This window comes from Equus asinus, chromosome 30, assembly GCF_041296235.1.
Source record: "Equus asinus isolate D_3611 breed Donkey chromosome 30, EquAss-T2T_v2, whole genome shotgun sequence".
Classification (NCBI taxonomy): domain Eukaryota; kingdom Metazoa; phylum Chordata; class Mammalia; order Perissodactyla; family Equidae; genus Equus; species Equus asinus.
In genome coordinates, this window is record NC_091819.1 from 3961742 (window position 1) to 4033830 (window position 72089).

Genomic DNA, 72089 nt, shown 5'->3' on the forward strand with positions numbered 1-72089 from the left:
GAAAAAAGATTGAACATGCATGTCAGAAGATAATTTCATCACAACTATAAAACAGAGACTGGCAAACTTTTTCTGTAAATGGCCGGATAGTATGTTAACTTTTGCAGGCCTTTTTGCAACTGCTCAACTCTGCTGCTATAGGACAAAAGCAGCCATAATCAATACGTAGATTAATGCGTGCTGCTGTGTTCTAAGAAAACTTTATTCACAAAAACAGGCAGTGGTAGCAGACAGAATTTGATGCTGCAGAGGATGAATGGGAGAGGATAAGACAGAACCAGTCAGGTATTCCAGTGAGGTAGCTGGCAGAATTGACCGCAAGAAATGCTGAGGCTTGAAGGAAGCCATTAACAGAGGAGACAGAGAGGAGGGAATAGATTTTGAATATCTGTGGGAGATAGAAACCACAGGTCTTAGTGACCCGCTGGATACAGGAAGAAATGATAACGAAGATCCAAAAGCTGGATCTGACTTGGGTGATGTGCGCATGCGGTACTCCCCCACCAATAATGAGAAAACTTCTGGCCACAGAGCTACCTCTGAAGAGAGTCTAGTACATGAGAAACCTCTACTTTCTGGCCACAAACTGGAGCCCTGACCAAAATTCTCACCTCCATCCTGGACCAGTTGCATAATTTCCGGGACCTACTGCAAAATAAGTGAACATGGAGGACTCCTTGCTCAAAATCGTTAAGGTTTTCAACACAGTAACAGCAGAGCATTACGCCAAGCACAGAGCCTTTCTAAGCACTGGGCCATGTGTGACGCACAGGTCCTAGAACCGTGAATTTGGCCCTGCCCCTGTCTCCAGCCTGGCATCTTTCAGGGTAGGTCAGCTACTGTCATTCCAGAAAGACGCTACTTTTACAAAATTGAACCTCTAGTCGTGTTCCTTTTGACTGGTGGATTTCAAGCATGTTTTCCCACGGTGGACTGGCTTCACTATGCTGATAATTAAGGAGCTTTTTTTATTGGGGTCATAACTTTTTAACATGCCTCCATAGCCCATTTCTGTTAATCTCCAAACCTGACACATAGAATAAACAGCTATACCACGATGATGATTTCAGTTTAAAGGAGCTCTTATTGTTTTCTCCCTCCAACTTACATTTAAGGTTTTGAGAGAATGGCAGTAGGGATTCTCCATCAGTCACGGAGAATGCCTTTTGAGGGTGAGCTTCTCTCCATGCCTCAAGTCTACAACTGCATTTTGGGAGCTGCTCTGAAAATGAAGTTGAGCTCCGAAATGCTAGACAGCAAGCTGTGTGCCAAGGTTGCTCTTTCCGTGGGGGCCTATAGACGTCTCAGAGCTTAAACCCACTAGGAAGCTTGGAGAATATTCTGTGGTCAGTAAAGAAGACTTTCTCTGACCAGGAGTCCAGAAACACATGCTGCCTGTCCAGTTTATCCACCATTGTTTTGTGCCCTTAATCAACTCAGTACATCTTCCTCATCGGTGACACATGAGGTCTGGATCATCAAGACTGAAAATTCACTCTTTGTATTACCTTTGCTCTCATCCCGCAAAGCTTCTGAGGCCATATCATGTCAGGATATTAGATAATTTACATCTCATAACAAAGAGCAAGTGCAAATAGAAATGTCATCTTAGCTGACTTCAGTGCTTACATACAGGTATACTCCACTTACAATCAATTACTCTCTTCTGTACCAAGAACTGCTTCCTTCCATTCAGAGAGGGGAGAAACTGGCTACCCACATGCCGAGATTCCTGCAGAGTGGTCACCTCCATAGGGTTGCCAGATAAAATACAGGACACCAAGTATTTGCAAATATTTGGGACATACATAGACTTTAAAATGTGTTGTTTATTCAAAATTCAAATTTAATTGGGTACCCTGTGCTTTTACTGCCAGATCTGGCAATGCTACACCTCAACTGAGTGGGAAATTGAGCTATATGACTTCTAAAGTCTTATCTACCCCTGAAATACTCAATCTAGACATGATTTTACCATTTCCAGTAAAACAAAGTAACACCAAACAGTAAAATTTAAGAGAGGGAAGATAGTGATTCAATAGATGAAGAAATTCACCAATCATAAGTTGAGCTGTACCCCAAATTGTAATCCATTAGTTAGCACCCCATCACCACATCGGATGACCCAAATGGAGTCGAAACTAGTGGTCTACAAAGTGGGATGCGCCCAGCATAGGAGATACTCAAAGTAGTCCATTGAGGTAAGGAAGAAAAAACGAGAACATTCAGTTTTTAAATAAGAAAGAAGTATTGGACTATTATTTAACAGAAAAATTGAGCTTGGCCCTCTCTGTCTTGGTCAGGAGTCAGGTATCCAGAAAGACCTGTGATGGTTTCACAACATGCGGAATCAACAGAAAAATGTGTATATTAGTCTTCTGCACCTTGAAAATGGACAGATGAAAACGTTTACAGTTTTAGTGCTTTGTTTTGCCGCAAAGGTCATGGCATTTACAAACATTTATAAAAGTCATTTTGAAAACTTAGATTTTTCCCATGCAATTTCTGCAAAGTTTAAATTCATTTTCAAAAATAATAAAACTGCAAATCTTCCAATTATTGTGCAACAGGAGACATCAGCAATGGCAGGAATTTAGTGGATAAATTGCAACAAAAAACATTTGCTTGCTTGGCTGGATGAAATTTAGTACCATAATTTAATAAGTACAGTTAATAATGCATTTTTTCTTTTGGATCTATATATCAATGTGGCATATATTATTCAGTTTTGACAACTATTATAACCAAGTATCAGAATTTCTTTATCATAAAATTTTTTGACAATAGTGAAGCATTGCCATGATATTTTTCACATATGAAAATATTCTTATATATCTTCTTTGTGAAAACAAAGCAATTTTGATATTTTACTTACATGTTAATAATATTTCAGGGAAATTAAAATGTTTTGAATCATTCATAAATAAAATGAAATGTACTACAAATTCTTATTCATTTGATCTTTACCTCATCCTTTTAAAAAATTTTTTAAATTTGACTATGTTTCAAAATTTAAATAATTTATAAATGAATAATATCCAGAAATCAGAGATGTACACTTAAAAACTTCTATTGATAGCTGTGTAGTAAAATATATGTTCAGCAGCCTGCACAATTCTCTATCATAGATATTTAGGAGACATTCCAAAATTAGGTTGGGGATTTATTCTAAATCACTCTAAGTTTTGTGACTTTTTTCTTCCACGCTGAGTTTATTATTTTCATCAGTTCTATATTATCTCAAGTAAAACTGCTTTTTCTTTTGGAGAAGTGTGCGGTCTCTTTTTTTTTGCAAAAAAAGTTAAATTTGGAGACTCAGGCCGGAACTATTCTTAAACTGCCTTTTGCGTCAAAATTTAGTGGAACATGGGTAAATCTTTATCTTTTCTTATAATACATAGTTCAACAGTGCTGTTTAATATCTAATTTAGCCATTTCTACTGTAGATTAAACCTATTTCTTTTTATTATAACTACCCCCCAAAGTTAGTTATAACTCTGAGTTTGAAGATGATTGCTATGTTCTGACCTTTAAAAAATAGCTTTGTCATTTTTAATTTGGTAAAAGAGAGTGCTATTTATTCTTTTTCTTGCTCTCTTTTGTTAATTTGCTTATTTTTTTAAAAAAAAATGCATTTGTAAAGTAATTCAATTAAAAAAATCAATCATTTTTGTATTTGGGAATAAAAAGTTAACCAACAAATTCAGAAAATATTAAATGGAGCAAAGAATGGATGACTTAGGGTTCCTTCAAACTGATATGACTCTGGAAGAGCTGAAAAGAAATAATTAGACTAGAAATGCTAGTAATATGCATAAATGTGACTTCTCTATTAGTGGCAGCTCAGTCTCAATAATATAAAGTTAAAAGCCTTCTTTAACTTAGAAAAGATAGAGATTAACAACTTCATGACAAATGAAAAATAGTCTCAATGCTTTAGGCCATATTTTACAGGAAAATTAAGGAAATATTTTAGGGGTCTAAATTTATTGTTGAATGTCGTTTTCCTTTGTAGGAGGAGACAGTGGAAATGATGTATACGTACAGAAAACTTACACATATTTTATTTTCAATCTGGCTAAAGTAAATGAGTTTTCTAAAATAACTACTCTTATGAATGTTTTGGCGACTTATCAAAAAAAGTCCTTAGAAAGTGAAGAAAGATAAAAACATTTAAAATGGCTCACTGTGCTACTCTTCACTGACAGCAGATTACGCAAGTAAAATGGCCTCTGGACCTGAAGGCTCTCAGATCTTGCAGGTGATGTGGCTTCTTAGGGTTGCACTCGATCATAGACTGCTACAGTATACTATATTTAAAATAGGTGTTACTGAAAAATTCTCACCACTTCTGTGGTTACGAAAAGCACCCTGAGAAATATGAAAAAGAAAAAGAGGGAATGAGTAAAGAAAGTAAAGACCCAAATGAAAAATTTTAACATAATAAACATCCTATTTTCTGTGATCTTTCTAAGATCATAAACTCCTTTACCAGGATCATCTCAGCATTTTGCCTCAAGCTAATTCCGTTCAATTTTGAAGGAATATACGGAGATCTAGCATTCTACTTTATGCCCTAGTTCCCAGCACCTCCTCCTCATCCATCTGAAAAACTTATCTTTTTGCTCATTTGTTGTGTCTTTTGTGGAAACATCCATGATGAACCTAGAATATTTTATGCAATGCTATCTCACTGATTGTCATCCATATGTTTAAAATCCTGTTTTCTCAGTTGGAATATGAGTTCTTCAAGGCAAGGCATACACCTTATTCATCTCCATATGTCCAATGTTTAGAACAGACCAGCTCTACATGATAAATGTCTGAGAAATTCAAAAGAAAGAAAGATGAAAAAAAGAGAAAAAGAGAGAGGGAAAAAGAGAGAAAGAGAGAAAGACAGAAATAAAAATAAATATTGGTTAAATGAATGGATAAATGGTATTAGAGGGGGTATTGGGTGTGTCACAAGTTGTTATTAGAGTTATAGAAAGAGCATAGCACATTTCTCGTTTAAGATCCCCTGATAGACATGCAATAGACTCAACCCTGAGCATTGGATGGAGTGAAATCCCAATACAGTAGCAATAAAAACTTAGTACTAAATCAGAGCTAGGCAGATGAGTAAAATAGAGCTGTCAATCCAAAGAGCCTAAGCAAAAAGTCAGAATTCAAGTCATAAGCAAAGGAATGGAAATGAGGGAGATCAGAGGAAAGAAGAGAAACAGAACTAAGAGAAATCCCAAAGGTAAAGAGAGTAATTACTCAGTTCTTTGTATGCTGGTGATACTAAAGCTCTTAATCTCAAGTTCATGTGCCTGATGTACAGTAAGCCAATCACTGAGACACCAGCACTTGGATGTAGAGAAAGTTTTATTTAAATTGGCCAAAATGAGAAGGCAGAAGGATAAGTTCTCTCAAATTCACCTTAACAAAGGAAGAAAGCAGAAAGACTTTATAGAGCTAAGGGGCTTGGGAGGAGGAGTTTCAGAGAAGCAAAGGGGAAATCTGTGTTCCTGTCACTCCAGATAAGCCCTTGGGCAACTAGAATTTGGGGAATCAGCAGCTGGAGGCTGGTTACCTGGTGGTTGCAACTTCTTTAAAGGCATTCTTTTTCTTCTGCAAAACAAGCTCATAAATCCTTATCACCCTTGAATCACCCCTCAGGTTAAACAAGAAAACAGCAAATTAACAAGCTTATAATGGTGCATGGGTTAACTTCTTTTCATCTGTGTCTGTGTTGGAAACAAGATTGAAGGGTACCCATGCTCTTATTAAATATTTACAGTAACCCTCTGGTACTCAGCTTCACTGGTAAGACCTTAGCACTGCATAGTGACTGACTCAGATCCTGGATGGGCTATTGAGTGCAAGTATTGGTTCAGTTGATGACCAGATTCTTGACTTTTAGCGGGACATTGTCCTCATTTGTAAACCAGGGATGACAATAATACCTACCTCACAGGGTTGGTGTGAGAATTAAATAAAATGTGTCTGCAAAGCATTTAGCATAGTTCCCAACACATAGTCGGTAATAAATGTTAGCTATTGTTACTAGGAGGTTATGATTTAATTTGGACAGATGAGGTAAAATAAGAGATAAAAAATATATATATATGGGTTCTAGGTAGAGTGACAGCATTTATCAGTTTGCTTAGATCAGTCCTGGTTTATATATGTTGTCTTGGTATCTTATTTGGTTAGTATGCTCTTTCACTATCATAGAAACTTAAAAAATTAAAATGTGTTAGAATATCTTTAGAATATCAAGATAGGGAATAATTTTCTTAAACATGAAATGAAAGATACGAATTATAAAGAAAAAATGTTAAATACAATTGTCATATGTAAAATTTCTAAACAAAAGACAAATATCCGCCCAAATTAAAAATTGCACCAGTAATAAAAAAAAATGCAAATAAACACAATGATGATTTTGCTTCTATAATAGCACAGAGCTGGTTGCACAGCAAACCTCCCACAGGGACCAAGTAGAAAAGCTGGACAAATTGCAAAAGATTTAAATTAGAGTATGTTCTTTGGTTATAGTGTCAAACTAGAAATCAATAGTGAAAAGGTAGCAAGAAAATACCTACATGTTTAAGAATTAGACAATATATTTCTAAATAATGCATAAGTCAAATAGCTAAATAAAATGTAGATAATATCAATGAAGATTAAAATATGACATGAAAACATTGGGAGGTAGCTAAAGCCATGCTTAGAGGAAAATTTATAGCATTGATGACTATATTAGGAAAGAAGAAAGGCTGAAAAATAGTGAATGATTTTTACTAATCTAAGTTCTCATTTGAAGATTCTTGAAAAACCAGAGCAAATTAAACCCAAACAAAGTAGAAGAAAGGAAGTAATAAATATAAAAGCAGAAAGAAGCAAAAGGAAAAAATGTAAAACAAATTAACAAATTTAATGTTGTTTCTTTAAAAAAACTAAGAACAGTGATAAATCTATATTGACAGACAAATTTTTTTAAAAGGTAAAAATAACTAGTATCAGAAATAAAAGAGAGGTCATCACTACAGATATTTACTCCAGAAAGGTATTTACACTCAAAGACCAAAGTAATTCACCATATTAATGTCATAAAGGAAAAACATTGTGTGATCATTACAATAGATACAAAAAGGCATTTGATAAAATTCAATCTATTCAAAACAGTACTAAATTAGGAATAAACTTACTAAACTAGGAATAAAAGGGAATTTCATTAATCTGATTAAAAAATGCACAGCAAGCATTATGTTTCACATATTCATATATTACAACAGAGATATTAAAAGCTTTCCTCCTTGAATCCCAAATGAGACAAGGATGTTATACCATTTTCCCAAATCGGAGTAGAAAAATCAGAATCTCATTTAGGTTAAAAAGGTATGTTGATCCTAAAGCATCTGAATCTATTTTCTCCCAGGGATGGAGGAGGCAAGGAGAGAGGGAGAAAATGGCAGAAGATAATTAGATTTCTCTCAACCTTTTTTCTTTTTTTTTTTTTAGTGTGAAAAGGCATTTAAAAGAGAGAAAAAGGTGAGTAGTACCAGAGGCTGGTATTAAAAGGTAGATGCTGCTGGTGTGAAAGAAAGAAAGAGAACATGACAGAGAGCCAGACAAGTCCTGTGATTGACAGAGACGCAGGAAGAAAGGCAGGGGATGCCTGGAAAATGAAACACTGGGAGACAGAAGGGGTAGGTCTGAATGTCCCTATGTTTTATGTTTTGCTTCTATTTCATTTTTTATTGTGGTGTAATAAATCCTCCTAAATCCTGGTACAAATTAGATTATGTACTTTTCCTTGAGTCAGACATAGCCATTGTCTCTTTTGACTAGGATGAAAAATTATCAAAATAAATAAAATGGCCCGAGATGATTCTAATTTCTTTGAAATCCCCCCAAGTTAAAACCAACTGCTTCTCTCTATTATCACCCTAACATCAAAACAGTCAGCCACACCCTGAACTTAATAGAAATATAGGAATATAAACAATGGTAACCTAACACAGTAGAAAAAACTCAATACTCAATGACAATTTATAAATTGATATTTTCAATTAGTATGACCCACATTATAATAATCATTAATAAATCTGCTTATTCTAACTAAATTTAAGACTTGGATTTCAAGTAAGTGAGATGACTTACTCTCTGTTGTAGCTCTGACAAGTTGACAAACAATAATCTTTCACAATAGAGCCTGTGAGAAAAGAACCACTCACACAAGCATACCCCACAGTGCAAAATTCCACTTGGTGGTATGTCTGTGTTCACTCCATATTTGTATTAAATTGGTTGGGTCACTTAAAAATTACCATCAGAATTATAATATAGACAAAATAACTAGTAAATGGCATTTTGCATCTGGTCCTGTTGGTGTCTTATGGACACAGCCAGTAATTCTTGGCAAAATCGAGGACTCCTAGCTATAACAGTGGTCAGCAGTATGGACTATGAAGTTCTGGATTCAATCACAAATGGGCCATTAAAAGCTAACTTTATAAAAGAATAAATAAATAAAACCACCAATCTGTTGGCTGAGTTTTGCCAGCGCCTCTAGAACTCAGCCTCACCAGTCCACTATAATGAAGACGGTAAACAGCCTGTTATTACATTGTTGTTCCTGTGGCAAGCAAACAAAGATACATTGAAGTCAGGCAGGTAACAGCATTAGCTCCCGAGTCATTTTCCAGACTTGACGGAGCCAAATATCACGTTGCCGATCAGCACAGAGCCACACAGCTGTTTTAATATGTCTTGCCACAGGAATTGGCTTACAGCCACCAGAGCAGGGTGGTGTAAAGGAAGCTGATTCTGGAGGAAAGGAGCGAATGCTTTTGCCTCCCTGGAGTCTGTTTATTTGTATACTTTGCTGTACAATCAGTATTTTAAAAGACAGTTCTAAATTTAGATCTGCCAAGTCAGAACTCTTGGAATATGGTTTTAGTCTAGAGAAGATAATTCTGATATGAAACTCTCGCTTGAAATCTTGAATCTCCCCATGAGTCCATCCTAAGCATGAAGGCTCATAGACCCCGATAATGATATATTAAATTTTAAACATTTGATTTACTGGTTTTAATTTTTATTATATTCTACAGTTTTGGAATTCTGTACACCCTTGCAGCTTTGCAGTATGTGCACTGTCTCCAGAAGAGAGGGATTCAGTTTTTAGATGTCAAAATTCAAGGAAAGAGAAGATAATTAAAACTAAGATATATATCAAAAGGAATTCAAGTCTGTAGTTTCTGCACTGTACTTTTAAAGTTCACCTTCTTGCTACATATATGAATTTTATGTCCTCGCAAGAACACAGTATTTTTCTATTTTACAATGATTTTTCAGCAAGTAAATCAAAACAAGTTATTTAGATTGTTTTGGTGATAGAAGAAAATATTTACCAAAAAGCCCATTATGAGTAGCAACAGGAAGTAGAGCATTTATGTATGATTATTGCATTTGGAGATAATTTTATAAAGCAGAAAGCCAAATTTTTGAGAATTCTATCCCCCATAAATAACCTGCCATAAATAATAGGAGATCTTCTGTCTTTTTCTGAGCTGTAAAATGGAACTCTCTGGGTAATGCACTGCTATTTCTCATATTGCATTCTTTATCCTTACAGACTCAGGCCTCTGAAAGGTTGAGCAGGTGTATCTAGGAGTCAGGTAACATGAAACTTTGTCTTCTCTAGTTACTGTTTCTCATGCTGGACATACAAGCATTTATTAATTTTTTTCTCTCTAGGGAACATTATATCCTTTAAATAGGTGCAATAAATGTCACAGTCATCCGCAAGAGGTACATTAGTCGTTCAGATGAGGGGAGGGTGGAGTGTGGTTGCATATTTGGGAAAGTCAAGAAGAGTTTCTTTCCATCTAAGTTGTGAAATGTCTTAAAAGCCTGTCCAGATGTTATTCACCTCTGATAACTCTTGAAGCTGGGATATTGCTCAGCAAATTTGCCTTGAAAATATCTGTTGCTTAACTGAGTTGGTGCTTCTCATTTCACTCACTGATATACAAATAGCAATGTTAGCAAGTTGTGCCTTCACCCCCCAGCTGGGCAAGGCTGTGTGGTACAGCTGGCTGTTCCTCCAGTTGGGTTGACACATACCTCTGAGGACACGGATGGGATGCAAGACGGTCTGGAAGGCCATAGGATGAACATGGGGCATTTTCTGGAGTGGCAGTTTTACTTGAGGGAGGGGGAGAGCGAGAGTCAAATAATTTAAAGTAAATTGGCAGGTAGGTTATTTAAAAAGATAATATTGAAGCAAATATGTAATGGAATGATACACTAAATTTGCACACATTTTAAGATAAACAAATTTTGAATACTTAATAGAAATGTCACGCTTCCGCAGGACGTGTTCAGCGACAGCATCCCATACCGTCCATTTCTTCTGCTTTGGGGACCACTTTGGTGAGGAAGTGTGAGAAGTATGACAGAACAGGAGTAACGCTGAGCTTCTGGTTTTCCTCCTGCTCACAGTGCGAACCTCGTCAAAGCCTGCCCCAAATCTGCAGAAAACGGCCGAAATACTGTCACCAACCCAGCACAGAGATTTTTTTTAAAAGAATCAAATATGATAAAGTAGGTAAAAGCCCTTTATGAACTGGAGAAGTAGATTTTTTTTTCATTTATTTATTCTTTTATTTAGCAGACATCTATTGAGCACTTACTGTGAGACAAAACTCCACTCGGTGTGGTTGTTCTCTTCAAGGGGCCTCCAGGCTAAAAGAAAAGAGAGATGAACGCCTCAGTCATTTCCACACAGTGCCTAGAGGCCAATGAGAGATGTTTGCTCTGAGTGTAGTGATGACAGGAGGGAAGACCTGAGGGGTAAGGAATAAAGCACGGAAGATAGCTCAGGAAAGAGATTTCTGGGCAGAACGGACACGAAGAGGCTCAAAGCAGAGCACATTTCATTAGCTAGAGGGATACCATGTTTGAGGAGTCCGCACAGACGTCTGTTTTTCTCCAGCAATGTTTCACATGGATGGACAGGTAGTTGGAGTTTTGGAGGTTCAAGGTTTCCCCAGGTGATTACAAAAAGGGGTTTGAACGTACAAGCAAAGAAGTGACTTCATGGAAGGATCAGGAAATCTAAAGGAGACTCGGCGGACATCGCTGAGAAAGAGCATGTGATGAAGTCAACAGAGGCGTGGTCTGCGTGAGGATGGAGAATTGCCCGAGTGTGACCCTGAAGCAAGCAGAATTGAAGAGGACTCATTACACCCAAATGGAGCTTCAAGTCCTGAGGGAAGAGCAGGTTTCACAGTGGTGTGGAGAGAATCATCCCAGCTTTGTGCAACTAAATAGTTGGAAGGATCCACAATGAAATGTTAATGGTGGTTATGGCATGGCGACAGAATTTTGAGCCAGTTTTATTTTATTTTCCCTGTCTTCTATATTTTCCAAAATTTCTTCATTGACTATATATTGCTTTTGCAATTGAAGCAAAATTAAAAACAGCTGTGGTGGCCCAGAGATCTAGGCATAAAACCAAACAGGTGATGGCAGACAATCTTTCCCAGACCGGGAAAAACGGGGAGTGACCTTCAGCACTGGGGCAGCATCACACGCTGATTCTGAGGAGGACAGACATGCCACATTTATTGTATTTCCTTCACATCTCTGCCCTGCGCCCATCCTCCCCTCTCTCACCCGGAAACACACATCAAAACTCACACGCACAGTGAGAAACTCCCACACCAGCACACACAGATACTCACTTTTGCACTTCCTTTTTCTTAAGATGACAAGAAGCTCTATATATCATTAACACAGGCGACCACACCCAGTACTTTTATGAACATGTCTGCATGGCTATGGATAGTTTTGACTGTGTCCTTTGTTGTCACATGGTAGGCTTTGGCACAAGTTAATGTGCTGGGCAAGCTAATTTAAGTCAAAAAAATTCCCTGTTGAATAATTCGTCTCCCTCTCCTGCCTCCATATTCCCACTCCCATCTTTACTTCCAGTAAAACCATCAAGAGAGAGAAATTTATTCCTAGTCCAGTCCTGGAGATGTGGTGGGGCCAGAGGACAATAGATAATCCTGTAACCAAATTCCAGGGATTTTTCTCTGAGTAATTCATCAATGCCACCATCCAGGCAACTGGGAATTTCTCTCCCAAAGACCATCCTCCTGAAATCCATCGACTTTTCCCCTTACAATTCTTTAGCACCCTGTTACTTAAAATTCTGGTTCCATGTCAACAAAATACAGCACACGAGATTGATTACTAAAAAAAGTTTATTTTAAAATCAGTTTAAAGACGTAGTAATAGGTACAAACCATATAGAGAGCACACAGTCTTTTCTATGAACTACTTTTTTCATCTTCTTCCCTCGTCTAATCCTAGCTCGTTGGGTCTCATTCCTTTTTGGCTGGTTTATTCTGCCCCATCCAAGGGCTGTTTTTTCTTTAGCCCCATGTTGGTCCTTGGAAAAGGACATTCTTTTGGTCAGGCTGTAGATCCTAATTCCAGTTTTAGATTGGGCGGGATGCATCTTAGACTCCACCGAATGGGATCTCCTAGATTTGGTGCACAAATGTTCTCTGACATGACTTTGGATTTGCTTTCCTAGACTATTCCTCCTTAATTCTGTGGTCACTTGGATTATGCATTCCAGAAAATGCAACTCACATGAGGTCAAAAAGTCCTTGAGACCTTAAAGGAAGCCAAGATAATGTGCACAGGGACCGACTTGCTGAGGAGGCGTCTGCATAAACAGGAATAATCCTAGCCCTGACTCAGACAGACCTGCACTCAAATTCATTCAGTGCCATCTCTTAGCTGTACGACCTTTAGAAAATTATTAGCTTATTTGAACACTAATTTCCTTAACTAAAAATGGGATTCTAATCAGCTAATACAGCTGTTCTGCGTTTTTAAAGAGACCTTGTGCAGCCGGTTCCCAGCACAGTGACTGCAGTGGCATGTGGCGGTTTGCCGCCTTCCCTCTGCGCCCGCTCTTTGACAGTGACTATCTTTTAATCTGTCACATGTCAGCCATAATGTTAAAAGGAAAAAGCCCCAAGACCAAAAATTGGGGGGAGAAAAATATTGTACTGCCTAAGAATTCAGATGAGAATTGTCAACAGGTGGTCCAGCATTCCAGTGACACCAGAATTTCTTGGGACTAATCTAAGGGCAATTTGAGGGTAGACTCAAACACCCAATTGCTCCTAGAAGCAATCTGACTTTCTTGAATAAGAAAGAATCTCCTCAAGTCTCTTTCAAGCCCAGCCCAGCCAAGACTCCATGGACCACTCCCAGTCTGGAACTGAACCACAAAAAAAAATAAGGAGAGAGAGAGAGAGAAAGAAAGGAAAAGAAAGAAAGAAAGAGAGAGACAGAGAAAGGGAAAGAAAGAGGATAGAACCAGTTGAATTTCTTGGAGGAGAGACAAAAAAAAACTCATTCTATTAATGTTCACCTTATGGCATCCTGCAATCCTGTATTACACATCCAATAAAACCATTAATCTATAGAGACACAAATCTCCCTAACAAAATAGTATTACTTCTACTATTTTATTTAGGCTTCAATAATCTTCAAAGTTATCAAACAAGATTTCTAATTGAACTAAAACAATCAGAATCTGCTTTTAATCGTATTTTTTTTAATGTAAACTCTCTTTCTCTTCTCTGTGACCATTTCTTTCTCCAACTCTTCTTTTCTCTAAATTAAGAAAGTAAAATCTCTGCCAGAAGAAAATACTCAGAAATAGACCTCCAGATAGATTCATCTCAATAAGAAATCAAGGAGAGATCTAAAAAGAAACAAAGAAGATGGGAACCTTGCCTTTGGACCTGCTACTTTTTCTATCTTGCTGGTTTAGGGGCCTCCTTGATTTCTTTTAGGACTCAGTTTCTGAATTTGGGTGTACTGAATTTTCCAGATTGAGTGATGAAGAGTCATGCGCTTCAGTTTTTCTCCTTGTCTCTACTGAGACCACAGTAAAGAGAAGAGGAACCCAAAGCAGATGAAAAGAAATTAAGGTCCCTTCTGGCAACAGACCCAAAAGTTGAGAAGGAACTAGGTTGTGAAAGCGAAACCATTGATGCATCTACCGCAGTCAAGACGTCTGTTTTCCTTTTCTTAAATGTTTAACTTTCCTTAATAAATTTAAATTTTAAAAAGCTATAGCAGATTGTAGAAAGGGCTAAGGTAAATTTTTCTGAGTGTTTCTCTGCCAAATCTAACGCTAGAAATTTCAGATAGAATATTTCAAATTCTATCTATAAAGGGAATGAAAATTAAGTTCAACAGGCACAAAACAGAAGACTAGCCAGTGATTTGGAGTTACCCATGATCTCTACCATCAGCCGTGTTCTGCCACTCTCTGGGTTACTATGGGTCCACTACTTGGTGATGATGATAATGGTGATGATGATGGTGATGGTGATGATGGTGATGCTGATAGGAAGTAAAAGTCAGTTCCATCCTCTAGAGTTCATCACCAGGGCACCCCAATTCTGAAAAAGATTTACTCCAGACCACTCCCTAGGCTGCTTCCTGGCCTTCATTTTTACTAACAACTTTGTTTCTCCCAGCTCTTTTGTGGTAAAGCCTAATGGCAACACATAGATAATTCAGCAATCAAAATTGAGCTTTAATTTTAAGCTTTTGCATAGTGTGGAAGCTCTTTGGAGTCAGGTGGACTATTCAGCACTGGAAGCTCAGGGCCGACAGCAAGAGTCCTAAAGCAGAGCCCCAAGTCCCCAAGTCAGTCTTGAGACCACACTGTTCTCATGAATCTTTAAGATTGCAGATTGATGGACAGGGTCACCTGCATTCCCAACATTCTACATAAGATAGCTATTTTCTGCTCTGTAACAGCAGCCCCAGGAATGGGCTTCCTGTAATGGGAGCCATCATGGACAGATAATTTTACTTAAAGCCTTTGTATTTTATAATAATTATAATGACCCTGTTCACTGTTTTATTCTTAATACTTAGAATAGTGCCTACCGGGTAGTAATAGATACTTGTTGAATGAATGACTGTAGTGCTTGCATAGTGATAGACACTTAGCTTAATGACTTTTTGTACATCATCACATCTAATCTACAAGCTTACCATCACCTTACAGGGTATTAGGTATTACTCTCTCCATTTACAAGTAAGAAGATGAGCCTCAGAGGGGTCAAGCAACTTGCACAAGCTAGAGACAGAGCTGTCTGATTCTAAGACTCCTGTAGCTATGCACCATCATCCCATCTTATCCTCAGTCTTAGAATCAAGGATTATTACGGAGCCATTTGATAATGATCCTAATGGTGACAAAATAATTAACTCACGTTACTCTAAAATATTCTTTCAAGAAAATTAAATTTCCCTATGCTTATTCATGCATTCAGGCAACAAATATTTATTAAGTTTCTACTACTGTGTGCCAAGGACACTGCCAGGCTCTGGGATGGTGGAGACAAAGAAGACCTGAGTTCCTGTCCTTAGACAGCTGGAAACCCACACATAAGTAGAAGATCAGAATATATACAGTGGGCTGAGCACCATCGCAGAGAGATGCGTAGGGTATTGTAGGCATTCAGAGGAAGGAGATCTAATCCCCCTTCTTCCAAATACATCAAACAAACAGTGTGAATTAAGACAGCACAAGGCTGAAAGTACTCTGGCAGATTCTCAGGCAGAGATTCAACTGAGATTATCTCATGACAACGTCTGTATTCAGGTGTTATACATATTCGTTGCTTCAGTCTCATTTGTCCTTTCTAATCTTGGTGAACTGTCACTCATCCCTTTTCTAGTTTAAAAACTCTGCATTTTTTTTTCTGCTGAGGAAGATTTACCCTGAGCTAATAACCACTGTCAATCTTCCTCTTTGTTTTTCTTAAGGAAGATTTGCTCTGAGTTAACATCTGTGTCGATCTTCTATTTTGTCTGTGGGCCGCTGCCACAGCATGGCTGCTGACGAGTGGTGTAGGTCTGTGCCCAGGTGCTGAATGTGGGCTGCCAAAGTAGAGTGCACTGTACTTAACCACTAGGCAATGATCTGGCCCTGTGGGGTTTTTTTTTAAGGGTTCAAAACTCTATGTTAAAATTCTCTATTCTCAGATATTTAATTTTCTAATCTTTTGATCATATTTGCTATTCTCTTTATACCCAGTACATTCATTTTAAATTATGGAGCTAAAAATTAGAATCAGTCCCCTAAAAAGCATTGGAACCATGACACATATCACATAAAATAGGAATGCTCCCACTATTCTACTTCTGTTTGTACGTCCCAGAGTTACGTGGATAGATTTCTATTTGTGCAGGCAATTCTTGAATAACTTACCATATTCTTGTTGTACAATCAAGTCCCTTAAATTACACCATGTGCAATTTTTCCATTTCCCCTTTCTTTCTTTTCTTTTTTTTTTTTTTTGGAGGAAGATTAGCCCTGAGCTAACATCTGCCACCAATCCTCCTCTTTTTGCTGAGGAAGACTGGCCCTGAGCTAACATCTGTGCCCATCTTCCTCTACTTTATGTGTGGGACGCCTGCCACAGCATGGCTTGACAAGTGGCACGTAGGTCCACACCTGGGATCCGAACTGGTGAACCCTGGGCCACTGAAGTGGAACTTGCGAACTTAACTGCTGTGCCACCAGGCTGGCCCCTCCCCTTTCTCTTTTTGATCACGTTCCTCCAATTCCACCACAGCTTTTGGATTTTCCCTGCTTTTAGAAGTGTGCACATGTTACAGGTTTTAGGTTCACATCTAAGCAAATTAAAAGTAGTTTAGGAGAAGAAACGAGCTCACAAACAAGCTGCAGCTTCTAATTAAACAAGTCACTAATTCCAGTGTAATTTCTTTGTACTTACAGTAAACAACCAAAAATATTTGTCTGTTTCTACCTAAATACCTGCCTTAACGACTGGATCCCACATTGTGTGTTTCTTGTCACGGCAATCACAAAACAAGGATGCTTTATAGGAGTTCACGTTTTTAAAAGATTGTGAAGCTATTTTGAAAAGTAATTAAATTATTATTATTCCAACTATCAGCAAAATACTTCAGATGCTTTTTGTAGCTACAACAGTTAGCTGAAAATACAGAAACAGCCCTATTCCACACTTTTTTTAGGATTTCTCTCTGATTTGTAACTGTAATTCACTGAAACTCTTTTACCAAAAAAAAAAAAGAGAGAAAGAAAAGGAATAAAGCCATGATAAAAAGCACTTGGTAGTAGTTAATACTTTTGTGTGACACTTTGGTTCTGCATATACAAATACACATGTATTTGTTACAGCTGATAGAGGATAGATAGACAGATAGATGATAGCTAAATTTTCTATATCTAGGATTTTTTTCCAAGTGCTTTTCATATATCAAATCATTTCATCTTTACAACTCAATTATTTTACAGCTAAGGAATTGAAGGTACAGAGAAGTTAGCTAACTTCCTGGAGGACGCAGAGCAAATAAATGGCAGAAGTAGGTTCCAGAGTAGCACTGTCCAATACAAACATAACATGAGCCACATATGTAATTTTAAACTTTCAAATAGTCATACTAAAAAATGTAAGTAGGTGGACTAAATTCATTCTTATACATTTTATTTCACCCAGGATATCCAAAGTATTATTTCAACATTCAAGTAACAAAATATAGTTGAGGTATTTTTACATTCTTTTCTGCATACTATATTTTCAAAATCCAGTATGCAATTACACATATGGCATATCTCATTTTGGAGGAGTCGTAGGCAGGTATGGCAAGTGGCTACCATTTTGCGCAAGGCAGCTCTAGAGTCTGAGCTGTTTTTTTTTTTTTTTTTTGATGCTTGATATTGATCAATCTCAGGCTTTAAAATGATGAAGTTTTAAAGTTGGATTCGTGGATTTAGCTTACATAAATATACATCAGCTCTAAATAATAACGCAGCATTATATGTCTATTTTGACTTCAGAAGGTGCAGGATGAACACAAAGTGGGACTTAAATATTGCCTACATTTGATGAGATGGGAACCAATTTCATCAAATGAGCCCAGCCTCCCCCAGCTGCTCACATCGCACCACGTGCCTTGGTTCCACCCTGCAACATCAGGTCCCCTTCCCCCACTGCCACTCACTTCCTTCTGCTTGAACATGCAGCTTCCTCTTGATCTAGACTGTTCTTCCAGCCAACCCTTCGCTCTTTCTGTGAGTTTCTAACAGAGACCGTCTTGACCTTCAAGTGGTCCTTGCAAGTTCCCTAATATCCTTGAACACTCTCCTGTACTAAGGCTCTCCTCCATCCCCTGTGGTGAGGTGCATCTTTGGCCAAGATGACATCTTTGGAGCCAAAGTCACAAAACTGAGAGTGTCCCAGAACACAGAGAGACTGCATGAGGATAGGACCTAGCCCAGGGAAAAGGCTGCGCTAGGCAACCCTTTTTCTAGGTCTGGTTCTTGGCATTTTCTCTTTAACACATTACTGCCCTTGTTGAGGTTTCCTGGACATTCTCCAGGGTCACCAATGGGTAGCTCAATAAGTGTTCCTTCTTTCCCTCTCCCGTATACTCAGAAAGGGGAAACTAGGTTAAGGGAGCATGTGAGCAATCCTAGAAGATAAGAAAGCTCATAAAAGGGCAGCCTGGGGGGAGGGTGAAAGGAAAGAGGAACGCGGCCCCCTCCATGCTCCCTGACAGGGTTTCTAGTGAGGGAGGTTATGGGCAGATGGCGTGCAAAGCGTTCTCAGTTCTCTATCAAACAAGCTGGGAAACACCCACTTTCCCCTAATCTTGTGATGTCCTAAATCACCCAGGAGAAATTTGTACCCCAACCAAGAGCATGGGGCCCCAAGGAGCAGCCTCATCACCACCTTCACAATGGTTCTGGCACTGGGGTATCTCAATCCCATTTTAAGGGAGGCCCTCAGAAGCTGCACCTTTTCAGATTCCATCTCAAACTCCCTTGCTGCTTTCTCTGAGGAAGATGGCAAAGGGCAGGGAGAAGAGAACCAGGGATTGTGGGGGATGAGAGATGTCCACAAAAAAGTTTGGATCCACTGCCTTCCTCCAACCACCCGTGCCACATATATAAACAATCCACCTTAGCTGAAGAATATTCAGTCTTTTCCATGCAAATCCAGGAGTGTTTTATTCCTAAATGCCTTAAGAAGAAGACAGAATATTAAGCAGAAAGAATATGAGTCAGGGTAAATGTCAAATCCTGGTCCTAACTTGACCTTTTAAGAGCCAAATAACATGGGCAAATTACCTGATCTCCCCGCGTCCTACTTTCTTCATCTATAAAATGGGCAAAATTGTGAGACTCAAATGGGGTCATACATATAAAAGTACTTAGCTAAAAAAACTAAAAACCTCAAAAAAAATTCTTAATTAAAAAAACAAGGTGACGGATGGCAACCAGACTTTTGGTGGTAAACACAATATAGGCTACACAAAAATTGAAACATAATAATGTACACCTGAAATTTATATAATATTGTAAACCAATATTACCTTATAAGAAGAAAGTGCTTAGCAAAGTGTCAAGTGATATATATATATATATATATAAAATTGTGTCAAGTGCCATATATTATTTTTAACATTACATGACTGTGTATCCTTCGCTGCACAAACATTGCAGGTGCCAGTAGCACTGTGAAATTTATGGAGTTCAAGTCAACTAATTTGTATCACAAAAAGTACTGTAGAGGGGCCGGCCCGGTGGCGCAGTGGTTAAGTTCCCATGTTCCGCTTTGGCGGCCCCAGGTTCGCCGCTTCAGATCCCGGGTGAGGACATGGCACTGCTAGGCAGGCGTCCCACATATAAAGTAGAGGAGGATGGGCATGGATGTTAGCGCAGGGCCAGTCTTCCTCAGTGAAAAGAGGAGGATGGGCAGCAGTTAGCTCAGGGCTAATCTTCCTCAAAAGAAAAAAAAAGTACTGTGGAGAATATATTGATTTTCCAAATCCTATAACCTCTAGGCTGACCTAAGATGTGTCAAATAAAAAAACTGCAGTTTTATGCCATTTATTTTCCTTTGATATAGCTACATCTGAAAGGTCAAGGGTGAAGTTTTAACATACAGCTATGGCGCTGAGATTAAAATCTAACTGAATGACTTGCCTACTCCATTATCTCGTTTAATGTTCGAAAAAACAAGCAAATCTATGGCACATGTTATGGTTACAAATTAGTAGTAAAACAGAATAAAGCAAATATTCCAGGCAACCAGGAACACTTCTTAATTGTCCAACCCACCCATTCACCGTTCGGTATTTGATAGTTATCTGAAAGCCAGAAAAACTGGAATACCCAGCTACTTTGTTCTTTTGTTCCTTTCTTGATCTATGTCAGTGGTTTTCAAGCTTTAGGATGCAGGGAGTTATTATAAACAGGTTTTTTTAATAAGCAAATTCAAGTAAAGCAAACTTTACAGGGCTTCTAAGTATTTTTGTTCCTATCTTGACATGAGCAAGCCTTGGAGTTTAGGACATAAAATGGCTTGATAAGCTGCAAGGTGACCCCAGAACTTCCAGAAGACTACTTACTGCTCCCACTCTTATCTTCTTCACTCTCCCCTCTCCACAACTGGCACTAAGAGCTATCATTTATTGGGAACTTTCTAGATGCTAGTCATTACAAGAGGCATCTTTTATTTAGTATGGCTGATGCTTACAACAGCAGAAAAAAATGGGTGTAACTATAACCATTTACAGAAGAAACAGAGGCTCAGCCAAGGTAAGCAATGCTTTGGAGGTTACATGGCCAGGAAATGGTGCCGTCAAAACCTAAGCCCAGTGTGGATCCCATGGATGTGACTCTTTCCACCACAACGTAGCACAATAGTGATGACTTGAAAACATCTCTCCTGCGGTAAGCAGGCCCACGTGGTGTTTTCTGTTTGCTTGTTTGCCTGGTTGAAGAGATCACTGGGCCTGAAAGCTTGAGAGGGCTGTGTTTATAATTATACTGACATTGATTAAGAAAGAGGGTAAAGCTTTTGGTGGGGGTCCTCACAGGCTGCTAGCAGGAACTGACTAGTCGGTCACACGGTCAATATGAACAAACGGAATATTTCACAAGAACAATCTCCATGGACTCAATAAGATTTTCTTCTGCTTTTCAGAATATGCTGTGAAACAAATTATTTTAGACCATGTGGTATTGACCCAGGAGAAAAAGGCTACACAGTTCAGAAGGGAACTAGACAGGGCCAGCCCAATGGCGCGGTGGTTAAGTTTGCACATTCTGCTTCGGCGGCCCAGGGTTCACTGGTTCAGATGCTGGGTGTGGACCTACACACCTCTTGTCAAGCAATGATGTGGCAGGCATCCCACATATAAAGTAGAGGAAGATGGGCACAGATGTGAGCTCAGGGCCAGTCTCCCTCAGCAAAAAGAGGAGGATTGGCAGCAGATGTTAGCTCAGGGCTAATCTTCCCCAAAAGAAAAAAAGGACAAAAAAGCAGGGGGCTAGACAAAAATCATTGTGTAACTGATGCTGTGTAACAGGCAGGAAGGTTACATAACATTTTTTGGCATGATCTCAGCCTTATCCAATGGCTAGCAATAATAGCTAACATTTATTGAGCACACTGTATGACAGGCATTTTTAAGACTTGATCCAATTTAATCTTTGTGATATACTCAGGACACAGGTACTGTTTCATCTGTAGCATTTTATAGACGAGGTTAAGCAACTTGCCCAGGATTACCCAATTTATCAGTAACAGGGAGTTTGACCCAGGCAACCAGGAACACTTTTTAATTGTTCAACCCACCCATTCACCCACCATTCGGCATTTGATAGTTATCTGAAAGCCAGAAAAACTGGAATACCCAGCTACTTTGTTCTTTTGTTCCTTTCTTGATCTATGTCAGTGGTTCTCAAGCTTTAGGATGCATGGGCCCCAGTACCAAACCACTCTACTTCCTAACACACCAGTGCTGAGCTGCCAGACATTCAGCCTTTTGAGAGAAACAGCAGAGGAAATACAAATATCTAATGACTCTTCCAAGGGTAGTGTCCAAGCGTAATTTCTTTGGGTTGCAAATCTGTTAAAGGAATTCTGAGCAAAAATTATAAAGCATATCCTTGAGTGAAGGAACCACACTGAAATCTGCCTTTTAGTAAGGGTGCATTTTAAACATTGAGGACTAGAAAGCATCTTTAATAAAAGCCTCTTGCTTTTATTTCAGAGATTCCCTGGATTACCGCTCAAATCCTTTTACATTATGTGCCTGAACTGTCTGTCTGATAGTGGAAATTCTTGCTTGATAACAAAATTCAGCTGTCTATTTTAGCTAATTCCAACCACAATTTTTCATAGTTATAAATCTATAGAGGGTCTAACCACAAAATTAGGCCAAAAGACAGGACATTTTCTTATGTGAGAGTAAGTCACAAAATAAAGCATTTTTCAAATCACTATTCCACAGGCAATTCCTTTTAACCATAGAAGCTGGTCTTGAAAACAAAACTGCAGCTTGAAATAACACATTTGATTTAAAAAAAAAAAAAGGACCTGGCAGAGGAAGAGCAGTGAGTTCTGGCGGCAGATGGAAAAATCAGAAGGACGTGAGCAGTGAGGCTGACAGGGCGAGGGGACCAAATATAAGGCTTTGGATATTTTTTATTTAACTCTGTATTTTTTAAAACGTAGCACTAACTAGTGCTAGACACTACTCCAAGAACCTTATAAATATTAACTGCTCTAATCTTCACAACAGCTCTGTAAAGTAGGTGCTGGTTTTATCTCCTATTTTCAGATGAAGATTCTGGGGTGCACAGCTAAAGGACGAAGGGCTGAGTGGGGATTCACATGTAAGCTCTGCTCCTGAGTCCATTCTCTTGACTAATTTATGTTGTTTTTGTTGGTGACGATGCATGATCCTAACTAGAAAGTGAGGGCATGGGAATTAAGATCTACTCACTTAATGACTTGCCAGATAATTTTGGAATATGTTGTGGTACAGTTTAAATCTAGCTGAACGCCCTTTCAAAAAATAAATTACACAGAAAGTTTTTAAGAGATTATTTTCCCCCATTAATAGAAACCTTGATCTAACTAGTCTATTAAAAACAATCTTTCTTTCTCCCTCTCCTTTTCTCTCTCTCTTTTCTTTCTTCCCCTCCTTCTTTTCTGACTCATTAAGGTTTAAAGGTATATCAGATTAACACCTACAGGAAACGAGCAAAGGGGTAACATGATGGTGAATGTCTCTATGAACAGGCTTCCGCAGACCTCTTACACACAAACACTCATATTTATTACCAGATGGGTTCATGGCGATGGTCATACTCTCCCTGAGAGCCTCGTATTCATTGGCTCCTGCAACAATATTTGAGCATCTACTGTTTACCAGGCAGTGTGCTGGATGCTGAGCATAAAGAAATGAATTAAACAGGCAAGATCTATGCCTTCATGGAAAGTTTTATTCTAGTGGGAGGAGATAGAGAATAAACAAGAGAAACAGTAATATAAAATGTGATATGGTGCTAACAGCTATGGAATAAAATAAACCAAGAAGCAAGGTAGTGAGTGTCTGGGTTGGGGACGGAGGCAGAGTCTGCACATTTAGGTGCGGAGGTCAGAGAAGTCCTCTCTGAGTCAGGACACAAAGGTGGGGAGGAAGCAAGCCGTGTGGATACCTAGGGGAAAGTACAGCAGACAGAGAAGAGCAGTGCACAGCTTCTGAGGCAGTGGCACGCCAGGAGCAGGGAGGTGAGAGTAACTTGCGTGGAACAAATGGTGGGAGCCTTTGGATGCCTTGGTGAGGATCTGACTTTTACCCTAAGTGGACTGGGCAATCATTATAAGTCCTTGAACAGAGGCATGGCATTGTTCTGACTGTTTTAATAGGATTATTCCTATGCTCTATGGAAAACAGACTTCAGTGGAGCAAGAACAGAAATAGAAGAGCAGTTAACAGACTATGACAAATCATGTACTCAAGAGAGGACAGTGGGATAGCAGCTTTGACCAGAGTGGTAATGAGGAGATAGTGAGAAGTCAGATTCTGATTTTAATATGAAGGGAGAGCTGACACGTTTGCTCAAGGATTGGATATGGGAAATGAGAGAAAGAATGGCTCTCCTTTGAGCTGATAAATAAATGAAACTACCATTTTATTTTATTTTCTTTTTCTTGGTGAGGAAGATTCACCCTGAGCTAACAACTGTGCCAGTCTTCCTCTATTTTTTTCTATGTGGGATGCCTCCACAGCATGGCTGACGAGTAGAGTAGTTCCATGCCCAGGATCCAAACTGGTGAACCTGGGCCACCAAAGCAGAGCCTGCCAGAACTTTAACCACTCAGCCACAGGGTGGGCCCCAAACTACCATTTTCTTAAATGGGGAAAAATGTAGGAGGAGCATGCTTGTTGGGGTTCAGGAACTCTGGTTGGAACATATTAAGTCCAAGATGCCTTTAAACACCCAAGTGAATATGAGGCTGAATTCAGGGGAGAGGCGCAAAATGGAGATTCCGTTTGTGAGTCATCAGCATGCTGATGGCCTTTAAACCCGTGAGCCAGGATGACATCACCCAGGGAATGAATATCCATAAAAAGAGAAGTAGTCCAAAGACTGAATCCTGGGCAACTCCAAACTTTACAAAAAAAGAAAATGGGAAGGAGCCAGAAAAATAGACTGAAATGGAGCAGCCAGAGAGGTAGACCGAAAATCAAGAACGTCCGTGTCCTTCAAGGTGTGTGAAAAGAGCCTTTCAAGTGATTCAACTGGAGTAATGGGATGGAGTAGCAGAAACTCCACCTTTCAAAACAACGTGGGGTATGTAGGACTATAGCTTCCATCCTTGTGAATAAACACCCAGATACCTCAGTGGAACTTATTGTAGCAATACGGAGCAGATAGGGAGTAGAAGCAATTGTTGACAATTCCACAACAATCTCAGGACAACTTCCTGAGGCTAGAACTATCTCGATTTTCCACAGAATCCATCCCAAGAAGCAAGATTGGCTTTGCCAGGGATGGGGAAGCCAACAAATACTGCAAAAGAAACACAAAACTGAGACCTAAAGTGACAGCCTTCTCTCACTGTTATGGAAATAGGAGGAAATACTGTCAGTTAAGATGGCATCCTTCCAGCACTGGCACAGTCCAACTATTTTTATAATCACCCGGAGTCTGCCTTCTATTACAGTTATTTCTATAAGACTTCAGTGGAAGGAACAAACGGGAAGTCTTACTCAAGTCATCATCATGTAATCTAGCAGAGCATGAGTATTTAAAACACTTTGTTGAATGCATAAATGAGTGTCAGGTTTTGCAGGCACTGAGCAAAATACAGACAGAAAGAAGACGTTATACATTCATCAAGAAAACCAGAAAGAAAGATGAAAGGTCTGCATAAGCTAATCCTGGGAGCAGACAAAGGTAGAATCTATCTAGGAAACAATTTGCATAATCTCACCATAGCTACAAAGATTTTCTTTCAGCTCTAAGCAACTGCCACGTTTAATTAAAATATCTTCACCTTTATTACCTTTTTGCCACAATAATTGCTATCTACATACTTGTTCCTTTGTCATAAGAAGAACCTCCCTTCCTGAAATGACAGCTTGAAATCTAGCAGAATCCTCTCTTGTTTCTCACAGTAAATAGAGTTCTTTATTGCACTTCATCTGAAAGGAAGTGTCAATATAATTTTTATTAAAGTGTCTGGTGCCCACTATGTGCAAGGCACTGCTCCAGAGATGACCACAAGTAAAGTGCCATCTTTTTCCCAAAGAGCTCACAGCCTGTGAGGGAAGCAGAGATAGCGAGGCTTGGGAAATGCCTCCGACAGGAGTGCATGAGGTGCTGTAGGTTACAGACGGAGAAGGGATCAGTTAGGTCTGGGAGGGTCTAGAAAGTTTTATCCTTTAAAGTAGAGGTTGGAAATGAGCTTTGAATGATTTATTTTCTAGGAAAATAAGAGAAAGCTATTTCAGGCAGAAGGAAGGGTCTGAATCAAGGTGTACAGGAATGTCTCTGGGGTTGAAGAGAAAATGAGTTAAGTATGGTAAGCAAGCTGGAAGGAGAGAGGGAAGAGGAAAGTCAGAGGATGGGAGATGGGAATTAGGAGGGTCCTTTCCTCATCTAGCAACAGAGATAAGAAAATAGAAGATGATCAACATTTGATCCATATTTGTTTTATATATTACTGCTCAGCTACAGTGAAGAAGTGAAGTGATCAATGATACTGTGCCTGTAGAATCACCCAGATCAAGGCTTACAGTTAATGCTTAAAGATTGAAGTTTATGGTTTTGAAATACCTAGAAGCTCCAGGCCTTCAGGAAACCAGGAATTAATCTATTTTTCACTATTATTCGGATTCAAGAGCTAAACCAACGTGGGCAAAAGGAGGAAGGATCACATGATTTTTTGAAATATGCGGCAGTGATGATGGAATGGATTATAAGAGGAAGTCTGAGTAGAAATGAAACTTCAAAAAAAAGAAGCCAAAAAAATATATAGTGAACACTTGCTAAATATATAACTATAGCCCTTCAAAGCAGTCAATGTCAAATTTTTTCAAGTTAAGTACAAGCAAAAACAAGAGGCAGTTGGCTGTAATCCTTTAATGTTTAACAAATGAAACTTTTCCAAGGGCACAGATTTCATTTTTAAGATTTTGTTATTTTTAGCAACTTTTCTTCTGCATTTTGCACTAATGAAATGAAATATGAAAGTATTTTAAAAAAAGAATCAAAGAGTATGGACCCAAATATACACCATCTGATTCTTACACTTCCTTTTTACAGTTACTATAAGTAATACATCTACAGCTCTAACTCATCTGAAAAACCAAATCCCTCCCACCCCTTGGAATTTTTATAGAAATGTATAACTAAACACTCAATTTATCTTTGAAAATAATAACAAAATAACATCATATGCCATAATAAAGAATATAAATAATAGTATCAGTAAATTGTGTCTCATATGGCAACATGTAGAAATCATCAATGTTAAGATTCCATTAACATAGAAACTAAAAATGATCTCTAACACTCAAATTCAATAAAATTCTATTTGGTTTAATTTCTAGTTATAAAAGAGAAAGATAAAATAGAATATTATTGTTTATAATATTCTAAATAGAATAATTAAATAAATATTTAAAATAGAATATTATAAACAATAAGACCGGACCAAGCGTTCCCAAATAAATAGAATGGGAAGAACTTGGGGCTGGCCCCATGGCTGAGTGGTTAAGTTCACGCACTCTGCTTCGGCTGCCTGAGGTTCACCAGTTTGGATCCTGGGTGCAGACCTACACACCACTCCTCAAGCCATGTTGTGGTGGCATCCCACATAGAAGAACTAGAATGACCTTTAACTAGGATATACAGCTATGTTCTGGGGCTTTGGGAAGAAAAAAAAAAAAAGAGGAAGATTGGCAACAGATGTTAGCTCAGGGCCAATCTTCCTCACAAAAAAGCATTAAAAAAAAAAAAAAAAGAATGAGAAGAACTCTAGTTGCTTAAAATGAGCATTCCTGAGAAGGAATCTTCCATAGTCAAGGAGACCTACGTTAAGCCAAATCTCACTTTCTTTTGATATTTTTGTTATCGATTGTTTGAGCACCTCACATTTTCACTGATCCAAAACTTAATAGTGTTTTACACAGAGGGAAATGCCAATTGATATTCCTTGTTTTCTTCTCATCTTTTTCATCAAGAACAAAGAAATATGGAGAGAATCTGTTCCCAGGGCGAGAGAGTGCATTGTGCAGTGGAAAGATGACTGACCTCGAGATGGTTCCGTCCTCCCCCTTAGGAGCCACTTGACCTTGAGCCTGTCACTCGGGTTTCCTGAGCCAGAGTTTCCTGACCACTAGCCCTCTTATTTTATAGGAGTCCTATTGATAAAACCAATGTGATGCGTGCTAACAATGCCCATGCCCAGGGCTCCTGGGAGAATCAGACAAGTTAACAGATGGAAATGTGTATTTTAATAGTAAAGTATTAGACCCAGTTTGGGAACACAGTTGGCATTTTGTTAGCAAACAGTAAAAGAAATGCTTGTTCGTTGGTGCCTCAACAATACCAAATATTTAAAGAACAAACTCAAAATCTAGATTATTAACAGATAAAATTTCTTTTTCTTTTCTTTTTTTGAGGAAGATTAGCCCTGAGCTAACTACTGCCGGTCCTCCTCTTTTTGCTGAGGAAGACTGGCCCTGAGCTAACATCTGTGCCCATCTTCCTCTACTTTATATGTGGGATGCCTACCACAGCATGGCTTGCCAAGCGGTGCCATGTCCGCACCCGGGATCCGAACCAGCGAACCCCGGGCTACTGAGAAGCGGAAGGTGTGAACTTAACCGCTGCGCCACGGGGCTGGCCCCCCAACAGATAAGATTTTTGAAAGTATGATTATCCTTAAAAGGGTAACTTTTATGAACAAAAAGTCACATCAGGAATTAGCTTAGATTAAAAAAAAGGAATAAGTCAGTTATAGTAAGTAACCCATTAGTATTAAAATGGTCCGCTGCATATATAGAAAGTTCAAAGGCTTCTGGCTCTACCCACTGCTACACTGCCCATCTTTCCTCTGCTTTACCTTCTCATTCGTTTGCAGTTTGGGTCCTAAGGTCCTGTTCAGCGTGGTTATCTCTACTGACGACCTTGGTAGTATAATTTGAAACCCACAGAAGTGTAGACCTGTAGTTACATTTTTTATCATCCAGATCCCAGGCTGAGATGAGAAGCTTCCTTGTCATCTTTCTCTGCCTGTGGGTGGATTTTTCTATCCCACCTTCTCACGAGGAGGGTAATCCTTGGAGGGTCAGGAGAAGACAGAGCCACTCTAACTCCCTACTTTGAGTTATGCCCCAGGCCTTTCGCCCTGTGTAAGTAGAGATTTTTCCCAAATATTCTACTTTGCATCTTTTTGTCAAGTGGAATCATGGAATATCCTGTCTATATTTTTGTGCCAGGAAAAGACTCTTGAACTAAATAAACAAAGAGAAGGATAACTTCTGTCATAAAATGAAAAATTTTGTGTGTGATCTTAAAGGAACTATGATTAAAATTTTCTGCCACTGATATGTTTACTGCTAGTTACAGGTATTTACAAAGGGCCTCACAATATTATTGTATTAGTGGCAACTCCGAATGGGTGATTCTTCTGTTCCAGTTGAACCTCTTCGTTATTCAAAAGGCGTCATAACTACCATCAGAGTTTACATACAGGATTCCAGTAGGAGATTGAGAACTTCGTCAGACCAAAATTTAATCATGGCATTGCTGAGTTCTGAGGGTTCGAATTTCTTATAGTACAATTAGTCGCAATGTGAATCACTGATGTACATGACCTTGTGGCAGTGGCAGGAAGGATGTTTATATTTCACATAATATATATTTTCTGTTCTAAATAAATGTCTCAAAGTATAACGTCCTCTAAGATGATGTAAATACATGCACATCCATATTCTATTACTTATGCAAACTGATTTGAATGAAAACAGTGAAGCTCACAGGAAAGGATTAGAATTAGGCCAGGAAGATGTTTATTGTGGACTAGTCACACCTTCGCTAGTGGAAATCTAATTAAGTACCTTGTCCAGATTAAGACAAAGTCATATCTGTCTCTTCAAGCTTTTAAGAGACATTGTGTCTTTCTGTTCCAGTAGGAAGAATCGTCTTTCTCACCAAGTCCTTCCTACCTAATGCCTCTCCAACAGTCTCGCTCCACCTGAATTATCCTTCTTGTGTGATTCACGACTGGGCCTCATGCAGGGGACTGCATATGGGAGATATTCAATAAATACTGTTGGTACAAGATTACAGCAAATTTCTTATAACAATCCCCACTTAACCATTCAGAGAAATCGCTAACGTTCTGCATTGTTTCAGTTAGTAAGGAAGTTCTAACTGATGCTGAGACAGGCTGAACTTGAGGCTAATGGACTCCTTTCAGGTCACCTTCACAATTCTGCTCTTAGGGTTGAAGCGTGTTTCCCAAGAGCCATGTTTGTTCATATATCTGTTTATGCCAGTCGTACTAATTATTGTAATTATGCAATAAAAAACAAATTTTATAAACTGATTAAATATGAAGGCAAAAAGAAAGAAAGGTGTACCTATGAAAAAGAGCTGTTCCTTCTGGAAAGATTTGCTAAATGTGATGTGTGTATAATGTCGTGATATAGGTATGAACCATGAGACACTCTAAACTATTAGGGAGAAATTATCATGAAAACCTTAAAAGATTTAGCTCTCAGATTGTTTCACAATTATCTTGAAATCTGTGCACCTCTCCAAAAAAATCAAACCTGCTATTTATAGATGAGGCAGTTAGAGGTGCAGTTTATGAAAGCAATGATATGTGAAACTCCAACCTTCAGGTCATTTCAGGGAAAAAAGCCTTGGCCATAAGTCAAAAGATAAGTTTTTTACTTCAAATAAAAAATTCAATACATATAAATGATATTTTATGATTTTCCACTGTGACCAACATTCTCATTTGTCCGATCACTATGGGATCAAAGCAAATCAAGGAAGACGGATTTTACTGTACTGTCTCAGGACGACACCCGGTACAAGGACAGAGTAATAGAAAAAATGCATGTTCAGGTGATTTTAATTTAACCTCAAATGCTGCAGTTACAATTTCCCTTAATGCTGCGTTAGTCACCGCACTAAGCTCTCCCTGGGACTGTGGCATCGCAGCATCACTAGAGATCAACACAATGCCCAAAGAAATCTTTTCCTTCCTGTCACCTGAGGCCTAGGAAAAGAAAAGAATGGATTCCTAGCCTGTCTTCTGTGCTTAAAGAAAGGAAATCTCCTTCCTAGCAAATGGTTAATAAATTTGCTCCAAGCAGATAATTGAATCACTGGAAACAAAGAGAAAAAAAGACCTAAAACTGGAATGGCCTGGACAAAGAACAGAGAAAGATCTTGTAAATGGAAAGAAAAATTCAGTTAATAATCAAGTTAATATTTCTTGGAAGAAGAGGGAAGCTAATCTTGTGAAGGAGATCTTACTCATTTATTACAAGTAGACTCAACAGCCCATTCAAGTCACCTAATGTCATATAGAAGAGCTGAAGTTGGCAGAAATGATAAGTTCTCAGCTTCCTCACAATGACTGAACTTGTTTTTCTGGATTCCACCCTTGGGATCTCCTTGGGCCCAGCTATCTGGCCCAATCAGGCCATTTTGGAATAAACAGCTGTGTTTAGAACTCACTGTTGACACAACAGTCTGAGTTATGTGGTGATTTCTGTAAGGATAAATGGACTGTGGCATCGCAGATTTCACAGAAGCTACCCGACTTGAAGCAGGCTGTCATGACCAGCCAGTCTCAGGGGATCCAACAGCTCCTTCAGGCAGAAAAAAGGGCAAAGGACAAGCTAGAGGAAGCCAAGAAGAGTAAGTCTCCATTCTGTCTGACTTGTGAGGGATTTGTCACAAAATGGATGAGGGTCATGCAGTGGGATGAGCACGGACCTCAGGAGCAGGCAGACTCTGGTTCACACCCTGGTTCCACCTCACTCTCCGTGAGACCATGGCCAGTTCATTAAACTACACAGTCCTAGGATCCCCATCACTGTAGTGGGGGCGACGTTCCCTAACTCAAGTTCCTTTGAGAGGTCATATGCTAAGTGGGATGATAATGGACATAGAAGCTATGGAGACAGAAGCTTAGGCCCTTTCTCTGCAACTTCCTTAAGGCCGCCACGCCTCAGTTTCTCAATATTGTGAAATGGTTAAGAGATAGACAACTTCCAGATTGAATCTACTTACTGGTGAGTGAACTTGAGCAAGTTATTGATCCTTTGTAAGCATCAGTTTCTGTTTCCGTAAAATTGTGATAATAGTCAATAGCTCGTTCTCATCCCTCTCTTGATGGCTTTTTAATTTCCAATGTTTTATCTAGTTCTACTTGATTCTCATTTTCTAACTTTTTATTGAGTCATGATCTATATCTTTGCACATAGAATGTTCTCGATAAACTTCAGTGTCCTTCCTATCCTTTTTGATATTCACAACATCCATATGGATTTAGTGTTACTGTTACTCCTATTTGATGTATGTAGAAACTGAGAGTTTTTTATAATTTTACAAAGGTCATATTTTTAAAAACAGAAAATATTGTGTCAGGCAACATGCTTAATGCTTATTTACTCTTCACACCAACTCTTTTTGCAAAAGGGGAAAGTGATGCTTAGAGAAATTATGCAACTTGCCCAAGTTCATATAAGGGATAGAGACAGGGTTTGGGTGGAGTCTGATTCCCAAGCCAAGATCTCAACTACAATACAAAATTTGTGTAATTTTTATAATGAATAAACTAAGATGTTACAGATCTACAACTCTAATTCAGGTTCCCTGGACTATCCCATTTCATATCATATCATTAATCTGTAATAATTTGTGTCATTTACCTTCTTTCTAATTACATGTCCTGCCACTGCAATTAATTCGAAGTCGAGCAAGATGGGGGTCATGTCTTAAAAGTGTTGCATATGTAAATCTTCGGATGAATGCAGTGATAGGAATAGAGTAGGTGCTGGAAAAATTGATTAAATATACTGAGTGAGATGCGGGAACAACACATTGTAACAGAAGAGGAAAGTCGGGAGTGAAGTATGCTCAGCCCACTGGGGTTTTTGACCACAGGTCAAATAATTTTCTTTTCTTAAGACAAATTGATTTCCTGAACACTCAGAAATGTGGGCATCAACGACAAAAAAGGGAAAGACTCCACATGGAGGTGCTGGAAGAGGAAAGGAGGCAGGAAGATAATGAAGACAAACTTGAACTACTTCTCAATTTCTTTTTCCACAAGAAACCGTGCAAATGATTGCAAAACGTATGAATGCAGAGTAATTCTAAAAAACACAGCAGTCCAGAACTGCTGGTTAAAACAGTATAGAAAACTCCCTTATCTTTATTCAAATTTCTTGAACTACATTTAAAACTTCCAGAAAAGACCAACTTATTTTAAGCTGTGATATTTATGTTACCTTTGCTTCCTCATTATAGAAGAAACAAAATGACAATACCGAGCAAAAAAAAATAATCATTATCATATGATTTGAATGATTTTTACCAATTCTCTCTCCTTTTTGAAAGACATTAGAGAAGAAAAGTATTGCAAATCATGGAGGTAGGTTGGAGGTGGGAACTCCTCAGAACAATCTAGCCTTAGATTTCATAATAAATAGGAAAGCCAAGTTTCTTTTCCTTTCCTCTAGCAAATACGCTGTTCTTGGACAACCTTTCCTCAGAAGTCAGTATTGGAAACTACATATTGTATCATTTGTATACAAAATGTTCAATATATTTGCCAGTAACTTAAAATACTTGTGTACTTTTTCTCTTGGTCTTTGTTCATAAATATGCAAGCAAATACTCAACCAGTAATAGTAAACATTCAGTCTGTAAAAACATTTTGGAAAATATTTTTCCACATGTTATTTCAACAACTAACCTCTGCACTCAGTTTTACAGAGAATGTCAGTCTGTCCTCTTCGCCTCAGAAAGCTCAGCCTTCGAGGGCAGTTTTCACTGGGTAGGAGGTGTTTTCTTACATAGCCATCAGCAGTCAGCAGTTTATAGTTACAACGTGAATGACAGTACCCATCGTACTCACTTCTTAAGCATTCTATAGCAAAATAAAATATCTCTATATCTAGTTTTGTAACTCATCTCATATTTTGCTAGTTCTTATTCCATTCACTTATTTAATTCAATAAGTACTTATCGGGTGCCGACTATGTCCAAGCCACTTTGATATACACACGAGTGAGCAAACCTAGTCTCTTCCTTAAAGAATTCTTCAGTGAGAGAAATGCATAAGTGAGTATGAAAAAAAGAGAAAGGAATAATGACCTGAGAAGTACAGATAGGCATCATTTTTATAAACCCATATACCTCACTTTATTTTTTTCCATAAAGAGATTCACTTGAAAATCTGACATATGAAGGCAGAATAGAGATTCAGAATGAGAACCAAAAAAATCACACTAGCGAACACCATTGTCGAAGGTCTATGAGCACTTTCTCTTTCCTAAATCCATTTCTTTGAAAGCCTCTCAGAAGCTTGCCCACAGTCTCTGCTAGAGCAGGACTCCCGAGTATGTATTCAAAAAAGAAAGAAAGAGAGGGAGAGGGAGAAGGACAGAGAGAGAAACAGAAATTCACATGTTAATTGTTTTAGAAAAACACAAGATTAATAAGGTGGCAGTATTTATATAGTATGCTGCAAAAATGTTAATATATCCCATTAAGGAGCACAGCCTCAGAGCCCAGTGAAGTTGTTACATAGGACGGTAGGTGGTATAAAGGTTCTGCCTTAAGGGCTACAGATAAGGGTTTGTGGACTTAATGTGTCAGGAACCCTCCTGAAGGCTGTTAGGTCTCTGGAAATGGAATATACAGGTCCCTACTCTCAAGACACTCTCCATCTCCTGGGAGAGAGTGTTCTGGGGGAGTGGGGTGGATTGTGAACAGGCTTGAAAAGTTGGGATGTGAGATGGCAGAGTAGAAAAAGCATTGGCTCTTTCTTAAATGTCTTTGTATAAGTTATTTAGCATCTCTGAGCTTCAACCTTCCTTTTTTTAAAATAAAAACATAAGTTATGTATATATATGGCCAAGATGTTTTAATGAACGGAAAACGATGTGTAAGATAGTGAGTATGAACTAAATAGTTATTTTTCTTTTTAACTTACATAACATGTATACTCGCATATTACTATAAGTAATAACAATAGAAGGGTGAAATAGAGCAACTTATTTTCATTCTTGTTCACAATTGCTGCAAGTTCTGGGTCAACTTCTCCCATGATGGGTGAGACCTGGACTACTCCTAGTGAGATGCCTAGAAAAGCTCAGATATTCCCCTCTATTCACTGATTACGGATTAAATTATATTTATTAGTTAAGACACTCACACATTTTTTGTGTGCAACACATCCTTACTGTTTGGTTGAAATTAGGTGGAATCACACTAGGTTGGCACTATTTTAAATTATCTAACTTGAAGTTAACACATTTTGCCTGAAAAATTCTTCACTAATCAAAACATAAAAGTGTGTGTGTTCATCCAAGACAAGTGACAATTTTACAGCAGAACATCAGACCTGCCCCGCAACTCCAGGTTTGCGGAATCGAATTGCATCTTCGGTCAGAATTAGATTAGAAATTCAAGATACCAGCATCAACAGGAGGAACAGACTTGTGTTTCTCTGAAACACCTGATATTTTTTACATTTAGTTATGACTTTCTATGAGAGCAGGATTCATTTCATTTATACCCATTGCAAGCCTAGAAAACCCTACAGCTCTGCATTGACACTGTTCTTTTGAAATGCTCAAATACACGCAAGAAAACATCACGTAAAGAACCCACAACTCCGAATTATTTCCAAAGGTACACCACAGCCTCTCCCACAAATCAACACTCAATCTGTCCACTTTGGCAGCTGCAGAAAATAGCATTTGCGTTTAATTCAGAATGAGGAATTGCATTACAGGGTAGAGATCAAAGACGTGGTCAATAATGTAAATGTTCAAATCTGGATATGGGAAAAACCGAACAAGCAGGTATGTTAAACACGTTCTAAAAGCTATAGACATCTTCATAAAAATGGAGGACACACTCCTAGGGTTTTCCATCAGGATAGTGTGGTCAGTGCTTACTTCCTGGAGCTGCTCTGCTTAGGTTCAAACCAGCTTTGCCTCCTACCAGCCGGGTGACGTTGGGCGGGTTAACTTAACCTCACTGTGCCTCAGTTTCCTTAGCCTCATAATGGAGATAACGGTATCTACGTAGTGGTGGTGTTGTCACCACTAATGAGTTAAAACTTATAAAAGACTTTGAAAAACACTTGGCACGTAACAGTTGCTCCACAAATGTTGGCTATGAATATTCTCCCACTACTCAATAAAAAGAATTCTGTCAAAGAATACAACAAAATGATGGAATCCCCTTGACTTCTTAAGCTTGGTCTTCCTTGAAGTCCTCTGAATTATACTTTGGTGCAAAATAAATACTTAAGAAAATACTTCTACTTAGATAATGCATCAGCTAATAAAGTAATGCGGTTGATTTTTGTCGGTCTATAGGATGCCAACCACCAATATTTTTTTTAAATAGCTAATTGCCTATTTGTTTCCTAACACGCAGATCTTCCAAATTATTTACCCAAGCACCTTGATTTAATAAATTCTTCACGATGCAAGGGAATGTTCTGATTCATGAAGACATGACTTTTAATAAACTAATAAAATCAGAGTTGTTCTATTAGAATTTCACAGCCCTGTCTTGTGTGTTTTGTAGGCTTGTAAATTCTTCCTCTTTCTTTATAGTCCACAGACTAATGGGGTATTTGTAGGTTTATTGGACTTTTATTTCTTTGAGTGGGTCCTGTTAAAATAACAACCACAGAACATTTTCATCTATTAATAGCATTTGCTTATATTCAGTCCGGGATCTACACAAAACTACCTATGATTTTTTTAACAAGGAACATAGAAGGAAAAGGCAACACCAAAGAAACAGGGTAGGAAGGGGGTCAGAAGAGAAACTGTGTCACAGTCACAGGCTCCAGGAGAGGCTGCTGCTTTGTTCTCTTGGTAACATTACTTTTTCCAATGATTGTAATAGGTGAGCAAAATAATAGCATTCTTTGAACCAGGTTGGTTTTATAATATCAACAACCCCCAAAAGCCAAGAAAGGTGGTTTTTTTTTTCTTCTGCGTGGTAGAACAGAATAAAAATGGTTATCATTAACAGAGAAAAATCTCCAAAAATTCCCAATATGCCCTTTGTTTTCATACCAAATCAAGGTGGCCTCTGTTTTGTTGATGCATATTTTTGTCAGGTGGTGCATTCTTTTGGATACCTACTCTTTGACATCGTGTCTCTCTCTTTCTCACCGAGCCTCTGTATTAGATTCCCAGGGCTGCCATAACAAATTACCACAGACAGGGTGGCTTAGAACAACATGAATGTATTATCTCACAGTCCTGGAGGCCAGAAGTCCAAACACAAGGTGCCTGCAGGGTGGGCTCCTTCCAGAGGCTCTGCGAGAGAATCCATCCCCTGCCTCTCTCCTGGCTTCTGGTGATTACCAGCAATCCTTGGCATTCCTCGGCTTGGAGCTGCATCGTTCTAGTCTCTGCCTCTTGTAATCACATGGCCTTCTTCCCTGTGTGTCTGCTCTGTGTCTCTATGTCTCTGTGTCCAAATCTCCCTCTCCTTATAAGGACACTGGTCATTGGATATAGGGCTCATATTAATCCAGTATGACCTCACCTTAACTTGATGACATCTGCAAAGACCTTATTTCCAAATAAGGTCACATTCACAGGTCCCTGGGGTTAGGATTTAAACACATCATTTTGAAGGGCATAATTCAACCCACAGCATCCTAGGACTGTCAAATCCACTTGACCGTCTTGAGCCCTTATTTTCCTTATCCCTCTTTGTCAGTGAAAACCTCTCGAAGAAGTTGTTTGTATTCCCCATGTCTACATTTTTCTATTCCACTTTCTCCAGACCCCACTTGAATCAGACTTTTGTCCCTACAACTCCACCAAAGCTCCTCTTGCGAAGACCACCGATGTTGCTAAACCCAATATTACTTCAATATCTCAGTCACAGTTGGATCCCTCTTTATCTTTGAAAGTCTTCCCTCATTTGACACCACTGTCATGGGTGGCTTGCTGTCATCTTCCCAGTCTCTAAAGCTGGGTCCCCAATTTGGACCTCTTCTCTTCCATATCTGCAGCCACCTTCTCGGTGATCACATCTAATCCCATGGCTTCCAATACCGGCTCCTGCTGATGATCCCAAACTTGATATTCCCAGCTCTAATCGCTTCCCTGATGTCCAAATTTATCAGCCTTCTCACCATTGCAACCAGCTGTTTAACAGGCATCTCAATTAAACTGCATTCTTGACTCCACCTCCAAAATAAAATGTTGGAGTCATCATGACTCATCACTGTCTCTCATATTTATCCACCAACTCTGATTTCCAAATATAGATAACATCTTGCCAATTCCTCTGCTACTTTACTATTTCCAGCAATCACTAATATTTGTCTGAACTATTGCAATAGATTTCAAACTGATCTTCCTGCTTCTGCCTTGCTCCTACAATCTCTTTTCACCACACCAGCCAAAGAAATCCTTTTAAATCATCAGTAGTATTATGCTACGCCTTGGCTGAAAATCCTTCACGGATTTAGCATCCCAAGGACCAAAATCCTTTCCAAGCCCCATGAGCTCTATGTGACCTGGCCCCAGGACTGCCTCTCTGATAGCATCTAACTTTCAGCTATTCTGTTCTTTGACCCAGTCACGATAGTGTTTTTACTGTTCTTGGAATGTATCAAATACCCTCTCACTCAGAGTCTTTGCATTTTCTGTTCCTTCTTCCCAGAATGTTTTTCCCTTTCAGATATTTGCATGGCTAGTTGCCTTATGCCTTCAGGTCTCTGCTCATCTATCTCTTCTTCCAAGACACTTGACTGATCTAAATGAGGACCCACCACCACATCCTTATCCCTTATGCTCCTTTCTTCTTCTTCATGGAACTCATCATCCCTGTCATATCATACACCTCTTGTCTGCTTTCTATTGCCATCTCCCTCGACTGTACTCAGAATGCAAGCCCCACGAGAGCTGACAGTTTGTCTCTTCACGATTTTCACAGTTGTATTGATAGACCAGGAACAGTGTGTGGCACATAGTTGACATCCAGGAATATTGGTTGATTAAATGTCTCTTATTTACCTTCCGAGTAATATTTGATACTGTTGGCCACATCCTCCTTGAGTGTTCTCTCCTCTCGTTTGGTTTCCCCTACTTCTCTGACCTCAGGCTCCTCCTAAGGCTCCTCTTCCTTCTCTCATCCCTCGAATGTTGGCATTCCCCAAGCTGGAGACCTTAGGCCTCTTTTCTCCTCGTCTGTACACTCCCCCTTGATTTCAGCCCAAACCCCATCACTATGACTGGCATGTACACAAACCCAGATGATTGACATGCCAATCTCTGTCTCCCTCTCAGACCTTTCTCCTGGATTCCAAATTTGTCTGTCCAGCTGCCCTCTGAATACCTCCACTTGCGTGTCCTCAAGGAAGCCTACAGAGGTTTTGTTGGTGACGGCCTGAGGTCTTCTCAAACTCACTCTTTACCCTGCCTTCCTTCCTAGCAAAAGGCCCCAGGAAATGGGCCTGTTTTCTAATAATGATTAGAAATTACTGAATATTCTTCATCAAGCACTTCATAAACATGTTTTTCTAATCCTTCTAAGGACTCTTTGCAGTAGATTATGAGGTCTGTTTTATAGATGAGAAAACTCAGGTTCAGAAACTCTAAATAACTTGCTCAAGGTTACAAAGCCTCTAATACCTTATTGTACTAGTGCCTAGTGTATAATTCTGATGCCTTTCTGAAATGATAAATGAAAACCCATCTTTCTCATCAGGAGAAGGTTCCAGAACCAATTTAGCAATCCAAGCAACAGAGTAGGGTTCTCTGTGTTCCCAGGGCTCATTTGCTTGTTGGAAGACTCAGTTCAGTTGGCCTTTCCCAGCCAAGAAGCCGGCAGGAGTCCATCTTTAAGCATTGCCCTCTGCCTTGCACACAGAGTTCAGTTTTAACCCGCTCAGAATTGATTTTTTAATCCTTTCTCCACAAATCAACTGCAAATCAATCCAGACATCTTTCTCTTCTTTTCCTCCCAGAAACATCCTACGGAATATATCTCAGTAATGACTTGCTGAATATAGAACATATCTGCATAACAAGCCACATGTCGAAAAATGAATGACTTTATTAAGGTGGAACCATTTACAAAGAGGTCCCAAAAATATCTTAGAAAAGATCTTCTTGCCCTTTTTCTAATCTCCAAAATGGACTGTCCATCCCCATTTCTGTCCAGGCTTATAAGTCTATTTAGCTTAATGGTTCCCTCCATAGAGATCTTGCCTGACCTCCCCTGGCAGCCTTCTCTGAGTCCAGTTCTGTATATCTGGGTCTATTTGTTTATGTTTTTGACTTAATCTGTTAGCATAAGACATAACATGACTATTGGAGTGGAGGGCAAGCACAGATTCTCTAGAATTTTAGTAGCAGAAGTTTCCATAAATGTTGTGATTTTTGACTGCCATGGAACAAATAGAACCAAGATTTATGTTCCTCTGTTTTCAGAGTTGATTTTGTGTATTCTTCACAATTTCACATATTTTGTAATTTTCCTCTTGGAAGCTGGAACAGCATGTACATATTTCCAAAATACACTGTATTTATGCCAACTGGAGGCAAGGACCATATCAAATGTATTTCTTTATCCTCTGTGTCTAAGCCCATGCATAATTTATGTATAGTAGGTGTTCAATAAATATTGAATGAATAATGGATGATAAATTAAAACCATCCTTTCCGGCATCACTCTGCAGCAGCTGCTTTCCCAGGATTTAAAATCATGATGCATAAGATAACAACATTTTCTAAACCAAAACCCAGAACATTTGTCCTGATAAGCTTGTGTGACCTTGAAGGAACTTAAGGAGCAAATATTTGATGGTCGTATTTGGACGATGCTATGTGGTCACCCTTATGTTCGATACAGAAAGTATTGAAAAACAGGGATATGAACATCTTTTGGTTCCCAGTAGCATTTAAAAAATGCTCAAGAAGAAAGAAGTACAATTTTAAAATTTGGAAATCGTATACAGACAGAGGAGCAGGCTGGAGGTTAATAGGTGTGGATTCGGTACACTCATTTTGCCTCACCTCTAGCAAAACAGCGGCCTTCAGGCTCCAGTTTCTTCCACTGGATTAAATCAGGTGTAGCATATGCGGGCTCTCACACGGCGGCAGCTGCTGAGTCGATCCAGAAAATTGCTGTGCCAGCAGCGTTTTCCCTGTGGCTCTCCTATTTAATTGAATGAGAACCAGCAGGTGACTGGTGCCATGACGGGGAATCACAGACACACTCTGAGCCTGTCACTGTGTGATGGAGTTAATATACAGCCTCTTAAGTGGAGCGCTGGATTTTGCTCAGGGGTAGGGCGCGCAGAGCTTTGCCTGTTATTGTTATTTTTTTATGTGCTACAGTCATGACTTTGAAACCAATATTTTTACATATTGTGTAACTAAGGTGGAGAGTAATGATGTTTTATGTGATTTTTTTATAAAATAGTTATGTATCCTACAGCCCATTATTACTACGAAAATGTTAAGATATCTTAAACATATTTTTGTCCTAATAGGAATGAGAAGCAGTAATATGAAAGAGGGCTGGGGATCAAAGAATAGTTTTCCCCCTACCAACATATCACCAATTTGTTCCGTGAATAGTACGTGTTCCGTGCCTACCAAATGGTTAGAACTGTAGAGAATGAAGGGATCTGTATATACAAAATGGTCATGAGTGTTAATTAAGTAGGAAGAAGGTAGGCGTTGCTGTTAATGTTCCGTGGAGCCTCAAGCATCAGAAGAGTGCTAACTTTTACCAGACCTTGGATTTTCAAGGGAGTAAAGACAGAACTAAATATCTGCTCTGAATGAGGTCTACGCACTCCCCCTATCTAAGGGTAAAAAGTATTAAAAGAGACACATTTCAATTTATAACTCAGTGAATCTATCTTTATTCCATTTATACACGGGACTAGCAAAGCGACTCATATCTAGCAGAGAGAGAAATTGAGAAACCAGCTATACTCAAATGCTACAAAGCTACCTAAAAACAAAGGCATATAAAAACCTATACGTAGGGGCTGGCCCCGTGACCGAGCGGTTAAGTTCGCGCGCTCCACTGCAGGCGGCCCAGTGTTTCGTTGGTTCGAATCCTGGGCGCCGACATGACACTGCTCGTCAAACCACGCTGAGGCAGCGTCCCACATGCCACAACTAGAAGGACCCACAACAAAGAATATACAACTACGTAGCGGGGGGCTTTGGGGAGAAAAAGGAAAAAATAAAATCTTTAAAAAAAAAAAAAAGGGGCCGGCCCGGTGGCGCAGCGGTTAAGTTCGCACGTTCCGCTTCTCGGCGGCCCGGGGTTCGCTGGTTCGGATCCCGGGTGCGGACATGGCACTGCTTGGCAGCCATGCTGTGGTAGGCGTCCCACGTATAAACTAGAGGAAGATGGGCACGGATGTTAGCTCAGAGCCAGGCTTCCTCAGCAAAAAGAGGAGGACTGGCAGTAGTTAGCTGAGGGCTAATCTTCCTCCAAAAAAAAAAAAAACCTATACGTAGATAGCAGGTAGATAAAAGTTTATGTCAAATATGCTGCTTAATGAGGACACATTCAGTTCAGAATCTACACGATGTAACAAACTCGACAAAAATTATAAACAAAAGCTTAAGAGACATTTTCAGAGAAGAGAAACTATATTAAGTGGGCAAAAGAATGAAGGCATTTAACTGAAATAGAAAGACAATAGACTCAGAGAAAAAAGCATTTTAACACAGTTCAGAGTTTCTTTAAAGTTTTAATGATCGCAAAGCGTTAGTACCTAACCCCCTGAAGGTCGGGGGTGGTGGGGACAGAACAGCAATTAATGTTAGTCTATAACCCCCAAACTTACTCTGCTTGTCCAAAAAGTCCTGTTCTTAGCTAATGACCCCCACAGCATTGTATTTGTCTGCAACTTTCATCTACATTACTGTCTGCTGGCTTAAGGTTTACACCTTTGCTCTTAATAAAAGAAAAGAGAGCGACTTAACTAGAGCTCCCAGCCATTAAAAACAATTGGTTTTACAACCACTTTCATGTCCCCCTCAGAGAAAGCTACTGCAAAAAAAATATTGACTTTGATGTGCTGTGGGGCTTAATCAGACATTCTAGAGTCAACAAATGGTAAGAAAAAAAAATCCCAATAAAATCCTGTAAAAAATTGTAAGTCGGTTTGATAGAGTCTGAGTTGCATATTTGTTAGTGCTTTTGGAGATCTGCCAGTGTTAAATAGGATCCAGTTGGTGAGGACTGAAGGATTCCTGGCAGCAAATCAGGACAGAAAATCGGACCAAATAATGTCTTTTGGAGTAAGTGACAGCTAAAATCTGTTCTCTGGCTGTTACTGCTGTGAGTAAATGGGCAGATAGTTTACTTAAACATGGAAGTGTGAAAGAAAGTCATCATTTTCATGTTTTAAAGAACCCAATCGAAAAAATAAGCAATTTTAAATATCTATTATTTTAATGAAGCTTGCCATTTTAGAAAAAAAATTGTCAAAAAATAACGTGGATCTTGGGCCTGCCTGGTGGCATAGTGGTTGAGTTAGCACACTCTGCTTCAGTGGCCCGGGGTTCACCAGTTCAGATCCCAAGTGCAGACCTAGCACTGCTTATCAAGCCAAGCCGTCCTACATATAAAATAGAGGAAGATGGGCACAGATGTTAGCTCAGGGCCAGTCTTCCTCAGTAAAAAAAGGAAGATTGGCAGCAGATGTTCGTTCAGGGCCAATCTTCCTCAAAAAAAATAAAATAAAATAATGTGTATCTCATCCATATTTTAAAAAATCAAGTGTGAAATTCCACGTATATTAAAAAGAAATATCCTTCCTTCTATGCCTCTGTTAATTTTCAGGAAAAGGGAAGAGATTGAAGCAAGCTAAGGAAGAAGCGATGGCAGAAATCGACCAGTACAGAATGCAGAGAGATAAGGAATTTCGACTAAAACAATCTAAGGTAAGTAAGAAGGCCAGCACTGATTTCTCTGCTGCATAGTTTATAGGATATGAATATTCATAAGGTTTAATGCAGAATATGGGGAGGGAGTGAGGGAATGCACTGGATCAAGCACATCTAGTTCAACCAAGGCTGAACATCAAACTAAATCTTAAGCTTATCAGAACTGCAGATCTTCCTCAACTTCTGATAGGGTTACATCCAATAAACCCGTCGTAATTCAAAAATATCGTAAGTCAAAAATGCAATGAATACACATAACCTACCGAACATCACAGCTTAGCCCAGCCTACCTTTAGTGTGCTCAGAACACTTACCAGAAAACTTAGCCTACAGCTGGGCAACATCATCTAGCACAAAGCCCATTTTATAGTATCTCATGTAATTGATTGAACACTGTACCAAAAGTGAAGGACAGGATGGCTGGATGGGGACAGAATGGTTGTAAGCAGATGGGTTGTTTACCCTCATGGTGGTGGGGCTGATTGGGAGCTGTGGTTGTCGCTGCCCGGCATCTTGAGAGGGGATCCTATAGCATGTCGCCAGCCCGGGAAAAGATCAGAATTGAGAATTGCAAGCATGGTCTCTACAGAATAGTATCCCATAAGTCAAACCATTGTAACTTGGGGACCATTAGTACTGACTGTACATTTTCACTTTCAAGCTTTTTTGAACTGTCATATAAACTGTCAATCGACAGCTATTATCTAATGCACAGTGTATCTTAAAAGTCATATTCTCAAATACACAAGTCGAAGGGATTGTTCAAAGTATTATTCCTACTACAGATTGACTAACACGCTTCAGCAGGGAAAAAACTTCAAAAAACATATTATCTGTTAATGTTTACTAGTAGAATCAATAAAAAGTCTTGTTCATGCTACCGAATGAGCATGTTAGGCCAAGTTTCCTGTGATGAATTCAAGATTTACACATGACCAAAGTGGATTGCGTTGCTTATTGCTGAAAAGTCATCTGGTATTTCCTTACAATTTCCTTTGCAACTGGCTGGCTTCATCCAACAAATCTTTCATGAAAATATAAAGAAACGCTTTTTCCTACACTAGCATTTTTTAAATATCTGCTGTTTATAGTGAAAAATAAGTGGATGAAATTTTCAGAGCCAACATCCTCCTTTCTGTGTTGCAACATGGACTAAAAGAAATTATTAAATTCCAGGTGCCATAACTGAAGTTTATGTGATATTTTCTTTTTGCCTCAGTAAAAATATAAATACAGCTCTGTGCAGAAGCCTGACATTGCAAGACGAACTACAAGCAGTTTGGGAATCTCTCCGTTTACAGCTTCGATTTTAGTGGGGGTAGGCACAGAGCTTACGTGGGATCTGATAAATTGGATCCCATGGTAGGAAAAACTTTTCCAGTGGGCTGTTTCTTAAAATAAAAAGTCTTTCCTAGAATAAAGTGGACCACTCAGAAAATATAAATCTTCCTACCAATATTTGGAACAAGGAATTATGAAACCTAAGTCCATACATGCGTATACAGCCCTCCATGATCAGCCCCTGGCTATCTCTCTAACCTATTAGCCTTGAAAATTTCATGCACTTATTGTTTACTGAAAACTGCAGATATTTTTTAAATGCTAGTATAGGAAAAAGCATTTCTTTATGTTTTCATGAAAATATTGTTGAATGAAGCCAGCCAGTTGCAAAGGAAATCATAAGGAAATACCAGATGACTTTTAAGCAATATACAACATCTACTTTGCTTGCTGGTAATATTTTCTACTAGCTTTGTCTCCCAACTTGTTCTATTCTAGCCATATCTGTCTTCCTGTTCTTCCTCAAATGGACTGAACGTGCCACTGCCACAGGGTCTTTGCATATGCTATATCTGCTCCCTGGAATCCTCTTCTTTTGGACATATTCATCTTTCTTTGATCTCTCTTCAGTTGCTAGCTTCTCTTCCTGATCACCTTATCTAAAATTGTGTCTCTCATAAAATAAGGATGTAATTCCCCATTGCAGTCATAGCATTTATCACTACTGCATGTATTATATATTTACAATATTGGTTATTGTAAATATATAATATCTTATCTTTCCTTCTGAACTGTAAGCACCAAAAATAGCGGGTTATTTGTTTTGTTGTCTGTTGTTTTCCTAAACATTGTAATAGCGTCTGCTCTGTAGTAAGTACACAATAAACATTCATTAAAAGAATGAATAACTAAGCATTTATTCTGTGACTTTATTTTTCCTATTGAGTCCTGTCATAACCATGGCATATTTGGACCTGAGAAAATGATCAGCCTTACTATCAATCAGCTTTTATTATCTTGTGTAGGATATTTGTGATATGTATATTGCTATTTTTAAACTAATTAAAAAATGGACCATAATTTTAGAAAAAGATTGGGTTAAATTTCTTGAAATATTTTTTTTCTCCAGAAGAATCTCATAAGATGTAAATCTGGTTCAGGACATTTGTTCTCCACTTTGAGAATAATTAAAACCCCTCATCACTCTCACAATTAGAGCTCTAAGCCAATTTTCCAGCTAGTTGATCAAAAGCTCACATAGAAAGGTCAACAAATTTGGAACTCTGTTACTTCAAGCATATTGTAACACCATTAGCACAGATCTCCTTTCCTTGGCATGACCTCCATATGTCAGACATATTGCTGTTCCAGTTAAGTCTCATCATCATTAACCCAGGGCAAGTGAGAGGTCTGGGAGGAGACCCAAGAAGCCAGCGTTCTGCCTGCTGTGGGTGTTGCCCCTTCACCTTACTTTTTGCGATGCTTTTGGCGCTTGTTAATGTTTGAGTTTTTTCAAGTCCCATGACTTATCAATAGAAGCAGGTAAGCCAAAGTGGGTTATATCAATACTATTTTATCAAAGATTTACTTACCCTTTGCTTATCATCTCTATCCAACCTACCTTCTTCTACTGAAGAAGACATGACATTGCTAAAAAGCAATCTGGACTACAGTGGAAACACTAACTCTATCGTTAATGCAACTAAGAGTTCGATGGACCGTGAATCTAAATAGAAGACCTGCAAATGGTTGCCTTGGATTTATGGAAGATTTGTCTATCTTTAATCTCTCTTCCTGAATTCATATCATGAAAGCATTTTGTTTCCTCGAAGCAACCACCAGTTGAGAATGCAAAACTGTGCATGGGACCCAAACCTTTGCCTTCCCTTAAACTAGAATATTTGAATAACTTACAAAGAAACTTATTGAACGTTGAAAAATTTCACCAGCACCATCGGTTGTTATGCTGTAAAGCTAGACACATCAGTCTGAACGTTGAAGTTTTGAAATTAACATGGAGAAGTCCTTAAATGGCACCCTTTGACCAAATGTACCATTACATGTCATATGACCATCATCTTCTAATTTAGATAATGTCCCAAACATTCAGGCAGCAGACTTCCGCCAACAAGAGCAACAGAGCACAGTAATAAGTTCTCAGTGATACCTGGAGATCTGCTCAACAAATGTGTGTTGACCACCTCCTGTGCACCAGGCTTGTGGAGCTTACATTCAGTCATTTAAGCTCCTACATAGCTGAAATCAACACTATCTGCAGATACAAACATATGGAATCTTCCCAAGGAAGACCATTTAAAATTGTGTATGGTTAGTCATTGGTATAGTACTATCTAGAAACTCAAATTACTGCACATTAAATAAACTCAGAAATAATATTATATTTAATTATGCAGGATATGAGACATAGGATTATGGGCTATTTTACAAGGGCATTCCAATGTTTCTGAAAGGGTAAGACAGATTATAAAAATTAAAAATTGCAAGCAACGCAATGAAAAATCATCATAATAATCACTAACATTTACTCATAACTCCTCAGTGCTAAGCTTCTGTGCTAAACACCATCTTTATAATAAATATCTTCAGAAAATTATCATACTGTCTTAAAAAAGCACATTAAGAATACAACTCTTGGGGGCCCGCCAGGTAGCATAGTGGTTAAGTTTGCGCATTCCACTTTGGCAGGCCAGGATTCACAGCTTCAGATCCTGGGTGAGGACCTAGCACTGCTTGTCAAGCCATGTTGTGGTGACATCCCACATAAAATAGAGGAAGATTGGTACAGATGTTAGCCCAGCAACAATGTTCCTCAAGCAAAAAGAGGAAGATTGGCAACAGATGTTAGCTCAGGGCCAATCTTCCTCACCAAAAAAAAAAAAAAAAAGAATACAACTGATAAGTAGCTGGCATCTATTGCCCTAGACTTGCACTGTCCAAAATGGTGGCCTCTTCACCTGTCGCTACTGAGCACTTGAAATGTAACTCGTCTAAATTAAGGTGTTCTGCAAAGTGTAAAATACCAGAATACAAAGACTTAGTATGAAAGACAATAATGCAACAAATTTGATATTGATTGTACACTAAAATAATAATATTATGGATATCTTGGGTTAAACAGAATATATAGTTAAAGTTAATTTTACCTATTTCCTTTTACTTTTTTAATGTGATTCTAGAACAATTAAAATTACTTATATACGGGGGGCCTGCCCGGTGGTGCAGTGGTTAACTTTGCATGTTCCCCTTAGGTGGCCCGGGGTTCCCCGGTTCAGATCCCGGGTGCGGACATGGCACCACTTGTCTAAGCCATACTGTGGTAGGCGTCCCACATGTAAAGTAGAGGAAGATGGACATGGATGTTAGCTCAGGGCCAGTCTTCCTCAGCAAAAAGAGGAGGATTGGTGGCAGATGTTAGCTCAGGGCTAATCTTCCTCAAAAAGAATTAATTAATTAATTAATTAAATAATTAAATAAAATAATTTATATGGCTTGCCTTGTGCCTTATATGACATTTCTATCAAACAGCACTGCTGTGCACACTCTGCGTTCATGAATCTGGTTGAGTTTTTACAACAGCCTCATCATAAAGAATAAAACATTTAAGACATAAAGAACCTAAGCTTGAGATGGACTTTTCCAAAGTCCCACAAGGTAATTGCAGTAATCTAGCTTAATAATAACTACTTTTAACATGACTCCAAAGAAAAATGGCTAATTGTTTCATAACAGTTTGTCTTTTAAATTCTTCACCACTTAAGACATTGGATTTAGGAAAAATAATTTTTTTGAGTTTGATAGAATTTCTCAGTTAAGATATTGGATATAAAGGAAAAGTTTGATTTTGGTAGAATTATTTTGGTAAGCAGATCCCTTCTATTTTAACAAGGGAAATTTAGTGCATATGTCTTGCTTCTCACTTATCAAAATGTTATTTTATATAGGTTATTTGATGTCTTAGAAGCTATATCTCCTCCAAATGATTTTCTTTGAACTGGGAAGCCCCTATTAGCAGAAGCCCCTATATAACAGAAAAGGACTTGACCTTATAGACTCAATTGCATTTGATTTCAAGTTTAGGACCCAGAAAGACTATGCGGAGTCTAGAAGTTAGAACAGTCCATCAGCCCTGCAGTAGGAATCCCTCATTAGTGGAGTCTCTTGGATTAAATTAAATGCATGCTTTCCCTAAACACTCACAGAACAGAAAAACAAACCAACAAAAACCAGCTATGTCACCTGAACCTGCCATGTTTGAGAAAGGCTGAGTTTACCAAGGAGGTAAATTGGGAGCTGTCTGTTTGCTTTAGCAAAGGATAACTTTACAAAGGGTTTCACCTCAGAATCCCCTTAAATTGGTCACTCCCCTGGTGAAATTATGTATTAGTCAAATCATTACAGGATAGAGAAGCAAAGAAGATAGAGAAGATGATGGAAATCCTGGGCACCCCTGCCAATGAAAAAGCAATCGGAAAGATACATGAAACCGTGTCTGAAACTATAATGTAACTAAGTGGATGCATATATCTCAATTTGAAAGAAATTCAAATTATAGTAAAATTTTCAAGATTATATCTATTAGCCAAAAAGATACACCTGTGCACGTAAGAGTATCTTACTGGGCATATGGTGGCTTTATCTTCCTGAAAAACAAGACTTAATCAGTTCAGATGACGTACTTTAAAAATTGTCAAACCAGTTATTTGTCCTTTAAAAACCATTAAAAATGGGTTTCACGATGTTTTTCAACTTTATTTTCTACTTTTAATTCAGAAAGTAAGCAATAGGCAAGATGCAGGAACTGAATAGAAATTATTATAAATATATGAAAAATGTGATGAAAAACATCTGTGTATGGTATGAGGATTGTGAACTTGTGTTCCATTTGCACGGTGTGGGGGTCAGCTGAGAAGAGAAGCACTGCCATGGCCAGCTTCCTTTGTTTAGGAAAGTCTATCCACCCCACTCATGGTGTTGGTAATTTTACCCATTCTCTGAGAACATTCTGGCAAAATAATACATAATGTGTACACCATAGAACCGTCATTGATAAATAGGCCCAAACAAATTTAACTTATAAAACCATTAAATTTTAATATGATGTACAGTGCGGTGAATTCTGTCTGTTTTATCTTGGTAGATAATGGGATCTCAGAGCAGTCTCTCAGAAGAAATAGAAGAACAAACACAAGGGCAGATAAAAGAACTGAATGGAAGTTACAGCAAGTACATGGAGAACGTGATGAACCAGCTCTTGAGTGTTGTCTGTGACGTGAAACCAGAAATCCACATGAACTACAGAATCACCAACTAAATGTGCACCCTATTGTCCAATAAATGGTGCGTGCGTGCCACCTGGTTGCTGATGGCTTCACGTTTATATCAAGAAATTTGACATGTAAATCTGAAATTTATGAGACATCTGCAGATTTTAATGTGACGTAAGTCATACATGAGTACTGAATTTAAAAGCAAACAAACAAAAAGTTGTTACAGCTTTCCTGGTAACAGGTATGATCTTATCTTTTAACTTGGAGTAATTACTTTTGGGCATATAACAGAAATACATGGACCTGGCCATTTTTCAGTGGGTATGAGGGTTTTTTTTCAATTTCTTCTCCTTTTTATCAATTTAAAATGTGTTCTTAGTTGCAGTTGTTAAAAGATCATTATTAAAGAGGATATAATCATGACTCTTATGCAGATATAAAATGTATACATGTCAAGGGTTTTATTTAGAAAATCAGTAAGATGTTACCATTAGTTCAAAGAAGAATACTAAGAACATAGAAAGAGAGATGAGATAGATAGATAAATAGATGATACATAGATAGATGGATGGATGGATATATAGATAGAAAGATAAATAGATACATAGATGGATGACACATAGATAGATGAATGGAAGGATGGATAGATAGATACATGGATGGATAGATAGATGGATAGATGATACATGGATGGATGGATGGATGGATGGATGGATAGATAAGTAGATAAATAGATGATAGATAGATAGATGGATGGATGGATGGATAGATGATACATAGACAGATGGATGGAGATAGATGATACATAGATAAATGAATGGATGGATATATAAATAGATGACAGATGGATGAATGGATGGCTAGAGAGCTAGATAGAAAAAGAGAAATGGGTTACATAACCATCATCTCTGCCTAAACTCAATGAACCAGATATTCTTCTCTTTCAAGTACGGTTTTTTAAAAGAAAAACGTAAATGATAATTAATTGAGCTGCTAGCATAGATGTTTAGGCTTAAAAAGAAGAAAACACTCGCAGGAGATATAGTAGGTTAGTATGTGTTATGAACTGAATGTTTGTGTCTCCATCTAAATTCGCATGTTGAAATCTAATCCCCAAGGTCACAGTGTTTGGGGGTGGGGCCTTCGGGAGGTAATTAAGTCACCAGTGTGGAGCCCTTGTGAATGGGATTAGTGCCTTCATAAAAAGAGGCCAGAGAGCTAGCCAGCCCTCTTTCTGTCACATGAGGATGCAAGACGTTGGCTGTCTACAACCTGGAAGAGAGTCTTCACCAGAACCTGACCACGATGGTACCCTCATCTCAGACTTCCAGCCTCCAGGACTGTGAAAAATAAATGTCTATCATTTATAAGCCACCCAGTCTATGGTACTTTGTTACAGCAGCCCCCCAAACTGACTAAGACACTATGTCATTAGCCCAGTTGCCTAGACAGGAATAGCTAAATTTCTTGTTAAGTACCAGGTACTTTAAGTGCAATGTATAAATGATCTCAACCTTATTGTGGAGGGTATCGTTAGCATTCCCATTGTACAAAATGGGAAACAGAGGTTAAGGAACTGGCCTGGAGTTTCCTGAGTAACAGCAGCAGTGCTGGGCTTCAATCTAGCAATATGACTTCCATGTGTCCACTCTTCATTACTTACCATGCTGCTTCCCTAAAAATTCTCTATGCTTCCATCGTTAAGAATCCCAGGGATTCTGATTTTCCAATAATACATGCAGACAAATTTTAATTCCAGTCCAAACAAAATTTAATTAGTAAATTTTCATTGTTACCAAACTTCATATACTCAATTCCAAATATAAAGTGAAATGACTCTAATTGCTCACTGTTCTAGATTACTAGCATCATTCTTTCTCATTAGCAGACAAAGTTAAAATTCTACCACATGGTTTTAAATCTCAGAAATATTCCATTTTACGTTCGCCTTAGGTCAAAGGAAGAAAATTTGAAGTCCGCTTGTTTTCCCATCATTTTGGGCAAGGAAAACCAAACATGTTAGTTTATTGGTTTTATGTGGAAGATTTCTCCATTTACCAGAAAGAAAACTGATTCTCCAATTAACGATCAGAAGGATAGCAACCTTTCCTAGGAACACTGTCCCTCAATTTTGAGGGGGAAAAGGAGGGGAAAGTATCTAGTAAAGTTGCCTTTCTAAGATGAGGTTAGTCATAGAAGATCTCCACCTCAAAACAGATTTGGAGATTCAATTACTCTAACCCACAGAGTGAGACATGCAAAGCAGTAAGTAAAACCCCAAATTTGAAAAGTTTTCTTGTGAAAAGATATACTTCTGAAAAACTTACCCTTGTGATTTGCCTTAAACACCTTATCTCATGAAAACCATCAAGATGTCGATTTTTTTAATGTAAAAAGCTCAAATATATTGTCTGGAACACCCAAGTTAATAAATTCCTGAGGCTGCACAGGAGATAGCATTAGTTTTTAGGCCTTCAACATTATAGAAACATACTAAAATCAGTGCAGGACTTTTCTCAGCAGTAAAGAGCTGCCACACCTAGAAGGTGAGGATGAAGATTGAGTGTCAACAGCCTGTGCATCCGGTCCTGGCTATGCCCAAAGTTCTCTCCGTCCCGTTAGCAACTCCCTCAATCCCTCTAGGCCTCAGGTTCTTTTTCAGTGTTTCAGTAGACAGAATGCTGTTGAACTAAATGATCTGCGTAGGCCCTTCAATATTTAATTCTACATCCTAAATCAGACCAATTTCAAAAAGCAGTGTTCACTAGTTATAGTTTTCTCATCCACTTTTGCAGTATTTGTGAATTTTTCAATGACCCCCACAACTATTCTAAACACCACATTGGCAGGAGTCTGTGCTGATCTGTAGCATCCTAGATTCTCTGTAACTCACATATTTTTACATTCAAATATGGTTTCATATCTTTGCCTAACTGAATGAGTCATTTTCCAAGAACTCTCATGCTCTCACAGATGGCAGAGCTGCTACTTTACCTTATTTACATATGAAAAAGGTTTTACGTATTTCAGAGATAGCTCATTTATTTTTGATAGCTTCTCAGTCACAGAAAAGTTGACTTTTTTTGCACAAGTATTTATCCAAAATGCTTTTTCTGTTCACACAGGTCTTCACACAGAAATGAAATAACCTAAGGATGTTTTTAATTCTCCTCTATCCTTGTTTTGACCCTCTGCACAATCAGAAACTACAAAATGAGAAACGGCTCCATGAAGTTCTTACTCATTTCTATTGAACCTGAAAACAAAACCATGCAATTTACAGAAATGTAGAGGAATAAAAAGGTTTCAGATTTGTGTGTTCACACAAACACACAGAAAGTCAAAGATTGCCACCAATAAATCAGCACTATTACCTTCTACATAGACAGAGCTAGTGGAATAGAGTTGGTCAAAGTGTGCAAAGCTGCCAATTTTGAAATAACCCAGATGAGGCCATCCTAGAACCAGTCAACCCAGAATGCAAGAATCCAGCCTAGACCAGCAGAACCACATTACCTGCAGCTGACCATAAACACATGGATGAGGAAAGAAACCATACAACCCACACAGAAGACCCATAAACTCATGAGCAACAATAAATCATTATGTTAAGGCACAGAGTTTTAGTGTGATGTGTTGTGAAGCAATTGATAACTGATATACCCATTAGGTATTGTTTTTAAAAAGAGAGGGTGATCATCTGTTTTGAATGCTACTGTCAGTCCAAGCAGAGTAAGACAGAGATGTGACTTTTAGATTCGGATGTGTGGAGCAGGAATTTAAGGACAGGATATGTGGTGAGTGAGAGAGACCAGCTACAGAGAACTATAAAACCATGAAAATAATCAGAGAAATGGAGCTGTAGCTTGAGGGAGATAGGTGTCAAATGTGGCTTTTGTTTGAAACAGGACATATTAGAGCATATTCATATGTCAAATAAAATTCCACTAGAGATGAAAATATTTCTAAGAAAAATAGAAGAAAACTATTGCAGAAGCAAAGTCCTTGAGAAGGCAAGAAACATGGGCTTCCAATCACAAGTAGAGGAGCAGCCTTACATAGAAGTAGGGACACTTGGACTAATAGGCAGATGGCAGTGGGGTTGACATACAAGGCGGTAGTAGATTTAGCGCTGAGAAGATAAGAAAGGTCCTGTCTGATTACTGCTGTTTTCGAAATAAATATGAGGGAAATGACCAGCTGGGAGTGAACAGAAATTTTAGAAGACTTATCAAGACAAGAGGAGTAAAGTGGTCCTTTTAGAAAGTAAGAAGATGACTATGCTAGGGAATTGTAGCAGGATTGCCAAGCTGTGTTGAGTATTCAAATGAGAGATATGGTCAACAGTCACACATCACTTAATGACGGGGATGTGTTCTGAGAAATGCATTGTTGGGCGATTTCATGGATGCACAAACATCATAGTGTGTACTTACACAAACCTAGATGGTATAGCCTGATACATACCTAGGCTGTATGCTACTAATCTCATGGGACCACCGTCACGTATGTGGTCCATCTTGATAGAAACATTGTGATGCAGCACATGACTGTACCTGGAAAATGAGATGGAGTCAATTGCGTGCTTTCCTCTGGAGATGGTGAGCTGCTCAGGTGCAGGAAGGGGGTAGGAAGACAGTCTGGTTCCACTTCTAGACTCAACAACAAAGATCTGAGATCAGTTTTCTTGTCCTGTTTCCATCAGCTCTAAAGTTGACTGGGACAATTCTTCTCAAAATGGCTACTGTAGCCCTAAATTTAAAGAAAAGGAGATTACTGGGAGGAAAAGCATGAAAAAAAAGAAAGTAAGGAATCTCAGTACGGAGATCATTAAAAATTTAATGATTCTATTTTATCAACTGGAATAAATGTAATTGCTGCTATTTGTACGTGGTTGTCCTCGTTCCTCTTCTCCCATCTCCCTTCTCCTGGGATTGCCAGACCTTGGCATTTCAGGGAGTGACCAGTGTAGTGAGTTTCTTTACTCACTTCAAAGAGTAGCCCGGAGGAGCTGTTTACCAATGACATAACTGGAAGATCTTACATCCCGTGCAATATTCATCATTCATTCAATCTTTCACTGATTCAACTAAGATTGTTGAATTCTGCTACATCACACATCTGAGACTGGTACTGGAAATACAGCCATGGCCATTACCATAATGAAACAGGTCCCATAATCTTACTCCTGCCACCTCCAGTGACCCAAGTTCTCACTTCCAATTTAAGATGAGGTTCACTTGCTTGCGCGGGGTTCCCTGTGTCCTCCAATCAATTAACCTCCTGCTATGACGCTGTGAATGAAAGCGCATTTCCTCTGACCGTTTTTAAAGAGGCGTGTAGCACGGTATTTAAGGGTACCATCCCTGTGGCTGGACTGTCTGAGTTCATATCCCAGCACCATCAATGACTAACTGCGACCTTGAGCATGTGACTATCCTCTCTGTGCTTTAGCTCCTTTACCTATAAAATGAAATAGTAATAGTGTCACCACAAAGAGCTATTGGAAGGATTAAACAACTAGATACCCATAAAATACTCAGAATGTTACCTGGCACGTAATGAGTGATATGTGTGTGTATAATAATAATGACAATTATTATTATTATTATTATTATAGTTGAAAGCAGAACTATGCCAAATAAGCTCGTCTAAGGATGGAATGAGTGTGGAAGGGGGTGGTGAGGTGAGAAATGGCAGAAATTTCGGTGAGCAGAGATTGCTCACTGTAATTTACTTTGCAGCAAGTTTGAATAGACCATTACCACATTTTTAAAGTGAAGTAAGTCCAAAGTATTTCTCCATCTTTGGTTAAGTAGAAGCCAATGGAACAGAAGTTTACCAGAGCCTGTTTCATCATGCTAGCACTTCCACTGAAAAGCATCCACAACTGTTAACTTGTTATCATTTTTATTAATATGTAATCAATTAATAAGAACATATGTGTTCCACAGACAAATCCCAAAGATGGTTAAATCGAGCTTACAGTGAACATGAGAACCTTGCCAAGATTCTAAAGACCTGTTTTCTAGTGGAATTCACAGTTTGTAGTCACAGTTCAGAAAGATGCTTTCCTAAGCAAAAATGTAAATATGTCCAAATACCCCAAATAAAACCACTAGCACCAAATGCTATATACATTTCAGTCTACGCCAGAGGCAAGAAGGTTCCCACGGGGTCAATACCCGAGTCAGCAAGGTTCAAAAGAGCTGTGATTTTGCTAATTGAAACTTACATAGGCCGTCATTTGTGAAAGGACTTTCAAAATTGTCTGCGACCCCACCAAAAGGAAAGAGGAACCCTCAGGCAATAAATATACACCAACACAATGCCATTCCCCATCCTAACTGGGAAATGAGTAGATGTGTCTAGTAAAAACTCACCAAGTCCACTCTCTTTACCTCAAGTTAAGGCCTCGCTAATGGTAAAAAAAAGTCAAAATAGCAGGATTAGCAAATGAAATAATAATATTAAGTCCGGTTATTATAATAATATGCTATTCTCTTTGCCTAGCATTTCTCTTCTTTCCTTCTCTACCTGACAAGTCCTATAAGTTTTTCAAGGTAGGGTTTTAAAGTTTTGTCTAATCTGTGAAGTCTTCCCCAACTTCCCTGGGCAGGGTGGCCATCATCTCCTTGGGAATTTTATAGTTGTTGCGGCGTTTCCCACGTTGTATGACAGTTAATCAAATTTGTCTCCTCCCTGGACTGTGACTCCTCCAGGGCAGAAGCTATGTCTTGCTCACCTTTTTCCCCTAAGGCCTAACTCAATGCTTGGCACATTGTATTGGTTAATGATTAATTCACAAGTTTAATGTTCATACTAATTAACAATTACTGTTATGATATGAGAAGAGATTCTCATGAACATTGCAACAGGAACCTCACAGAATCAGAACTTAAAGCATTTCTTAGAATCTCCTATTGGTCTGTCAGAAAGACAAAGGAACCCCAAAACATAAGGTTGAGCAGGAGCCAGCCTGGTGAATGTAGGACCGTGGGGGATGCTACAACTAGAGAGAAGAGCACGCTCAAAGGCCCAGAGGTGGAGAGAATATGCTGCAGGTGTAGAAAGCTAGAGGATTGCATTTAGGGAGAAAGAAGCCTTAAATTGCTGTTGGAGAGGTTACAGGCGCTTTTTACAAAGGGCTTTTTAGGCCATGCTAAGAAGTTTGTCCTTTGCCTGAAATGGATGAGGAGCTGTTGAGCAGCTATAAACAGCACGGTAACATAATGAGAATTGTGCAGGCATCGATCAGAGTGCATCCAGTGGATTCGAAAGAGCGACAGGACTGGAGACCAAGGCATCTGTTAGGAGGGTATTGTAGGAATCCACGTGAGTGATAAGTAGGTCCTTATTGACAGAGGAACAGAGATAAGAGGGTAGATGGACAGATAATGAGGTAGAACTGAGCTGACTCAGAACTGGCTGCATATAAAAAGACAAAAGAATATGAGAGAATGCTAAAGAACATGAAATTTTAAGGAGAATTCAAGGGGAAAAAGTCTGAGCATTGAGAGGAGGTAGTCCTTGAGGAGAAAGGGGAGGACCAGAATTTAGCAGTCCCGCAGAAGTGGGCTGAGCATACGTACTGGCTGACTCACACCAAACAGACAAACCCAACTTGTACCTTTTTGGTTGACTCCCAGTTTTTATCCAGCTCTCTCCATCTCACTCCCCTTCTGTCTTCCGGCCCAGGCCATTGCCTCCTTCTCTCACACCCCCACAACCCATCTCAGCCAAAAAAATAAAGAAACAGTACAAAACAATATGATAGCCTGGAGACCCAGGAGGGACGGTGGATGTGTGAAATATCCTTGTAGCTGCTATGTACTTATCGTTCCACATGATGTACAGCCACCAACTCACATATGTGCGTGCACTTTGTTCTGACCTGTGATTACCTGGAGGCAATCTCACGTCATCACTGCCTTTCTCAAGAGAGCTCATCTCTCCTAGCATATTATGGGTTTTGTACTTTTCCCGAATATTGATTGGATCAAAGGGATTGCTCATGTCCTAGCATGCAGCATTTCACTGTTCCTTTTGCTTTCCTCCACCAGAGGGCTACAGCAGAGAACTGGGAAGCAAAGAAAATGTTCAAGCTAGATATCTCTTAGTTGAAATCCTGGCTCTGTCAAACCACACACGTTAGCACTCAGCAAGCTAGGGCACCTCTCCAAGACTCAGTTTGTTCGTTTAAAAAAATAATATGTAATGTCTAACTCACAAATTTGCTGTAAACATTAATAAAGTAAAAGGTAAACCAAGAGCCTAGTACAGAAGCTGGTACATAGTGGAAGCTCAAAAGATGTATTACTCCCTCGATTTCACTTGCCGTTGTTGGGGCAGTGTCTTTCCTCCCTCAGAGCTGTGCTGCTTCTGGCAGTTTATGGAAACCATTCCACAAGACATTTCTGCTTTCTCTGAGTTCTGTTTCTGCAAACCCTTCGAACACCTTCCACAGGTCCTTATCCTCAAGTCCTACAGACACTTACTTATAAAGTATCGAGTCCCTTGGTTATTCTTCGTAGCTGTCCAGGTTTTCCTTTTCATACTGTTGACTTTATCCTCTACTCTGCTGTCTTATTGGCCATGTCACTTTCCTGGATTGCCTAATGCCCTTTTCTTTTCAAAACACTGTTTTCAACAGATTACTCTCTTTCCGCTGGTCATATTACCTAAGACACAGAAGGCAAAGTTCAACCCCAGGGCATTGGGATCCTCTCCTTTCTTAAAGGGGAATCACATTATATGATAAAGCAATTGCGTATTACGCTCAGCATTCCTGCCAGACATGTCTCCTCATTAAGACATTCCTATAGCCATGTAGGACCACCAAAATGTCCCCATCAGGACACCATACAGAATGATAACCAAAGCCAGCCACAAAGAAATGTACAGGGAAATCTGCTAAAAAAAAAAAAAATCTATTTTCTATAATGAAAAATGAAATTCTCTATTATTTAGGTTCATCTTGTTTTCTCTTTCTTTTTTTTTTTACTATATTCACCTTACATTGTTTTCAAATTTCTGTTTAGACAAGTAATAGATTCTTCCTTTATTTCAATTTCTTAATTTCCTTTTGCATCTTATTACTCTGTAATTTAAATAGTAAAATCTCATTAAAGCCTCCATTAATATCTTTAACAGCGTAATCTTTCCATTTCTCCTCATTTTTATGGTTTTAATAGTCTAGTATATAACTTTAATAGCCAAGTGTTACTTTAATAATATTTTCATTTTTCGGCATTTGTTTTAGATTTATACTTTCGCTGGGTTTTCTTTATTCCCCTGGAGAGCTTCACATATTTACTCTTCATCTCCTATTTTTGCTGGAGAAATACAACCCTCATTCAGGAAGTCATTATTCCGCCTATTTTAAAGACAAAAAAATTGAGGCTCCAAAAGGTTAAGTATCTTGCATAAAGTTACACAGCTATTAAATTTGCAAGGCTAGAATTTAAACTCATGCCTATTGATTTCATAACCCAGAGCCCATTATGCTAGACAGCTTCAGACATGGAACTCCACCCAAAGCAAGCCTGGGGCACAGGGACAGAAGAAAGCTCTTCCCAAGGAGGGCTCCTCAGGTGTCGGGAGTGCAGAGAAGAACCTACCTCACCTTTTCTTTGAGGGCATTCGAATGCCGAGTTCAGGTCTGCAAGCTAGGTAGAACTGCTTCTTGTTGATTCATTTGAGAAGCAGCTAAAGAGGGCTTAACTGGCAGGTGGAAGGACCGTAAACCAAGTAGACTAAGACGGAGCAGGTTGTACTAGTAAAATGCGGACGCCTGATGGTGAAGGTGAGTTTTAAGCAAAACTTGAGGAAAGTGAGGGAATTGGGCAAGATGATATCTGGGGTGTGATCGATTGCATTCTTGTCCCAAATAGATCTTGCATCTCTTTTTGAGGTTATAAATCACTGACCAATTGATATCAGGATTGGCCATGACTCTTTTTAACTAAAGAAATATGAGTGGAATGATGTATCTATTTCTAAGTGTTAAGAGCCGTGTTCCTGAGGCCAGCCCCGTGGCAGAGTGGTTAATAAGTTCATGCGCTCTGCTTCAGTGGCGCATGGCACCGCTCGTCAGGTCATGCTGAGGCGGCATCCCACATAGCACAACCGGAAGGACCTAAAACTAGAATATGCAACTGTGAACTGGGGGGTTTTGAGGAGAAGAAGAAAAAACAAAAAAAAAGAAGAGAGGAGATTGGCAACAGACGTTAGCTCAGGTGCCAATCTTTAAAAAAAAAAAGCAATGGTCGTTAATGTTGTTCCCATATTTTCCTCTCATTTGCCATGCTATCACTTGCCATGCTATCAGTAACGTCTAGATAAGGGCTGCTCTTTCGACCTGAGTCAAAAATAACACACTGTAGAGTAGGCATTGGGCGTGGAAAAATATAAATCTTTGTTTTTATATGCCACTGAGATTTAGAGCTCTCCTAAGCTGAGACATAAGAAAGCTTTCAGGAATAGGAAACAGCATAAGCAAAGGCCCTGAGGCAGGATCATGCCCAGTGCCACTAAGGAGAAGAGAGAGGCCAGGGAAGTAGAAGCAGAGGGAGCAAGGTAAAGTTTAGCAGAAGCATCAGGGAGGGGCCCCATCCTGTAGGGGCTTACAATCTGTGGCAGAGAATTTGGCTTTTTCTTCTGAGTGAATTGGTGAGTCATTGCCAGAGTTGAGTAGTAATTTCAGTATTCAAAGGATCACTTTGGCCACCGTATTGAAAATAAACTAAAGCAGGATGAGGATAGATGTAAGGAGAACTTTTAAGAGACTATTGGAGGAGATGATGGGGTGGCTCGGACCAGGATGGAAGCAGTAGCCAAGGACATGATGAGAAGGATTCAAAAAATGTAACCTGCTCAGTGGAGGCCTGACAGCCAGAGACTGTACGACAGCTGTGCTGTTCCATAAGGGTCTGTCTATCAGGGCTGAACAAAGCAGGACCTCACCCAGCCTATGTGGACACAGTGAAGAGGTGTCAATGGCAAGGGCAAGGCAGGTGGTCCAGGGCTCAGGGAAATGCTCAGGGTACAAAGAACCTAAAATTTTAACCAGGAACTGGAAGAAGCATCTAGGGTTGAAGTGCCACTTATTTTGAGAGCTAAGAAAAAGCTGCATTCAGAGGCATACACATGCGCAGGACTCACACCCGCCAGGACAGTCTACACCTCCCAGGATGCACCTATCCCACAGGACACTGAGATGCCTTTGTTACAAAAGGTCTAGATTCCAGCTCTGCTACTGGGAATCAGATAAAGTCCCTGAGCATATTTCAGCAGCTTGAGGGTCCAGGCCCACCCCATGTGACTTGTCTTGTCTGTCTCGCCTCAAGCGAAATAAACGTCCTTATAGACATCCTTCTTTGGGAAGCTCACTATTTCTCTTAAGATCATTCATTCAGTTAACAAGTATTGCATGCCAACTATAATTAGATCCCAGCCTAGGAGCTGGGATTAAAAATATCAACAAGAAAAAATAAATCTATCTGCCTAGAGAAGTTTTCCGTCAAAGTGAAACCAGCATGTGAACTGAAAATGATAGCCCCTGGGAGGGTAGGAGGACTGCGGGCGCAGTGCTACCATGGCAGAGACGTGGAGGCGCCCCAGCGAGAAAGGAAAGGCCCCCCCAGAAAGGTAGCCTGTGAGCAGCCCTCAAAGATTAAGGAGGAATTTGCTGCCATCAAAGGGAAGATACGTGAAATGGAAGGTAGACCTTGTCATCACGTTAACTCTTCTTCGTAGAAGTTTCATAAGCAAGATCCAACAGAAAACTGAAAAATCAATATTTTGTCATGTCATCGACATTCCATTTTTATATTTTCTTCATTTCCTTTTAGAGACGTGATTGTCTACCACCTGTGTCAATTATTTTGCCTTTACCCCATTTATCTGCCACTGAAAAGTGCAACCAAAACAAGTTTTCCCCCATTGGTGCTCCAAAGTACATGGAATCCAAGGTGACAACTTCGGACCAGAGAACAATCTCTCTCCATCAAGCCCATCAGAGCTGCACATTCTGACCTGTACCTTCTGTTAATTCATTTGCTTCTCCATGCTTTGATGTGGTATTAACCCACATTCTTTCCCCTCTCTGAGCACCTTTTTCTTGCTCTTAAACAAGGCTCTAAAGAACTATCTCCATTATTCACAATTTCTTTTTCTTCATCTGTCAGTTTTAATCCCATAAACCAACCACCACAAATACTCCAGGATGCCTGGAGGCTGTGCCTTCATCCTTGCCTGAAGGGTAAGGAAATGCCTGCTCTTTATCTCCATGTGTCTCCTTAACCTTGTCTTACAAGTATTTATCTCATTTTGCTCTTCCTGCTACAATTGACGTGTTGAGTGTTTTTAAACCAGTGCAGTCTATTAATCACTTCAGCAGCTATTCATGTTTATTTTGCTCTTTAAAGTCTAACTTTCCTCCTTTCTAGAAAGCTTTCTATTTTCTTATTTACAGCTTCCCATTCCCTACCAGTATTCTCTGGTATCACGGGAAAATGAGCAAGACTTCTCATCTCTGGATGATTTATTTTTGATGTCTTCCCCTTTCAGCAGTTATTTCCTCATCGTCCACAGATTTCTACCAAGTTTCTAAGTTTTGAAACATTAATTTTAGAGAGGGGAGAATCTTCCACTGTTTTTACCATCTCTCTTCGTCTGGCCCATTACTCCCATCAATTCAAAGGCCTTCTTCTCTCCTTGGTAAGAATAGGTCTCATTGTTAGTATTTCTTTGGGACCCCTGTCATATCAAGTTTTCCTTTACTCAGTACATTTTCCTTTAAAATACAATGCTTTATTCAAAATTTTCTGAAATCCTGAGTTTTATCTTTGTGCAACAGCTCAACCTAAACTCTACCTTAATATCACTATTGAATTACACTGAAACTAATAACATAGATGGCCACGTATATCTAATGAATCACAAGTTTGGCTCTGTGCGTTCAACAGTGATTTATGATCTAGGATACCGGGGCTGTCAGTGATTATCTTGTCTTTTATGTATCTTTCTACAGACATAACCAAAAAGATGAACCAGGGATGACTGGACTTGGAATTTAAAAGCACATTTTGAAAATGTGCAGCTTGTCAAGAAGAAGGTTGAGAAGAATCAGAAAAACGTTGGAGGCTCCCAGGGCTTCAAGTGTTAAAATGAAATGGATATTATTACCTTTCTAATGTAAGCAGAGGGACTTAGGTGTTAAAAATCTACATCTAACCTGTAACACCTGCTCACATTTTAAATAGTAATTGTTTGTCTTCTGCTTTGTTCTTAAAAATTGGGTAATTTGGGCAAAATTGCCATTGCCTATTTATAACAATTATGCTGCATTTTGCTCATCCCCATCAACACACAGCCCCTCCCGCCCCCCCCCCCCAATTCTTTGGCTTTTTTTAATAAACACAAACACGAAATAGGTTGAGTGATTTGGAACAAGTATAGCACCAAATTTTTAACATATACGTGTAAATTAGTAGTGATCAGCCCTACTTCATACATTTGGAAATATTTAAATGCACAGATAACATTTTGATGGCTTTCAGGACTCTTTTCACTTTTTCCTGGGCCCATTTGAAATATCTTCCCGTATCTTTCAAAAACCTGCATCTCACATTCCAGGGTCTGACGTTCTCTCATCTTTAAATCACATCCATAAACATATTTCTGATCCAGGTCTCATGTTTCCCTGCCCAGTCTGGTAGGAAGAACCCTGGAGTAGAAGTCTGAAGTTCCAGGGCCTGGTCTGACCCCACATTTTCAACAATATTCATAAGCAACAACAATAGCATCAACTTCACTTATGGCATTTACCATTTGCCAGGCACAGAATCAAGTTCTTTCTATACATTAGTTTTTTCAAACTCCATAACAATGGTATAGAGAAATCGCCATTCCCTCCACTTTAGGGATGACTTCTAAAGCCCAGAGTGGTTAGGTAATTTGTTGAAAGTCACAGAGGCAGTAACTGGTGAAACAGGAGCTCAACCCCAAGTATGCATAATTCCAGAGACTACCACCTAAGTTGCTTCATTAGCTATGTGACCTTGCAGTTTCACTTTTCTGATTTGGAAAACTGACATACACAGCCTACCCCACCCCCAGCAGCTCTCTCCTCCTCCCTAAAGTTGGGAAGATCCCCTGTTTGACAGCCGCTAGGAGCCAGGATGTTCAGCTGCCGTCCCTTAAGTGCCTTTACGTCTGCACATTTTGAAAAGCCCTTATTCTGATGGAAATCCTGCCCAGAAGGGGCCTTTTATTTTTGGCCACTTGGAAATCCTAAATTCAGGAAAATAAATTTTACTCCTTGTATCCAGCCTTTTGATTCATATTCTATTAAGATTATGTTTTACTGCTTTCTGAGATTCAGAGGCTGTATCACTAGTTACCATATTCTTAAGTATTAAAATATATTTCTACTTTAAGCTGCACTATCTCCATATTCGTACAATTTTAGGTTTAATTCTTTGAAGGCTCATTTCCTTTCCACTTCGTAGGCATGAAGCTTTACCCCTGGCTCAGGCTAGAGAGCCCTTCCTCTCTCAATCTCAGCCTGGGTCCCATCTACCGAAGACCTATTATTCTCATTTTCCTTTGCTTTTCCCTCCATTCAATGCTACGATGCTTTCCCTCCTCTTGGCTTTTCATCCGGGGACTCAGACAAAGCTGGCTCTCGTGAAGTGCTCTCTGTCTCCAGGAGCCATCTTCTCCTGGCTGCTCCCTTGGAGCAACTTCTTATTTACCCTCAGATATTGTATCTGTTTTCCTTTGTTTTCCCAGCACAACCAGAATTCTATATTCTTTATTTCTCTCTGTCACTTCAAAGAGCCTCTTCTGGGTTCTCTCCCACTCCCCCGCCCCCCGCCACGCGTTGAGGTGGGTTGATATAACTTGCTCTAGCGTTTTCTATCAGACCCTTTCATCCCAGAGTCTGCAGAGGGCACAGCTGCCTCTGAATCCCTTTTATTATAACAAGCTATGGGAAAATGCGTCCTTCTTCACCGTGAAGGTTACAGACAGTATGACAAGGGACTCAGGATGCCCTTGCTGTCCACACCCAAATCTCTTCTTGACAGCACAGCAACCCAGTGATAATAACCTCACTCGTCCTGTGAAAGACAGCCCTTCCCTTTTCTCAGCTGAAAAGTGGCTTGCAATTAGCAATGGCTCCTGCACCCATTCCTCCCCCTCGGCTGGTGCGACTTCCCATCTCTTTCTTAAGACCTCCCCTACTTGATGGTTTCTCTCCCAGGCCCCCAACAAACTGAGTGCTCCAGGTTGTGGAAATTTTTTTGTATCCTCAGACTTGCCGTCCTGCAAAATTTCTGCCCATGTTCCTAGGTTACAGCTGATACCAGCTGTATGTTAACGGATTTAACCAATCTTGGGGGCTTTTGACGGTTAAAAGAGGAACTTGTTAGCCAAATCATCTCTATGGTCCAGAAGAGCTGTTGAGAATTGAGTTGTCATGCTTTAGGGTTCCTGCTCTCCTCCTGGGGCCTCCTGTCTCGTTCCATACCCTGCCAAACAGTGATAATGCGCCATCCACAGGCTCTTCTCTTCTATTTGTCAGCTACCCCATATCCCTCAGGACTGGGCTGGCACAGAAATCAGGAAGATCTGAACCAAGAATTGTGAATCATCGAATATGGAGTCTCAAGCATAGTTCTAATGAAAGAAAAAGAAAAAGGAAGGAAATAACGGCATAGAATTTGCAGGATAGAATAGTAGTTGAGTTTTCTCCAGGTGAAAGTGATCTTTATTGTTTCTGGGAGAGAATGTCTAAGAAGCTCTTTTTATTTTATTTTATTTTATTTTATTTTATTTTATTTATTTATTTATTTGAGGAAGATTAGCCCTGAGCTAACATCTGCTGCCAATCCTCCTCTTTTTGCTGAGGAATGCTGGCCCTGAGCTAACATCCATGCCCATCTTCCTCTACTTTATATCTGGGACGCCTACCACATGTCTGCACCCGGGATCCGAATCTGGGAACCCTGGGCCACTGAAGCGGAACGGGCGAACTTAACGGCTGCGCCACCTGGCCAGCCCCTAAGAAGCTCTTTTTAGAGTAAAATTTCTGAGTTCTATATCTCATCCCAAATGTTTCTTGATATTGTGGTGAATTGCAAAGATGTAAATGTGACCTCAAGGTATAACGTTATTCTGTGGCAACCATAAGTGATAATACAGCAATTTTTAATAAGCTAGTCTTTTAAAGAGGCTACAAATGAGAAAACAAAAATTGAACATGAAAGATTTTCAAGTATTTATCATTCAATAATAGTTTCTTTGAATTTGGCAGCAACTATTAAAGCTTATATAAAACACTGGAACAAAAACTTGAAGATATTAGAATTCCATAAAATTTAAACTGTTTCTAATTTATACTATATTTTGACAATTATTTTACATGGGCTTTTGTGGATTTTTTAACAAAAAGTCTTTATTAAATCCTTAAGATAGGATTCTGGTAAATTATTATTTTGGAACAGTCCTGAGCACACGATTGCTTCTTAAGAAATGTCAAGTTTTAGTGTATAAAAACTTACACATAATGATAATTTAATGTGCGACCTGTTAGTGGGGTTATTCTCTGAAAGTAGCTGGTTGGTTTAGCAAACAGTTGTTTAGTTAGTCTCATTCTGGAACTTCTGTTGAAGAAAATGTCCTGAAAACATATTAACTAGGCACTTATTTGATATACGAAACATTTCAGTCCTTTAAGCTTTCCTTTAGTGATGTCAATGACACATTTTGATTGAATTTCATGGCTATGTGCTAGGATGAACTGATGGCATTAGCCAATTTTTCAGACATGATATGGTTCAAACAGGCAGTGTTTGCTGAATTCGTACAGAGTGGGACCTGTTTTCTCCCTACCTATCACGCCCTCTGCCTCCCCACCATCCCCTGATCTCCATAGACCTACGCGCTTGAGGGGAGCCCTTCCAGACTCCACTCCAATGAAGGAGAAATTGACCCAAGTCAGCCAACCTATGCTTTCAATTCTTGGTCACACACCCTGGTGCCAGGTAGTCATGTGGCCTAGTCCTGTCCCATCAGAGTGAATCAGGATTTTTGAAGAGTGCCTGTTGCAGCAGACATAATGCCTGGAATCACAGCAAGCACTTTTTGCTACCATGAGGCAAGCCCTCCTGAGAATGAAGCCAATGCACAAGGGAGAGCAAAGCCAGGAGACCCTCAGAGGAACAGGTCAAAGCCACTGTGAGGCTCACCTGACCTCCGGATTTCCATTTATGTAAACCAACAAATGCCCCTTTTTTAGAAACTGCTTTGAGTTTGGTTTCCCTTATTTACAACCTAAAAATGTTTACCTGAGACATCTCTGATGTGCTTTGAACTCCCCTGGGGAGACCACAGGGGCTACATGACCTTGCTCTCAGGAAGTCTGCAATATCTTTAAAGTGCTATGATTTACACATGTAAAGTGGTAGATTATAGTACTGAGGTGGTATAGAAATCAGAGCCAAGTCATTTAACACTGAAGAAGGACAAAGAGGTTCAAAGGAAAAGAGATCAAGAATGGGGCTGTCTCAGAGGGTCTTGGCAGGTGTAGGCTTTGAGAGATGGGTAGAATTTGGATGCAAGGAGGACCAAGTGAGTTGAACAGGATGAGTGAGAGCACTGGGGCAGGAATGGACACTGGGTACCTGCAGGTCAGTGCAGCTATGGTTGAAACACAGAGATCTCTGTGCTCAGGATAGAGTGGGAAATAAGGTTGACTGGGTCAGATCATAAAAGGTCTTGAAGGACAGCCAAGGAGATTCAAATTTTATTACAGAGCATGAACGGCCACTAGATATATGTTTTAAATGTATAACATTTACTATTTCTAATCATAAAAGGTGTACACACTCACTGTAGATAAATCTGGGGAAAAAATAACAAAAAAATTAAATTACTCCAATGACATTAAAAATAATTGCCGTTTTCATTTGGATGTACTCCATTAACTTTTTCTATATGAGTATTTGTATTTAGCAAAATTGAGATCATATTGCCTGCACAGTTTTGTTTCTTGCTTTGTTATTTAGCATATCCGCACATTGTTCATAATTGCAAATGTTCTACTCTGTAACTACTGCATTAATTATTTTGTCATCTCCTATTCTTAGGTAAGTGAAATTATAATTTTTAGTAGGAAAATAATATTAATAGCTCTTATTTTATTTAGCTCTTACCATGTGCCAATTACTGGGCAATTACTTTCCAGAGATTACCTACATACTGCACACAGATATGGCTTGAGAGGAGAAAGACTATGGCGCAGCCCATAAAGTGGAATACAAGGCAAAGAATTGGGGCATCTCCGGGTCTGATGGCAGGAGAAAATGGACAGTCACTCTCGGGCTCCTCAATGAATTGGTACCAGTCATTTTGTGTCCAGGCATCATTCCTTCGACATTAAAACTCAATAGTTCCTTGAAGGAAAGTCAAGATGATGTTAAGAAGAATGAATGCCAGCCACAAAAACGACAGACCTCACTCAGAAGGCAATAATTCCAACAGCAATGACAGCTCAACTTTATTGAGCACTTACTCTGTGCCAGGCATTATATCAATTGATTTACATCCTCACAACAAATTTCAGGTGCAGGTGCTTGCATCAGTTTCCTGAGACCGTGTAACAAATTGCCACAAATTGGGTGGCTTGAACAAACAGGAATTTACTCTCCCACAATTCTGGAGCCCAGACATCTGTAACTAATATTTCAGCAGGGCTGGAGGTTCCAGGGAAGAATCCTCCTTGCCTCTTCCAGATCCGGCTTAACAGGCCAGCATCATCAAAATGGTGGCAATAAAACTCAGCTTCACATCCGCACCCACCAGCAGAATGGCTGCCAGCATTCCCTGGCTTCCATGGCATGTGGCCTCTTTACTCCTGCCTCCGCCTCTTTCTTCATATCAGCGTCTCCTCTTCTGCCCTACATCTTCTCCTCTTCTTACAAGGACACTTGTCATTGGATTTGGGGCCCACCTGGACCACCCAGGATGGTCTTATCTCAAGATCCTTAATTTCATTATATCCACAAAGATCCTTTTTCCAAATAACATTCATACGTTTCAGAGATTGGGATGTGGAAATGTTTTGGGGGGGATTACCATTCATCCCGCTACAGCGTGCAGAACATAAATGAAAGCCTGGAAGGGTTTAACAACTCGTCTGCGGTCTCACCACTGTAAAGTAAGGAGAGAGCCATATTCAAACCCAGTGTCCATGGTCTAAACCACTACACTGCAGTGTGATACCCAGAGCATGGGAGGTGAGGTACTGAAATCAGAACGAAAGATCTAAAAGAAGGTGCTTTAGTAATATCGAGACAGAGAAACTGCACCTTGACCACAGCTGGCTCTGGGCTTCACCAGGTTTTTAGTGAAGAGATGTCATTTTTCAAGATCAAGTCTCTGCATAGACTTATTTGTTACTTTAGGTTAGTTGTTTGGCAAACCACATAAATTTAATTTCACAATATGGGACTCTGAACTCATCCTTTTGATTTTCTTTGCATTAAGTCCATTTAAAGATTGATCCCTGAAATAGATGGGCCTCACCCACTACAATTTTTGTCAACAGTTTAGTCCACAGAATATGAAAACCAGAAAAGGAATGCTCCATCAGGATGGTGCTTTGAGAATATGAACCCATGTCTGAATGAATCATGTGGTATATCCATATGCTTCCTGGAGTTGTTGCGGGGGTGCCTCAGTAAATTATACTTTATTACATTGCAAGATGTGAGTGTGTTTGTCTGTGGGCCATGCAGCTTCCAGAACATTGCACTTGAAAAAATATGGATTTTGAGAAAGACAAAAGACAAGCCAACTACATTATAAACTCTAGATGGACAAAGTATTTACTATGTTTGCTTTTCAATACGAAAGTTTTAAGTCACAAAAAGAAGGAATGTGAACATTACGTGAAAATATAAATATGCAACAACTTAATCCCTCCTATTTGTGTAATTCTTTATGACTTACAAAGTATTTTACATATATGTTCTTATATGACACAGATGACCCTGGGATGTAGTCATTTTTATACTAATTTTACAGGTGGAGAAACAGGTTTCCCACCAGCTGCAGAGCTGATAGGCAAATAAGCTTAACGAGAGCCTGGCTGGCCAGCTCCATCGTCCGTGCTCTCCTCAGAACAGCACACTCCCAGGGAGTGGAGCCGCAGTCCAGCACCGGCCCTCAGAGGAGCTTCACAGGAGAGCTCCTCCTTCCGCAAAGGGTCCACCCTCACAGGCCAGCATAATCCAAATATGGCACTAAAACTCAACTTCCCCACCTTGGCATAGTTACCCTCCTCATACTTTCAACTCCCTTCCTTCAAAGAAGAGATTATCATTGGCCAATTATACTTGGTAGCCATCTGTTTCAACTGGTTACTTTTCTTAAATGCAAATAAGTGCAAAGAAATGAGAGGCTGCTGGGAACATATTAAGACATTTGTCTTAATTTGTATGAATGTCCATAAAAATTATTGAACTATGCATGAAAAAAAAAGCCGTGAATACTAATTCGTGGTGAGTTGAGATGTTTAAAAAGCATCAGAGACAAGGAAAAAGAAGCTACAAATACCTGATTTGGTCATGTAAACATGACTGTCATTCATATCAGGTACTGCATGCCCTACGAAAACAAGCACGAGTGTTATTAAATGTATTCATTGACCCCAAGCGACCTCATCTGGTTTTAACTTTAAACTCTGCTCTTAAGTATCTTTTTTCATAGATGATTATTCTTGTAACTGCATTCTTAAACTGGCATTCATAGTATGTATTTTGGCTAATGTTTAGTGAGCTCTTCTATGCTAGACACTGTGTATGCACTTTACAGGGTTTCTCATTTAATCTTCACCACAGTCTTATGAGGTATAAATCACTGATATTCCCATTTTGTAGACAAGGGAGCCGAGGCACAGAAAGCTTATGAAACTTGCCCAAGGTCACACAGCCTCCAACAGGGATATCTTGGGCTGGAACGCAAGCAATTGTCTGCTTGCATCTTTTAAATCCTTGATGAGCTCACTCTATCTTGAACCCTGAATGTCCAGAGATAAGTCAGTTATAGAGTGAACCTACAGATGACATGTTTGTTTATAAAATGAATATTTTCCAGGTCGTGCTCCTTCTATAGAGGTTATATAGACCTGTGGGTACCTATTTTAGCCCCCAAAGTGTGCAAACAACTTTATTTTTCTACAATCCAATTTCAACCTGACTTGAGCCACCTGTCTTCCTAGCAGGATCTCAGGCTCAGTCAACTTGGGGTGCTCCCTTTTTTCTGAAGTTAGGGCTAAGTTTTAGAGGTTGTATTGAGCTTCAAGGCAATAGAGCGAAGGACATCCATCAATATGACTCCATTTCCATCAGTTCCTCAGCAGCCCACAGAGTTCCAACTGAGTCCTCCCTTGTTACAGCCCCCAAGATGGCTCCAGATGCAACTCTCTCACCTGCTCACACCTCCTACATGACAGCAAGGGGGTCTTCTGCTCCCCTACATCTTAACGGGCATAGCAAGCAGAGTGGTGCCATTCAAGGCCATTTTCACATACATCTGATCCTTCACACTGTGAATTTAGGGAAATCTATGAGGTGACCCAGAGCCTGGGCATACCCCTGAGCCATTTGTAGTCTGGAGTCTTCCCAGATGGAGAATTGAGGCACTGAACTCCTCTGCAAATGAATTCCTCCAGACCTATTGAGGGATTGTTATGCTCTAACCTGGGAAATCAGCCAGCGATTGGTCAACACAAGGTGCTCCCCCTTTCTCAAAGGCCCACAAAATTGGTGTTTCCCCTCTTAGTTTCTCTTTTTCTCCCCTGAGGCT

The 72089-nt window shown here is 39.4% G+C and overlaps 1 protein-coding gene and 1 long non-coding RNA gene across 2 annotated transcripts; one reads left to right on the forward strand and one right to left on the reverse strand.

The window, feature by feature from the left end:
• Positions 1–9703: 9703 nt before the first annotated feature.
• Positions 9704–58820, reverse strand: LOC106823535 (uncharacterized). The gene is made up of 5 exons (XR_011499400.1): positions 58712–58820; positions 54770–54965; positions 10692–10743; positions 10347–10529; positions 9704–10203 (listed from the first exon to the last, which is right to left on the reverse strand). It is a non-coding gene; the product is annotated as an uncharacterized lncRNA (long non-coding RNA).
• ATP6V1G3 (ATPase H+ transporting V1 subunit G3) lies at positions 31228–54770 on the forward strand. Its single transcript, XM_014829310.3, has 4 exons — positions 31228–31357; positions 43541–43641; positions 50084–50283; positions 53339–54770. The coding sequence occupies exons 1-3, from the start codon at positions 31276–31278 to the stop codon at positions 50255–50257; spliced, it is 357 nt and encodes a 118-aa protein (XP_014684796.1). The 5' UTR covers positions 31228–31275; the 3' UTR covers positions 50258–50283; positions 53339–54770.
• Positions 58821–72089: the final 13269 nt, after the last annotated feature.

Coding starts and splice junctions, on each gene's coding strand:
- ATP6V1G3 (XM_014829310.3), top strand. CDS start 31,276: ATGACCAGCCAGTCTCAGGGGATCCAACAGCTCCTTCAGGCAGAAAAA. Junction 31,358..43,540: donor GCTAGAGGAAGCCAAGAAGA/GTAAGTCTCCAT, acceptor GTTAATTTTCAG/GAAAAGGGAAGAGATTGAAG. Junction 43,642..50,083: donor TTCGACTAAAACAATCTAAG/GTAAGTAAGAAG, acceptor TTATCTTGGTAG/ATAATGGGATCTCAGAGCAG.